The sequence below is a fragment of the Rattus rattus genome, chromosome X (assembly GCF_011064425.1).
Source record: "Rattus rattus isolate New Zealand chromosome X, Rrattus_CSIRO_v1, whole genome shotgun sequence".
NCBI lineage: Eukaryota > Metazoa > Chordata > Mammalia > Rodentia > Muridae > Rattus > Rattus rattus.
In genome coordinates, this window is record NC_046172.1 from 116123991 (window position 1) to 116196079 (window position 72089).

A 72089-nucleotide genomic window follows, 5' to 3' on the forward strand; every position below is an offset into this window, starting at 1 on the left:
TCCTGCACAGACTGCATTCGTCTGGGTAATGTAAACACTGCGAGGCCACAGCTGTCTGACAGCTGCAATGTTGAAGCCCATTTCAGGGGGCATGAAAAAACCTGTCTGTAACCATCACAGATGAGAAGTGTTAGCTAATGAATGGGCCCTGCTGAGACCAGAGCCCAGCTGAGTTATTTCAGTCTTGGGCCTTAGCAGAGAGTTTTATTGGGTAACACATTTCAAATGCTCCAGTCACTCTTTAGACCCCAGATTGGAGCCCATTGCTCAATATCCCCACCCTGCCTCCCCTCAAAAAAAAAAACCTAACTTACTCCAGGGACATTCCTGGTGGCAGCTCAAGAATCTTGGCATTTAGAATGCTGGGTGATTGGTTAAGTAGGGTACAGTGGGGGCTTAGAAATGCCATGGATCTTCTTAGGATCCCTGCATAGAATAAAGAGCAGCTCTTTCTAGAAGCAAGGCTGTTTGTAGTTTGTAGTTGGGCTGGTCAGCATGAAGAAACCTAGGAGATAACCACCCAACTTGGAGCTGGACATCAAGATTTTAACTAAGCCTAAACCGATAGGGTTTTATTTTTCATTTTTAAAGATTCTCTGTGTGTATAGTGTGTGTGTGTGTGTGTGTGTGTGTGTGTGTGTGTGTGTGTGTGTGTGCACGCGCGCGCGCACGCGCATGCGCGCGCATGTGTGAGCATGGGTGTATATGGTCGGCCATGTTGCAGTATGGGCGCACATATGCCACAGAATAAATGTGTATATCAGAGGGCAACCTCTGGTGATGGTCTTCAACTTTCACCTTAAGAGAAGGTCTTTGGTTGGTGGTAGTAGTAGTTGTAGTAGTAGTAGTAGTTGTTGTTGTTGTTGGCCAATATATACAGCAGGCTAACTGGTCCAAAAGCTTCTGTGAACTCTTCTACGTCTATCTCCCATCTCACCATACAAGCCCTAAGATGATAGGCATGCATTACTCTGCCTGGCATTTATGTGGATTCTGAGATTTGAATTCTGGTCCTCATGCTTATTTAATAAGTGCTTTGCCCCTGAACCATCTTTCCAACTCTGAAGCTGATAGTTTTGGCTGCCTCCTCCAACTCTCCTCTTCGTCTGTAGGTTCAGGTCAAACAGAAGGATAGCAAAGCCAGATACCAGCACAGAGAAGGAGATGAGAGCTAAGGACCAGACATTTTGCTGGATCTCTTCCTAGAGTATGACCCAGATTTTCCAGAATGCCCTAGAATATAAGCAGGTGGCTGATTATTAGTCCTGTATATGTGAGGAACCAAGAAGAGAATTAAGGGCTCATACAGGCCAGTGTTTTTGTGGTGGCAAAATAAAACTTACATAAAATTTACTACTTTAACGATTTTCAAATGCAGGTTAGTGGTAGTCAGTACAAGTAGTACATTGTTGTATCAGCGTAACCTCTGCCTAGTTCCAAGACAATTTCATGACCCCAAAGACTCCCATATGCTTTAAACATTCATTCCTCACCCCTCCTCCCAACACCTATTGGAAACAGCTAATGTGCTTTCTAGCTATAAATTCACTTATTCTAGATATCTCCTATAAGTGGAATTGTGTTGTATGTGGTCTGTGGTATAAAGTCAGCCTTTTCTTGAGTGCCTACTGTGTGCTAGTAGTCACCAGAATCAACATGAGGAGTGAACCTTGGATACATATCAGCTAACTGTGACTGCCACATCTGGGGTAAGACTTAACTCATGAACTGTGCATGCTGGGGATTTATGTGCACCATCCTCTTTTGCCTTCATAACAACTCATAACAGGAAATAGTAATGTTAGTAATGTGCTTAGTTAAAAGATCAGTCGTCCAAAGCCTAAAGATATTGAACAAGTAGACCTAGTTCGCACTAGCAGTTAAGATTCCAACTCGAATCCTTCTACTATTTATCATTTAGCCCTACTTAGAATCACCCTGTTTACTTAGAGACTATATACATAATATATATTTCCTTTGTGTTATAGGCTATCTGATCCATCTTGTCCCCACCTCCACCCCCACTGTCACATAAATCCCTCCTGTGACAATGCCCATACAGAAGAGTAATCGTAGTAGGCTCTTGTAAGCGTCCCATGTCTTGTCAGAGATAAGAGCTTAGCATAAAGGTTGCCTCTTGTAGCTCAGTGATGGAAGGATCAGCCTGGCGTCATCTCCAGCACTGCCAAGAGGGCGGGATCAAGATCATATGTCTAGCCTGAGAGTCCTAGTGCTAGCATGCCCTTGGGCAAACCCAGAGTTTTCATTCATCCCCAGAGAGCAGAAACAAACCTCCTTCTTCCTCTGTTACTCATGAAAGCATAGTAGTGAGAAGTGTTTGTACCAAAATATTTGAATCTGCTCACTTTTTTGTTGCTTTTTGATTGATTGATTGATTGATTGATCGATCGATGAGACAGGCTTTGTCAGTGTAGCCCCTGGCTATCCTGGGCCTACCTCTGTAGACCAGGCTGGCGTCAAACTCACCTGCCTTTGCCTCCCAAGTGCTGGGATTAAAGGTGTGTGCCGCCACCACCCAGCACAAATTACTGTTTGAGTGGATCATATGCACGTTTTAATTTGGTTAGTAGAAACAAAGAGTGGCTGCCTAGCAGATACCACCAGCACGTCCTAAGATCAAAGATGCGCCTCGAATCCACACACATCTGGAGGGTCTGGAGAGGAGGCCTTACTCAGCTCATTTGGTTCCAGTGTGCAGGTAAACACTCAGATAAGTCAAGTCCTCCCTATCAACTAAAGAGCTTATCTTGGCAAACAAGGTCTAGAATGGGCTTTGAGAGGCAGCCTCAAAGACTCGTGCATACCTCATGCCTAGACTGGTTTTGATAGTTGTTTGTTTTTGTTTCGAGATAAGGTCTTGTTACATAGTCCAGACTGGCCTTAAACTCAAATTTTTCCTACTTCAGCCTCCAAAGTCCTGGGGTCATGAGTGTATACCACAGGCCTAGCTCATACCTAGACTTTAAAATGATGACTGACCACATCTAACAAGGATTCTCATGTTCCAAGTGCCTTCCCAAGACACAAGGCCAGCAGCAGAACTTGGGAAAAGAGTAAAGGAAAATGTTCCACTGTTTCCTAGACTCCAAGATGTGTGTTTAAAAGATCCAGAAATGGGGGCAGCATTTGGGAAAGTTCAACATAACTAAAAAAAAAGACAAATATTGATATTCAACAGTCAGGTCTATAAGAAGAAGAAGAATGGTACAGCCTGAATTCAAATAAGCAGAACAGATGTGCCTCATGTGTTATGAGTTGAAAATCTTTCCTTCATATGGGATCAGTTAAAAATCAAGCTTGGGACTTAGTGTATGTTTAATATAAAAACTCTCAATAAAAAGACCCTAGAGACAAAATCCAAGCAAGGGCATGCTACAATCACCAGAGCAAATAATTAACCAGTCAGCATTTGCCTGTGAGACATCAAGGCAGGCAAATGTGTAAGGATGCCAATTACTGAGAGTGGAGGTGGTGATGGAGAAAAATGTTCTTTGCCATCAAAGCTGACCGGAGCTCAACACAATGACTTTTTCTGACATAAGTTGGATTTAGAACTTGGAGCTGAGCTGAGGTCCGGGGTGGTGGTGGTTGCAGGGGAGGGGGGAGGCACCAATTCTATCTATTTACTTACTGTTTTATTTTTATTTTATTATTTTATATTATTGGAGACAGCATCTCTCTATATAGATATCTCTGATATCTCTGGCTGGTCTGGAACTTGCTCGGTAGAATAGACTGACCTTAAACTCACTTAAAATCTCCTGCCTCTGCTTCTGTGACTCCTGATATGTATCATCAATTTCATTGATTCTTAATACAGAAGAGAAGAGTTTTCAAAAGATGAGCTCTGAGAAATACATGAACCTATCCCACAGACTAGTTAATTGCAATTTTATCTAGCCCACTGCAAGCACTGGGACAGGTATGAAGAAAGAACATGAGGCAGAATGTCTGCATGCAGGACCTTAGGAATTTCTTTTATTTATTTTATTTACACCAGAGAAGAACCCAGCCTGAGAACTGGCCAGAACCAGGCCAAACCACGATCGCACACACTCTTCGCTGATGCAACAACAAACTGGCATATACATTCACATCACAGCAGCAGCTACTAGCCCTTCTGTTTTAAAGGATCCATGGAATAAAATAAGTACCCGATCCCAAAGAAGAGAAAACACAAAGCAGGCAGCAGCACAAAGAAGTCTTGATGAAGTCAGGAAAGGGATGAAGATGTTGGGAAGCTGTTTAACAAGGCCAGACATGAAAGATTAAAGCAAAATAGTTAGGGCAGACAAAAGGCGTGGAAGGGATGTCATATGATCAAAGTGTATAGAGAGACTCCTTAAAGGTCATGGCCCCAGGGGACTTAGACATGTCAACTAAATTTTGGATGCAAAAGAGGGGGACAGGTCTTGTAGCACAAATCAGGAAGAAACAGGCAAAAGGGGGTAAGATTAGTGTCCATAGAGGGTACCAAATGTACAGTAAACATGTAAAAGATACAAAAATTTCCTTCCAAAGGGCCTTATAATAGTACAAAGAATTTTCAATAAATTGATTTCTGGCCTATCAACAATAATAATGTTAATAGCAGCTACCATTTCCTGAGTACTTTCTGTGTGTCAGGCACCATGTTGAGTGATTCTATATATTGGTTTTTTTTTTTTCATCTCCTCCTTCCGTCTTTAGTTTTTCTTCCTATGGTACTGACAAAGGCACACACTTTCTTTGAGGATGAGGAAATCGGCTCAGGAAGATTGAGTCATTTTTCCTAAGAGAAATAGTAACCAATGGACCCTCTCAGCACATCCAGATTTCCTTTCATTCTTAAATACACCCCCTTATCCTGCCTCCAACGGTGTGGCGGCTTAGTTAGTTAGCACACTTCCTCTAACAGAAGAGAGATTTGATGAAGGTAAGATTTTACAGTGGTCTTTCTGGTTGGAGGCAAGATGAACAGGAAAATAGATGCCCTGCAACCAAGGAGCCCATTGGGAGGCTCAATTCGTGAAAGGGAACGAAAAGAAAAGATTCTGAGAAGTAGCTGCAAAGAAGAAATGACAGACAGCAAAAAGGATATGGTATGTTACCATGTCTGCCTTGGCTTTTGTCACAATGCAGAGAACTTCCGAAAACAACTCAAATAAATCTTGCACTTTGTGTCGCTAAGAATTCCATTCTACGGTTGTGCCATTTTACCAATACTGTTTTGGTAAATACTGTTGGAGGCAGTGAGGTGGTATACATATGTAGGACCAAACCCCAGAAGTGACATTTCTAGGTTGAAACCTACCTTAGGGACCGGAAATGTACCTTAGCTAGTAGAATACTTACCTATCATGCAGGAAGCCCTGGGTTAAATCTCCAACCTTGTATAAAATCGTGCATGCCAGCACTCAAGAGCTGAAAGCAGGAAGATCAGAATTTCAAAGTCATTCTCTACTATACAGTGGGTTTGAGGCCAACCTTGGCTACCTGAGTCTAGGACCCCGCCCTAGAGAGACAGGGAGCTTGTTTTGTTTGTTTTTGTTTCTTTCAAAACAGGAAAACAGAATTTCTCTGTGCAGTCCTGACTGTCCTGGAAGTCACTCTGTAGACCAGACTGGCCTCGAACTCACAGAAATTTGCCTGCCTCTGCTGGGACTAAAGGTATGGGCTACCACCACCCAGCTTGGAAGCATTTAAAACTTTAGGGGGCGGGAGACCTTCGTAATGGAATTTGGGATAGGGAAAACCCTCTCTGGTAATATGAAGGAATAGCAGAAATAGCTGGGTTTATCACCATTCAGAAATGTAATCTAAAGGCAGGAAGCCTTTCCTATCTTTGTTCCCACCACATGCCAGTTTTGTTGAAACTAACGACAAGAAGAGAGAACAGAAGGTGCAGTAACCCTTTGGGAGCCGTTCTCAATTGCTGGCGATCCGGTACCTCATCCCTCTTCATTACTTCATTTTAGGGCAAAGGACCTTTGCTGACATTCTGAGCAGCTGGATGGCTATGCCTGTCATTTAATAGAGCAGACAGATTTTTGAGGGGCTCCTGGAGGGAAGCTGACAAACTGAAATTAGGGCAATTTTCAGCTATAACAGCAACTTGGCTTTCTTTCTTGTTGAGAAGGCTACCTATATTGTTTAAGCAGGGAATCTAAATAACTTCTTTTAAATATCCCCCAAAGGGAAGGGAAGATAAACTTGAGTATTAAATATAATAATGTGGCCCTCCAAGTGATGATACCTCAGAATGCTGCAGCTAAAGCCACTGCTTGGCACATCCTCAAGAGCAACGACCTCTAACCAGTAAAGCTTTATGGTGCTGATGCCTAGGTCATGGGCATCATGAACCAAGTGAAAAGGAGGGGCCAGGAGCGATTGAGGTTGGAGACAGTTGTGATCAGCTGCCTCTCCCAGACAAGATACAACAGGGTCAAACACAAAAAGTTTTCGGAGATTGAACCTACAAGTAGAAATAATAGGCTGGCCTTAAGTTCCCAAAGAATGGTACTAGCATCTTATTCTCTCATGTAACAAATATTGGTGGGGAATCTACTTTGTGCCAGGCACTGTGGTAGGCAGCAGCCATCCAGGACTGAATAAAGGAAAAGCATCCTTGTGCAGGAAGCCTCGTAGGAGAGATGACTGGAAAGCAATCATAATCAGTGTCGTCTGCTAGGGATTGGTCCCACAATGCCCCCATGGTGTTGAAATCTCTTATATAAAATGTTATAGTCGTTGCCTATAAACTTCACATCATCTGGGTAATTTATATAATCTCCAGATTATTTACGGCACCTAATTCCCTGTAAATTTCCTATGAATAGTTGTTGCATTATATTATTTAGGCAGTGGTGAAGTGAGGGTGGGGTGGGTGAACATGTTCAACACAAGTGCAACTTTTTAGAAAACACTTGCAATCTGCAGTTGCCTGAAGCTACAGATGCAGAACCCATGGATGTGGAAAGCTGACTTTAATTACTAATGGTAGAGGCCTATGGAGGCCTAATAAAAAGGAAGGAGGAGGAGAAGGAGGAGGAAGGAGGGGGGAGAGGAGGAGGAAGAGGAGGGGAGAGAGAGAGAAAGAGAGAGAGAGAGAGAGAGAAAGAGAGAGAGAGAGAGAGAATAGGTCTTGCAGAAAAGCATACACAGGTAGAATGTGAGCTGAGCGGTCAGGATGAATGAATTCTGGATGAAGAGAAAAGGATTGTTCATTTCAGCTTCCAAGACTGAGAGGAATATGGATATAAACTGTCTTTGAGCATGGCTGTTGAAGCTACTGGTCAAACAGGCTCAAGGTTCTACTTTCTTACTAACAAACCAAAGTGCTCTGGGCTTTGTGGTTCGTCAGGGGCCAGGGTCCCAAGTCAGTTCCAGAAGTCAACTTGGATTTTTCCCAGAGAAGATCCATAGTGAACTACTTGTAGGTTCAGCCAGTTGGATAAGATTAGCTTCTAACAAACTCGGAAAGCCTGCAGCCTCAGAGACTCTTGTCCCTCTGTGATTTCCACTCCCACTCATAGCTTTATATTTGCAAGGGATGCTTGCCTGCTGCTGGGCCTGCATTGCTTAAGTTAACAGTTGAGGCAGCACCCAGCTTTGGGAAAAATACAGGCAGCAGTGGAAGCGAGAGCAAGAACTGGAGCCAAGGAAGCAGCCACTGCCAACAACTTCCGTTTTTTTTTTTCCCCCCCTTTCTTTCCCACATAGTTGCTCATGGAGCCCCTGTGACTGTTTATGGTGATCTGTTTGTTAACAATTAACAAAGAAGGAGGGAGCCCTTTTTGGCAATTTTTTTTCACCCAGAGGCCCCAGATTTCTCCCTCTGAAACTGCCAAACACGCAGTTTTGGGTGGATATTTGGCTGAATTGCTTTGAAGGGTTTGTCAGTGCCTAAAATGGAAATTGTTAGAAAGCAGAGGAGAGTGGTTGCCAGCAACCATGAAATGGTAATGACCAAATCATTTATTTTTGCAATGAAATGTCATCCCCTAACACTACAAAAGCAGATTTTTTTTTTTTGAGCTTAGAAGTACTGACTACCTGGAAAAGTCTTCCAAGGTGATCCAGTGTACCACACCCCCACCCACAAATATCCCTATCTCTCTCTCTCACCTTGGTCTTGCCTCCCAAACTAAACTGCTCTCAGGGTTTGGGAACTTAGTGCAACCTGGGATGAATTAAGAGTTTGGCTGATTATGAAAGGTAATCAGACTTCAACCATCCTATAAAGAGAAAAGGAAGTTCATTTGCTTCTAAGAGGGTGTGTGGACGACGTTCTTTCCACATGGGAAAGTTGGTAGGCAGCAATAGGCTTGGCCCCAAATACAACGTGGCTGTTTAGATGACCCATCCGAGCCTTCCTATCATTGTGGCTGGGAGACACGGCACATCATAAGCTTCTTTGCACGATCTGCTCAGTTAGCGGACACATCAGACAGACTCTACAATTTGGTACCTTTTAGTTTTGTACTCTGGCACTTTTGTTTGGCACTTAGAAGGAAAAGACTGGAAAAGACATTGTGGGTTGAGACTAGCGAATGTGGATGATCTGCTAGTTTTCTTTGAAAACAGCCATTAAGCTACCATTCCTTTGGGCCAGTTCCTGGGAGGCTTCAACCACAAACAAAGCCCTAGGTCTTTCTTTTAGTTTTTCCATATCGACTTCTATATTGGGATTAGTGAAAATTTATACTGCTATAAATTTTATTTTAAAGTAATATTTTATAAGCCTCTGGTTTGAAAGTATTTCAATAACATCTGCATGCTCAAAATGAAAAGGGAAGATGGCTCTACTCACCTTTCATTCAAGTAAGCTTTGGGAATTATCTTTAGATCAGAGTCATCAGGCCAACCTGTCTTTAAATGGACGTGGCTTTCCTCAGTCATTTGTGTGGTTGGGTGTGATTCATTAGGTAAGCAGACCTGCTGTGAAAACCAAACCAAACCCAAGCTCGAGAGATGGCTCAGAGATTAGGATCACTGACTGTCCTTCGAGATGACCCGAGTTCAATTCCCAGTACCTACATGATGCCTAACTCCAGTTCCAGGGGATCCAATACTCTCCTCTGGCTTTTGAGGGCACAGCATACATATGGTGCACAAATGCACAGAGGTCAGTTGCTCTGTCACTACTTTTGAAAGCCAATGTTTCTGCCTTTCTCTTAGGTAAGACCCCGGGAACAGCCTACTGGGAAGTGGGGCTCTTATGTAGGGTACTCTTTCTCCCAGACTCCCTTGTAAGTAAGGTTACCTCATGCAGGAATTACAAAGTAGCCAGCTCTATCATTTCCCTCCCTTTCCCCCTCTTTAAAGTGCCCTTTCAACCCAGTCTCTGATACAGTTTCTGTAGCAATGACTCCATGTGGAAACCAGACAATTGGAGCAAGTGGAGACCAGGGCCCCCTTCCCCCAGAAAGGGACCCCTTAAAACAGTCTCACAGCTAAAATGATTGTCTTCTGGCCTTTACTTCTTAAGTGTCTAAGAATTGGAAGACTGCCACAGGCAGTGTAGAAATTAGGTGCTTTCTTTCCTTGTTTTGAGCTAGCTGTATATTTTCATTTCCTACTTTCTTTGGAATACAGAGAAACTAAGGAGGCAGATTATTGGCCCGAGTATCTGGTAAACTGGACCACTGTCTCAGCCTTAGTTCCCTCATTCATCCTGAGAAGCACTGGGGCTACACAAGTTCTCAGTTCCCCCTAAACTCTGATATTCGACTAATCTATAGACTAACCATCGAAGAAGAATGTAGCTAAGTTTTCAATAGTTTCTTAGGTCCATGGGAAACTATTTTATATAATTCCCTTTTCTGTGTTTCTCTTTTAAGAAGAAAACACAACTCACTCCAGGACCATAAAGTGAACACATTGCAGATCAGCGTGGGGAAGGTATTTTTTTTTTTCTTTTTCTCTGTGGAAGGGACCCAGAATGCAGTAAAATGAAGGTAGGCACCAGACCTGGACAAGAGAGGCAGAAACATGAGGCAGGTGAGGCAGACAAGTTCGTCAGCACCATCTTCACTCCTGCCAGAATGCTGATCTGCTCAGAGACAGTTACGATAGGTGACAGCCACGCCCAGGAGTCGGCTGATCTAGAGTGTGATTCCAGCTCCTCCGTTTATTACCTGTTTCACCTAGAGAAAGCACGAAGTTCCTCAGTTTCTGAGTCTGCAAAACAGGAAATGGTCATAGCACAGTAGAGTAGTGGGGTTAAATGTTAGAGGAGCAAGTGATGTTCCTATAACATTGTCTGATGCGTATCCAGTAAGTGTTCTGCCAGTGTCTCGTTTTGACTCTTGCCTCCTATGTCCAGAGATGGACACCAGAATTTGTAGGGTTATATTACACAGGTATGTATTCTTTTTGTGTGTCTAAGATTCTCAGTGGCCTTGGACAACTCTGTGGTCACAGACAAGATGTGTGTGTTTCCGGAACATGTGATTTTCCTTCTCCCTGCGAGCTGACATTAGGCCGGTGAGTCAGTGGCAGTGACCTAAAGTTCTCTCAGAAGAGGGGAGAAAGTGTGGCCATTGAAACCGGAGCCATAAGCAACTGTCTCCCACATTCTCAGAGGATTTAACAGAATGCAGACTTGAAACTCTTAGTTGCAGAAGTATTTTTTAGAAAAGAATGTTCCCTGGGGGTTCTCCATGTCTAGGGAGGTTGGAAAGAAAACAGATCGCGGTCAGACCCAGAGAAGATGTTTCAACACAGGTGGGGAAAATGCTGAGAAGTTCTCCAAAACCGGTTCTGCAGAGTTTTCCTAGGGAAACTAGGGGAAAGAGTAGCTAGCCATTTGTCCCACACTGTTTCTTAGGCCACCAGAGCAGGAAGAACCTTTAGAAATGATCTTATCCAAGCCTCTGATTTAAAGATGTGAATCTAAAAACCCGGAGAGAGGGGACAATTGCCCTATAGTCCTATAGCAAATTATTGACAAAGCCAGGATTTAAAGACTAAGCCAAAGATCACACTGGAGCACCATAGTGGTCTCTTAAAGGTGCACAGACCGCTGTCTCTACTCATTCTGGAATGCTCTGTAGTACAAACATACTAAAAAGTAATTGAGGCCCACCCAGAAGGACTGCAAAGGTATTGAGCAGCGCCCAAATTGCAATTCCTCTAGTTTCTCCGTCGATTTGGGAGCCCCGGCTGTCAAAGCCCTTCAGCCAAAGTGCTCCTCTCTCAACTAACTGGTCTTCTTAACTTACCATTTGAAAGCAGCTGTGGTTAAAGCCGAGCTTGCTGACTCAGCCCATGTAGTAAGGATGACTAAACACAAGAATTTCCTGTGGGGGGATGGAAAATATCTTTCAGATGCATTTGTTTCAGGGAACCTTTCTGATCAGTCAGGAGCTAGCCCACTGTGGGCCTGTGAGGAAAAGCAGCAGGCTGTCCCTGCGCTGTACCAAGGCAGCATTTGCAGATGTTTCCTTTCTTTCTTTCTAAACAATATTGTGGCTGTCTCGGCACCATTTTGGTCTGGCCCGCATTTGCACAGGGCTCCATCTGCCAACTGGTAGAGACCAAGGCAGAGAGGAGCGGATGTCTCCTCTGGCTGGAGGGGCTTTGCACATTCCCCTGCACAGAGGCCTTCCCCCAGGGGTAAACTGGAGCTGATCTGCTTTATCTCAAGGCGGTCTCAATCCTGAGCCCACCTTGAATCATTATGCTGAGCAATCTGCAAACAATGTAAGCTGGCTTCCCTCTCCAGGGTGCACTGTGGGGAATCGCAACCTGGAGTGAAGTTATCAATGCTCAAGTCCGAATGCCACACAGACATTGGACAACTTTAGGACAGGAACACTGACCTTCCGTGGGATTGCTTAAGGCATTAACCCAAAATTTGGATAAATATTTCAAGACTCTTGGCTGAGAAGGAGCCTGCCTAGCTCAATTAGGAAGTTGGAGACACCTGGTGCATTTGGGCGCCACAGGTTCGCTGTGCAGCTTGGGAGTTAGGAAAGTGGGCGGGAAAAGGGAGAGGGTGAACACACAGCCATCGCCTGAAAGGCATATATATAACTGGAGAGTTCAGGAATCGAAGATCCAAGTCTAAGAGACCTGCTCATCCTCTCGCTACCCCTTCCCTCGTGCTCCACACGGAGAGAGCAGGACTAACAGCCTCAGAATTCTCAGAAAGCCAAAGATTTCTTTTTTTAAGTGAGTAACGATTTTTTACTTCAATGGGGCAATGGGGACAGGGGTGTTTTGGGAACAAGCAACGTGCAATGAAGGAGAAGAGAGAAGGGAGAGGGGAAAGAAAGGAGACCGGGAAAGGGGATGAGTCCAGTTCCATGCTATGTAGCAGTATGTGCTTTGAAATGAGGTGTTCTTTATTTGCTAAGTCTGCTTCTAAGTGTGTACACACAAAAGAAAACGGTCCAGGCAGAACTGGTAATAATATGGCCTAGATACATGGTAGATTTATTTATTTATTTATTTATTTATTTATTTATTTATTTATTTATTTATTTATTTTGGGTTTTGGGGGTTTTGTGTGTGTGTGTGTGTACACACAAAAGAAAACGGTCCAGGCAGAACTGGTAATAATATGGCCTAGATACATGGTAGATTTATTTATTTATTTATTTATTTTGGGGTTTTGTTTTTGTTTTTTTTTTGTTTTTTTTTTTTTTGAGTAAGCAAGTGGGAGAGGAAGCAAGAGAGTAAATGAATACAAGACAGAACAATGAGGATTTTGTGTGGCCCTGAGGCTGTGAAACTTTAGGTGAAGTCGGGTTTTGAGTTCAGCATGTATTCCAAAGCTTACTGGTGGGTTATGATCTGTGGGTTCGCCCTTTGGTGAGTCTTCCGAGTTCTGTGGCACCTGTTTGATAGAGAATTTGTTAGTGTCCTTTCGTCAAGGTTATTGAGACTGCGTCTTATAGTGTTATACGGGCGGGGCTTGCTAGCCTGCCTTAATTTCCCGAGCACATGGAAGTGTGAACTTCCATGCTCGGCTTTAAGCAGCTGTCTAATAATAGACACCTCAGAGAGGTGTGGAGAAGTGCATGGCGGACCAATTGGGTCCAGTGTACTTTCCAACATAACCCATAGTCTTCTTTCTTTCCAGTAAAAATCTTTAAAGAGGAAAGTGCTCTAGAACATTTGTGTCTGATCGGTGCTTTGCGACTATTTATGTGACAGCTTAAACATTGGAAGTAGATTAGGAGAGGAAATATCGCGCGATAACTAACAATTCTAGTAAAGATTAAAGTAAGAGCTTGTCTACTACAGTGCAAGAGGCGGGAGTTGGGGGTGGGGGATGGTCTTGGAATGACATGGGTCTGGATTAACTAATATTTGTGTAAAAGAACAATGGGCCTCTGGAGGTCAAGGAACTAACAGTTGCTATTTGGAATAACATGGGCTAGCTAATTTAAGAAGGCTGACTGCAGACATAGGTGAGGGAGCCAATATATACTGAGTCTACTCCTATCAGATCCCTGGCCTCTTATAAAGCCATCAGTTGCTTAGTAAGAACGGATTTGTGGTCACATGTATACTGCTTTTACACAGGGATTAGAGCATTTGTCCTCAGGTGCTGGCTCGGACTATTAAGGTCACATAACCCAGTCTCCATCCAATGAACTCATTGCTATCTACTAAATGGCAGCTCAACCTCTAGTAACAAAAGAATTTTACTCCCGTGCTATGCACAGGTTCTCTTTCTGTCTTCTGGACAGTAGTTAGAGTGGCCATTTATGTCTTTCACAGAGCACTAGAGGAGTGGGAGATGTAAATATATCCTATGCTAGCAGTTAGGTATCTAAAACCAGAGCTTTATAAAGCAAAACCTGAGGTCTGGGCCCTAGGTTGCCTTGTTATTTCAAAGAGTTATTGTTTTCTGATTTATTACATTTTAAAGCATAGACATAAGTTCATGTAAAGCAGGAGTTCTTAACCTGGGGTCTGTTACTCTTGGATAGCATACAAGAAGCTCAATAAATTTCTCTGAAACTATGTGCAAAATTGTGGGTTTGTGGTTAGCTGTTCCTCCTAGGACAGGGTCCACAACTTTCCTCAAATTCCCAAAGGGTTCATATTCGAAAAGGTTAATAACCATTGTCTTAAAAGAAGTAGAAATGTAATTGTGTTTATGAATCAACTGCTATTTATTCAGAAGACAGCCTTGTTTCTCTCTATTGCAGGGGGTGCTTCACTTCCTTCTGCTATCCCTATAAGATAAATACCTGGGCAGGAACCCTGTTCCTCCCTTGTTCCTTTTGTTCAATGATAGCCATGCTTCCATTAGTAAAGGGACTGACTCCTTGGTCAGGGTTAGAAGGGGTTAGAACCCAGCCCTAGGAGTTCGATGATCCAGGCAGACTAGAATGAGCAATTAGATAAAAATATTGGAGTCCTTGGCTCTCAATACCAGATGTCCTTTCTAAGGGCAGACCGTTATTACAAAGACTGAACTTTGGAAGCACACAGCTGTGTGACCTGGGGCAAGTGATTTAATCTCTTGAAAGCTCCATTTCTTCATCTGACAGTTAGGGATAATAACAGGGTTGCTATGGAGTTAATAAGTGAGATAATGCTACAGGCAGGTGCCAATAGTATCCTTTTGACGTAAGCAAGTCACTAAGAAGCCCCAAAGGTTTTGCTCGGAGGGGATAGGTCCATCTGCGTGGAGTTAGCTTCCTGGTCTGGGAACATCCTCATGAGCATGGGAACAGAAACGGTTGGACCTTTGTTACGTTAGCAAAACTTGGAGTTTGGCCTGCTCCACCATTGTCCTCTACTCCAGTGGGAATGCTATTTGACCCCTGAACCCAGAAATTCTACCATGTGGGGACTTAGGCTGTGTTTATAGAAGACCAGAACAATTGGATCAGTCAAATCAGCTCAAAACCTCCTATCGGTGCTTTAGACCACAACAATACATGTCCAAAGGGCTTCCTGCCCTGCTGCTTACTGGATCCTCAAACCAAACAGTCATGTGAGGGAAACAGAGAAGCTGTGGGGAAGACACTTCCAAGGAAGTGAAAGATCTATATGTGAAACTTATAAAACGTTAATGTAAGACATAGAAGGCCTTCATAAATGCAAATCCCTCCCATGGGATAACATTTCAGTAACACCCAAGGGATATTCTGAGTAGATGCAATCTTCATCAATCCAGTAGCATTTTTTTAACAGAAATAGGAAAAATCTAAAACTTCTGTGGAATCAAAACATGCAAAAAGCCCATACAATCAAAAGAAAGGAAAGGGAGGTTGAGCCATCGTACTTTCTAATTTCAAAATATATGACAAAACCATAGTGACCAAAACAGTAGAGTATTGGCATAAAATCCCACATATGGAGAACAGTGAAAAGGATTAGACAGCCCAGAAATAAACCCAGGCATATGCAGTCAACTACTTGTTTTCTCTGGGTGCCAAGAAGATACAATGGAAAATGATAGCCCGTTCAGTAAATGATTCTGTGAAAAGTGGATAGCCACGTGCAAGAGAATCAAACGGGACCTTTACCTCAGCCTCACACACACACACACACACACACACACACACACACACACACACACACAATCAACTCAGAGTTGATAAGGACCGAAGTATAAGAATTTAAATCATCAAACAGAAAACTAGGTGGGCGAAGCTGCTTGATTTTAGCCTCCAAATAAGTTTTGGTTTTCACACCCACACTCATCTCCCTGGTTCTCACATGGCCTCTCTAACTCCCTTCCTTCTCCTTAGGACTGGGTGTCAGTGGTCAGATTGTGAAAGCCAAATGGAATGAGGAAACAGGTGGCTGATTTCTGGAACCTTTGCCTGGAGTCATGCAAATTTACTTCCCTGTAAAGAAGCAAGTCATTCAGGGCCTTAAGGTGCTCACCTGTCTGACTGATGTCCCCATTCAATGCAGGAGCCTTTTACTCTGCTTTAAGGAAACCAGGTGGAATAAACTGTGTCCCTGAAAAACAGAAGGAGAGTCTTAGATATTATTTATTGGTATTTTTTATCGAATTTGTAGTGGGGGCAGAGTGCATAGCACAGCCCACGTGTATAGGTCAGAGGACAACTAGCAAAAGCCAGTTCTTTCCTTCTACCATGTGAGCTCTGGGAATCAAGCCCAAGTTTTCAGGCGTGATGTCAAGTACCCCAACCCACTGAGCCATCTTACCAACCCAGGAGACTTTTTCAACTTTGCAAAAATAGTTCGTCCACAAAGGGTTCACCGAGAGCTTTTTGGTCTAGAAACCATCCTCACTGGCAGATGAGTCACTGCCTGTGTCTAGGAGGGGCCTTGCACACTAAGGGAACACTTCCCAGGTCAGTCTTTGTTTGGGGTTCTATTAGTGTCCCAGGTCTTGTGAAAAGCCACTTCCCAGCCTGCACAGGTTGTGAACCTGGCTTGAGAAATGGACAGTCCCTATGCCAGAAGGAAATGGGAGAATCAAGGTCTGCAGAAGAAGGTTGGTTCCCTGGCTTCTGCTAAGTGTTTCTTTTCTAGCGTGGACCATTTTCCTTAGAACTAGGAACAAGGTGGCTGGGTAGGTATGGAGATTCCTGTGGCACCCCTAAACAAGATTTCAACCTGCTTTCTGTGCTGGAGAGGCAGCTCCATGTCCAACTGAATCCCCTTGCACTCTGACTGCAGATTGCTAAGAGGAAGGCAGGACCCAAGGTGAGTTTGGAAGGGAAGCACACGCTTGGCCATTGAAGGTAACCCACAGAATCTAGACTCCACGTGGGAACTGCTTCTCTAGCTTGGGGGCATGACAGGGCAAAGGCGCCACAAATGTGTGCTGATTGCAAGCTTTTATTTGTACAAACGTTACAGGAATATAAAAATGACTTTGTTCCTTTGCTGGATGAATAGAGCTCTGTGGCTTCAGAGCTAACAGAGGCTAGGGTGGACAATGTATATTTCCTTGCATGTTTCTATATAGATATACCTCCTTATATACAAACGGCTGTGTTTAGGAGCCCTGGGCTAAAACCAAGATGTTTATTTTTTTTTCTTTCTATTGTTTCTTTGGGGTGTGTGTGTGTGTGTGTGTGTGTGTGTGTGTGTGTGTGTATGTGTATGTGTGTGTAGTGTGCACATGGGAGGGTATACATGTGGAGACCAGAGGTAGGTGTCAAATGTCTTTCCTCAGTCACCCCCGCCCCAGTTTATTTCCTGAGGAAGAACCTCTTGCTGAACCTGGAGCTCATCAGGAGATAGCTAGGAGTTAACTCTGGAGATGCCCTGCCGCCATACCTCCTAGTCACTGGGCTTATAGGTGGACTACCATAAGCTACCATAAGCTACCATAGCTTCTTGGTTTTTTTGGGTTTTTTTGTGTTTTTGTTTTTTGTTTTTCTGGAGCTGAGGACCGAGCCCAGGGCCTTGCACTTGTTAGGCAAGCGCTCTACCACTGAGCTAAATCCCCAACCCCAGCTTCTTGCTTTAATGTGAGTGGTGGAATCTGAACTTCTATCCTCATGCTTATGAAGCAAGGGATTTACCCATTGAGCCATCTCTGTAGCCCACATATGTAGCCTAGGCTGGCCTCAAATTCATGATCCTCTTCCCTCTACTTATTCAGCCTACCCTACTGATAGGTACCAGCACAACCCACTATATTTCCTTTTGTACTCTAACACATGGTCTCACTGTGTAACTCAGATTGGCCTTGAACACATGGCCCTCCTCTCCTACCTCAGCTTCCCAAGCGCTGTGTCTGCTACCATATCAAGCATGTCTTGAGTTTTGTAAACCAACAATCATATCATTACAAGTGTGTGTGTGTGTGTATGTGTGTGTGTGTGTGATTTCCATTTTATACATAAAGAAGCTAAAGTTAGTGGACATTTAGCATTTACTATCTTTTAAAGAAGATACTTCTACCATTCTTTAATTTGCTCCTTTGCTCCTTTTAAAAATGAATTGAGGCAAAATATGCTCCACTTTGCTTTAAATTATATTCGCTTATGTATCCATGTGTGCACATGCCCATGTATGGAGGCACATACGTGCCTGCGCACATGGAGGTCAAAGGACACTTTGTGGGACTTCCTTTTCTCCTTCCACTGTAAGGGTTCTGGGAAACATATAGCTGACGTGGTTGCCTTTGGCTTCCTTACCTTTGGAGCTTCAGGGCTAACAGAAGCTAGGGTGGACTGTGAGCATTTCCTTGTACGCAACTCAGGCTTTATCAAGACCCTTTACCCTCGGAGCCATCTCACCTGTTGTGCAGTTTCCTTCCTTTTAGGTGACGGTTTTCCTGAAACTAAGTATTATTCAAGAACCTGACTTCTATGGATGTATAAATAATTTGGCATAAAGGTAAAATAGTAAACATTGTTGAATGCTTAAGTGATGTCTGCCATCTCAAGGAAAATCATTTCATAGAAATTGTGACCTTGTGAGCCCAGGGTTACTGCAGTCATGTTGACTGACAAACTGAAGCTTACCACTCTTCTTCCGGCTGGCTCAACCTAGCATCCCAGCTAGCTCTGGATCCATGGAATCTGAAGAGATTACTGTGTTGCTCTATGCAAATGTTCTTGTCTTGATCCTGTGGCTAAGGAACAGGACCATGACAAAGGTGTCTGAAGTAAGCTGTTGTGTTGGCAAGGGTTCCTAGGGGAAGCTTGATGTTAGAGCATAAATATGGGACTGAGAAAAAGTCTTCTCCCTTAGCTTCTGAAAAGCTTCATGATGATATTAGAACCTTAGAAAAACCATGGCAGATGGGAGATTTTAGAAGGAACGAGCATCAAATACGAATAACCTGGGGTGGTGGAGATGGCTCAGTCACTGACATCCTTGCCACATAAACATGAGGAACTGAGGTTAGAGCTCTACCATCTATGTTTTTTTTTTAAAAAAAAAAATTAGTGTACACCTATAGTACCAGAACTGGAAAGGCAGAGACATGGAGACAGTAGGATCCCTGAAGCTTGCTGGCCAACCATTCAGAGAGAAAACCTGTCTTAAAAAACAAAATGGAACATGGTTGACAAGGAAGACATCCAACATCAACACCTGGTCTCCACATGCATGGAAATGCACTTACATATATGAGTATAAACATGTACTTGTATATGTATGCATACACACATGCAATACACATCAAAACATACACACATTACACACACACACACACACACACACACACACACACACACACACACACACACACATATATATCATCCTACCACATATGCAAAATCACAAGTATGAGAACAATCTACCATTTCTGTGTTAAAGAGGCAAAATATAGTAGACTGCCAACATTAATCTATTTCTCATAGCCAGCCACGGCAGTGTATTCCAAATCCATTTTGACACTCAGAATTGTAATCAGGCACCATCTTGAGAGAGGGCCTATTGTTTGAGACTAAACTACTCTGGGGACCTGAAATCAAGGAACAATCACAAATCAGGAAATCTAGGAAACACTGCCAAAGTATAACGTCTGGGTAGGAAATAGCCCAGAGTGGGTAGTCATAGAGATGGAGAGGGCTGGGTGTAAACACACCGAGTTGTTTAGGCAGTATGGATGCCTAGGCTTTTGGAAATCAAGAAATTTGGTAGCTCTGGCCTCTAGGGTGACACACAAATGCCATCACCTAATAATACCTGAACAATCTGGGAACTCTGAGCCCATGGCAGGTAGACTGACCTCTAGAACTGCTTTCCCTGCTATGGATTGTTTGAAAGCTCTCCAGCCATTCCCACCTATAAGCTGGTTTCCAGGCAGAAAGGCTCGGAAATCTCTGTGAGCTGTGGGCAGCAGACTGGGTTCCCGAAAATCTCCATATGTAAAACCCAGTGCTTTGTTGGTTTCCCTGATTCTCTGACATGGGTAAAGGATTGTCCCCTGTGGCTGGGGTATTGGTCTCCAGAACAAGTGGAAGCCTGTACAAAGCCCACATGCTACAGAGCTCCTTGATGCCACCAGTGGTCCCACATACACAAAGAAGTAAAGTTTCTAAAGGAATGCTGGTACTAAGGGTCTGGGGGATGCAGATCAATTGGTGGTACACTTGCCTAACATGCATAAGTCCTAAGTTCCACCTAACAACCACAGAACCTGGCGTGGTGTCCCGCTTTTGTAATATCTGCACTGAGGTAGAAGCAGGAGGGTCAGAAGTGCAAGGTCATTGTCAGCTATATAGAAGGTTCAAAGCTAGTCTGGGCTACAAGAAACCCTGTCTCAAAAATAAAATAAATAAAATAAAATACAGCACACTGATAGTGACCTAGCCCATGGTAGCCACCTCCTACACACTGGGAACAGAGAACTCTAATAGAATTCAGCTATGCCTTTCACACCCTATCCCTGTCCTGTTCTTTTCGTAAAAAGCAGAAAAAGCCTCCAACCCTTTTTTGTCTTCTCTGTCTTGTTTTCACTCATTACTATTTTAGTGGGGTTTATTTTACTTTATTTAAAATCTTTTATGTTCATTCTTTTTATTTTTTATTAGTTATATTTCTTTATATACATTTCAAATGCTATTCCCTTTCCTGGTTTCCCTGTCCATAAGCCCCATTCCTCCCTCCCCCAATATGGGTATTTCCCCATCCACCCCCCCCTGCTGCCTCCCCATATTCCCCTGCACTGGGGGTCCAACCTTGGCAGGACCAAAGGCTTCCCCTTCCACTGGTGCCCCAACAAGGCTATTCTCTGCTACATATGCATTTGGAGCCCTGGGTCAGTCCATGTATAGTCTTTGGGTAGTGGTTTAGTCCCTGGAAACTCTGGTTGGTTGGCATTGTTGTTTTTATGGGGTTGCAAGCCCCTTCAGCTCTTTCAATCCTTCCTCTAATCCCCCCCCAAGGGGGTCCTTTTCTCAGTTCAGTGGTTTGCTGCTAGCATTGACCTCTGTATTGGACATGCACTGGATGTGTCTCTCAGGAGAGATCTATATCCAGTCCCTTTCAGCATGCATTTTTTAGCTTCATCAATCTTATCTAGTTTTGGGGGCTGTATATATATGAGCCACATGTGGGACAGGCTCTGAATGGCCGTTTCTTCAGTCTCTGCTCTAAACTTTACTTCCATATCCCCTCCTATGGATATTTTTCCCCTTTTAAGAAGTGGGAGCATCTGCACTTAAAGGAATACTATGTACAGAAAGAGGAGGAGGAGGAGGAGACATTATCAGGAGACTATCAATATCACTAGGAGGATGAATACATACTAAGGAAGGCCAGTCTTTGTGAGTTTAAGTCCAGTTTGATCTACATAGTGAGTTCCAGATTAGCTAGACCTACACAATAAGACCCAGTCAAAAAGTTGGATAAATAACTGAGAATTAGGAAAGAATCAAGCATTCCTAATGCAATGAACTCCATCCTCTTAGTGAGTGGGAGTTAGTACTTACCTTTCAGTAATAAACTCTAAAAGTAATCAGCTCTAACCCACCAATTAAGAGAAGCAAACTGGTTGAATCAGACTGAAAGAAGATTAACTGTTTAGAAAAGTCCACCTCCCTGGAAAAGATCCGCAGAGACTAGGAATAAAAGGATAGAAGTCGATATGCAAATGAAAGGCCAAATAGAGCAGGACTAATGATACTCACAGCCATTAAAGTAGACTTCAAGCCAAAAATTAGTCAGAAGAGATAAGTAAGATTGCTACATATTATTAAAGAGGATAATTTATCAAGAAGATAGAACTATGTTGAATATCTATTTACTCAATATTGGTGTACTCGTAAGGCAAGTGTTAATGGGCATAAAAGAACAGAGATCTAGATTGGAAATAAATGATAATGGGTGACCTTAGTACCCTACTCTCACAAATAGATCATTCAGACAAAAGTTTACAAAGAAATTTCAGAGTTAAAATATACTAGATCAAAAGGGCTTCCAATGTATCTACAGAATATGTCACCCAACAACTGTGGAATGCATGTTCCTCTCAGTGACACATGGAACTTTCTCCAAAATAGATCACATTATAGGCCATAAAAGAAGTCTTTACAAATAAAAAAAAATGAGTTTCCTCTATTTGTATTCTATCACAATGGAAATCAAATTTTAGATAAATAGTAAGAAGAGAAGGATTGGAGAGATGGCTCCATTTGTAATGAAATGCTTGTCCTGTATGCATGAGGACCTGAGTTCAAATCTTCAGTGCCCACATAAAAGCCAGCAGCAGCAGTGTGGACCTAATATCCCAGTGCTAGGGGGGTGGAGATAGAAGATTCCTGAAGCTCTCTATCCAGCCTGGCCTAAGCTATAAATTCCAGGTTCCATGAGACACCCCGTGTCAAAGAATAAAGGGGGAACAATTTAGGAAGACCTCGAGCATCAATATCTGACCTCTCTATATATATGCACACACACACACACACACACACACACACACACACACACACACACACAAATGAGCACATACGAATTATCCAAACAAATAGGGATTGAGCAATATACTTTGTAGTGTATAGGCATTGTACAACATAATGTATTTTGTTATGACTTTTATGTGTATGCTGTATGTGTATGTGTATGTGTAGGTAGAAGGTCATTCAGTGCAAATGCATGCATGTATATGTACACAGAGGCCAGAAGTCAGTTGTGTCTTCCTCCTCACTCTCCTACTTAATTTTTTGAGACAGGGTCTTTCCCTTCATCTGGAGCTCACCAATTTGGCTAGACTGGCTGGCCAACAAGCTTCAGCAACCTTCTGAGACTCCAGCCCAGCCAAGCTCTGGGGTTACAGACACACCGGCATGCCTACATTTTATGTAGGTAGGTGTTAGGGATTTGAGCTCAGGTCCACATGCCTGTGCAGCAAAGGCTTAACCAACTGAACCATCTCCTCAGTCCACTCTGACGTATTTTTCGTAGATGTAGCTTATGAGAGAAAACATAGGATACTTTCTTTCTATGGCTAATTTTGCTTAACAGGACGATCTCCAATTCTATCCATTTTCCTGTAAATGACACAATTTTATTCTTTATGACCGACTAAAGCTACATAATGTACATTCCCATGACCTATTGATAAATATCTAAGCTGGTTCAGTCACTTGACTGTTGTGACTAAGTGCTGCAATGGACATGGGTGGGTCTGTAGGATGCTGAATGGCATTCCTTCCTCTGGGTATCCGAGAGTGCTATATAGCTGGATCATATAAATTCCTAATAGTGGAGTTGCTCAGTCATATGGGAATTCTGATGCCTACTGGGCATCCCAGAGTTTGGAACCACTTTGGTTGTTGAGAAGCAGACCTCAACAACCCAAATCCAATTTGGGTTCCCCTGGCTTCTCAAATCCCAGGCACAGTACATCACCGAGCATCACAGCATTGCTGCGCTTGGGGCTGTGGCCCAGGTGTTACCTAGGCTGCATTCTCATCTAGAGCTTGGGGTCCCATCTAGAGCCAGCCTGATTCCATCTCGTAGTGCAGCTGAGTTCCTTGCTGCAGTGCCACTAAGGCTGTCAACTCCTAAGGCTGTGTTTTCTTCTTCGTGGCCTGGCTGCTTCCTCAGAGCCATCAGAAAAAATGCTCTCCCTCCGGAAAGACCCCCAGTCTTACTTTTAATGTCTTTTTCACCCAATTAATGGCCCACCTAGTAGCAAGTCTCTTTTGTAACTTCAACCTCAATTGGTAGGACACCTTTATTGTATCTTGAAATTTTCTTTCTATATATTATAATAAGTTCTCTGGTCAGATTCATGAGAATACGAATATATCCTCTCAAACATGAAAATTGAAGTGAATTATTCAGTACTTGCCCACCACTCTAGTTAGAAGGAGGACAAAATATCCAAACTGTAGTAAAACACCATTTCATGTTAGCCAGCTCAGGGGTAAACTTGAACCTTCCCAATTTTGAGATTAGTGTTTTTTGTCATAGCCCTAAATCACCAATAAAACTGATTGTCCCTCATCCAACTCCACACAGCTTAAGACCAAGTAGCTAACATGCACAAGTCTGTGGGATCCATCCCCAGCACTGCATAAAACTGGGTGTGGTTATACATGCCTGCAGTCCCACACTCAGGAGGGAGGTGGATGCAGGAGGGTCAGAAGTACAAAGGACATCCTTGGGGATGTAGTGAGTTTCAGACCAGCGTGGGTATTTAGAGATCTTTTAAAAATAAATAAACCAACAAATAAACAAATAAATAAAAGGGGCTCCATGCCCTAGTGCTCCCAGTGCCTCCAGAGTCCTAATGCCTAACATAGTCAACATTTGCTGGAAGAATACAGATGGCAATGCTACTCAGCTCCTGGAAGAGATCGTCTTGGCCCCGGTCTTCTTGTCACATTCCTACAGGAGTTTGAGACACCTCTTCCCTCCTAGAAGTTACCTCCTTTTTGTTGTGGTTTTTTGATGTTTTGTTTTGTTTTGTTTTGTTTTGTTTTGTTTTGTTTTGTTTTGGAGAACAGAGCTGAGTTTGACCTCCAAGTTCGACTCTTAAGCCTCCTCCCTCCAGCATCCAAAGCATAGGATGCCAGGCAGACAGCACCGCGCCTGGTTTTTGTATGCTAGGTAATCAGTCTATTGGCTGAATCAATGAATTGGCAAGTCACAGAAACAAACATGTACTGACTGACCCAGGTGTCTTGATTGTGCTTCTGAGGAGAATGACCATCATTCCCTTGGGTCGATGTCCTGGTCTCTTGCCCTTTGTTTTTCTCTAGTGTAGAACAGAGAGATGACTAGATGACTACGTGTTTCTTGTCAAAGCTGGATGTATGAACATCTCTGGGCAGTTACTGGCCATGATCCCCTTTGGAGCCTGTCACTGCTGTTGATTTTGAGAATCCCAGTGTGGGAACAAATGTTGTCATTGTCACAGCTCAACTACAGGGACCTCTCCTTCCTTAAGCTGGCAGCTGAAGCTAAGTGTTTGAGCTCCCTGGGCCAGCTGTTCTGAAGCAAATGCCAGGCAGAGGTAAGGCAGGCCTCAGAACTGGGCCACGAGCCAAGCATGAGAGGGGGTATTGATAGAAAAATTGTTTTCTCAGGAGGTTTGAAAATATACATTATTTCCTCAAAGGGTAGACAAAACTAACTAACTCCCTTTATCCTAGAGAAGATTCTAGAGCTAGAATTGAATTTGAGCACTTCCCCAAGGAAACCTTCACTTAGGAGCCTGAATGATAGCCACGCCCTTTGAAGTGAGCTTCAAGCTCATAAAGGGCCATGTTGTTTCCCACTGAGAAAAAATGAGAGCAGGCATAATGGTGTCCTTATTGGTAAACCTCAGAGCATGTGTGACGAGGGGTAAGTGAGCCTACAGGCTCTGACTGTGTGACAAGGGGCTAGTGAGCCCACTGGCTCTGACAACAGGGGAGGGGTGCTTAGCAGAAGGCCATGTTTCCAGCCTGGTGCTGAGCCCCATGGAAAGTCTTCCTGAGGTAGACAGTGTGGTCAAAATCGACAGGCAATTTCAACTCTTCTAGGAATGCTAAAACAGAACAAGATACCTCTTATTAAAATTGGAAATATGTCTGATCGACAGTTTCCAGCTGGGGCCCAGGGAGGTAGCATAGCTAGTAAAGGAACTTAGTTACCTTCAAGCCTGACCATCTGAATTTGATCCCTGGGACCCACATGGTGGGAAGAGAGAACAAACTCCCACAAGTTGTCCTCTTACCGCTACAACATGGCCCTTTATGAGCTTGAAGCTCACTTCAAAGGGCATGGCTATCATTCAGGCTCCTAAGTGAAGGCACAAAAACTTAAGCAAATATGAAAGGAAGGAAGGAAGGAAGAAAGGAAGTAAGTTTCCAACCTGATGGATTTCACTGAAACATTGCTTGGGTTTAGAGGTTGTGGAGATTAAAGGCTGATGAGGAAAAACAGACAAACCCATTGTTTTAAATTGCAAAGAGAATGGTGCTGTTTGTGAGAGGAGAGATCCCTATCACACAGCAGGCCAGGAGTAGCTGCTAAAGACATTTATCAGACAGTTACTAAGGACCAGAGCCCCCAGATTAGACCTGAGCAGAGCCTTGATGGACGTCAGGATTCCTATAACATTACCTCATTCATGCTATGTCAGGGACCACTTCCAAAATTCTGACTCATCTCCCAGGCGAAGGGAGCCGTGTCGGCATGTGAATCCCCCCCCTGGTGTTATCCCAGGACATTTTTTTTTTTTGTTTGTCAGACTTGATGCTAACCAGTGATTCCATTAGGTCTGGGCGAAGCTGTTAGTACAATGGCCAGAGCCCTGAGCTCCAGCCCTGTCTGTTAGCAATCTGCTGTCCTTTCATGTGTACCTCTTATCCAGTCTCTGTTGTTTTCCTGGGTGGCTAAAAAGTAATAGTTTAACTGGGTGATTTAGTCCCTTCCAGCTCGAAAATCTAAGACTTCTTAGCTTTAAATACAACATAGAATAATGGCTGTGAAAAGGGTCAAATCTTGGGATTTTTCACTAGCTCTCCACCCCACTACTCCTCTTCCTCCTCCTTGGAGACACTCATGTTTATCAGACCCTATTTTCAGCGTCTCTGTGGTTGCTATATAATCTCTAAGCAATGTTTAGACTCCTGCTTCCTGACTTATCCTTTGTAGCCCTTATCAACTGACTCTCTGATATAAAAGCTGAGGACTTCACTTACTTAGCTTTACTATCATCTGCCCCTTTCTGTTACTTCTCCTTATTTGGTCAAATTTTTGGGTGGGTTTCTTTTTCTTTTTCTCTCTTTTTTTTTTTTGGTTTGTATTTTTGTTTTCCAGTTTATAAAGTAGCATACAGTTTTACTTTTTTGGTATACAGTCTGAGTTTAGGCAAATATAAAGTCATCTGACCGCCACCCAAGAGCATCCCGCTGAGTAGTCCCGTGGCCGAAATGATTATCTGCCAATGTCTATCTGTATAATAAACTGCCCCTCCTCTCTGAGTGGCCTTCCAGCCACTGAAAAGTGTCATGTCACTTCAGCTTTGCCTTTTACGGAATGCTGAACAAAGGGAATCACACAGCATGAAGTGACCTTTGGTCACTGTGTTCTTTCACCTATGATTTTGAGTCATTGATAACTGTCCTGATGTTGGTGTATATTATATGGTCCACTTTTTTTGTGTGTTACTGAGTGGTAGTCCATTGCTACTATGGATGTTCCAGAATTCAACTGTCAACTAGGTGAAGCACAGTCGAGCGGCCTCCACTTTGACAGTATTGTTTCAGTCATTCCATTGGTTACCGTTTTGTTTGAAATCATGCACTTCAGCCTTTATTTCTTAGCCAGTTGCCACTATATATGAATTGGGTCTGCCTTTTCAACATAGTAATGCTGTTTCCAGATTTCCAAAGATGGCAACCTCACTTGGTTTAGACGTCCTTGTAGACAGATTTGAGCGCGCAATCTGTCACAGGGTAAGAAGGCTTGCTTAGATGCTACCCCGCAGTCCTATTCAGGTCAACGGGCATTCTGAATGCCTCCCGTAGCACAGGGGCCTTCTCTGCGAAGATAGACATGTACTTTCTGTTCTGACCATTGCTAACGCAGGCAGGAATTTTGGGGAAAAAGACCTTTCTTCATGTGGATTTCAGCTTTTGTCTGTCATGCTTTTTCTTTTCCAGCTGCCTTCAGCAGTGAGCACAAAGCCACATTTCAAAGGAGACTGACAAATTGTCCCCAGCTGCCAGAAGGAGGTTAGTTTTCTGTGTGTTCTGTGTCCCCTTCTCCAATAACCAACAGGTTAACTTTGTAAAGGGAATTGACAAAAGCAGAAATGGTCCTTTCACCCATGCGCGTTTTTGCGAAAGATGTGAATGTGTAAGATTCCTCTCCCATCCCATTCTGCTTTATGCCAGGAAGTATGGTAAATAATTCCAAGTCAAGTTCTGTGTTTTGCAAGAGTCCTGTTAATGCATTCTTTTTTTTTTTTTTTTTTTTTTGGTGCTCATGGGATCTAAATTATTTTAATTAGCTACATTGGTGTCTTCCTCCAATGAGTAACTATTTAAAGGCTAAGTAGTGTCAGCTCTAGCCATGGAGAATTATGTGTTGTTATTTTCCACTTGCATTTTTAATCATCTTCATATGTGTCTTATCTGGCATTTACTTGGCATAACTAGAGAGTCTAATTACCCGGCATATAGCAGGTGCTTCTGCTTAGAAACAGCTTAGAAAGTCTGGAAAGGTTGAGACACAACATGCTCGAGGGGCTTATTAAATGCCTTTGAGTTGAAATACATAGTGCCTGAATACATGCTGGTGAAAGGTTCCGTGTTAATGCAGAAACTTAGGCATTCTTTAGCACCCATAGGAACACAAATCGGTATAACTCACACACAAAGGGCAGCTGCGAAATGTGTCAAAGCATTAACAGTGTTCATCTCCTCTACCCCCTGAGAGGCTTTTTCTAAAAAATTCATCTTTTCAAAGGAGCAACCATTATGTGTTGATCACAATAAAAATGTAGGTGTTTAAGGAGAGGGGAATGCCAATTACCTGATTAAATCATTATACATCATATACATTTATCAAATTATAACACTGTACCTATAAATATATATAATCAAGGTATTAATTAATAAAAATAAGTATTTGAAATGTAATAGATATATCAAACTACAAAGAAATTATAGCATCATTTAAAAAATTTCAGAAGAGAAAATTTCTGAAATTGTCTATGTAAAATATATTTATATTTGTGAAATGCCACATAGTTATATAGTGTGAAATGCTGTATCATTATTCTCAATCATATTTAGAAGGATGCTTAATAGCATGGGGAAATGCTCACAGACCAAATTAAGTGAAGGGGGAGAAGATATACAAATGAACATATGGCGTGATACTGTGTGTGTGTGTGTGTGTGTGTGTGTGTGTGTGTGTGTGTGTGTGTGTGTGTAGAAGACTAGAAGGAAATAAATATAAACTTTAACAGGAGCTAATTCTGTGTTGTAGGATTATGAATTATTTTCATTTCCTTAATTTTATAATGAGCTTGTCCTGCTTTAAAATCTTTAAAAGAAATTGACTGGAAAAAATAAAAAATTGATGATAGATAAAATTCTAGTAATATAATACAGATTCATCCCACTGACCAAAACTGGAAAGGAAAACCCCTTTGGATGCTATGTGGAGAGCCACGGTAATATTTGGTTTCCACAAAGACAAAATAAAACCCCGAAGTACTAGAAGTGTGTGATTGCCATTGAAAGGACATTTGTTCACTTCTCATTTTTTAGCAAATTCTCATCCTTCCCTCATTCCGCTCCCTCCCATTTCTCTACTGTCCAGATCTGTAGAACAAATGCTAGAGAAACTGGACATAAATAAAACCCAAAGGCTTTAACATACCACAAAGCCCAACTTCCTGTGTCCTTTTTTTTTTTTTTTTGATTCCTGTGTTCTAATGTCATATGCCCACTGTACTCCAGAGAGTAGAAGAGAGCTCAAAAGACAGAAACACTTAAGAAGTCTGGAAGTATTGAGACCTAGCATACACAGCTCTCCCACCCTGACTTTATTGGTTTGCTATGATATAAACTGAACTTTGTTGGTGGGGGTGTAGGGTAGGTAATAAGAAGCTAGCCACTAAAGGCAGGTATCTTAAGAAATCACAGAATCCTAGATCTTTAAAGCATAAAGGAAAATATTTCAAGAATAAGATTCTTTCCAAACACCTATGACAAAATAAATGTTAGTTCAAAGAAATATCATTTAATCAAAGCACCCATTTTACAGATGAGGAACTCAAAACACAGGGGAAAGTTTTAAATTACTTTATATCTCACAGTTTCCTAGTTACAAAGTTGGGGCTAGGGTCTACATCTTCTGGAGACTCTTAGATTAAAAAATTTTTTTCTAGTTAGGTGTTTTTCCTCAACTATAAATATTCCAAATACTTACCATACACATGCATGGATGTTTCTGTAGGAAAATGGACAGAATCTGTTAAACCCCGGCCAGGGTAAAGGGGGGTGTTGAAAGTTTGGATGTTTTACCATCAGCTCAAGACTGTCAGATACAAAATCACATTCATTTTGTTTCCTTGTCACCAAGAATCTGAGTCAGCATGAATTTGGCTTTTGTTCTCTTTCAAGTACCCCACCCACCCCCGTCCCCTTCACCTTGGCCAGGGTTTAACAGATTCTGTCCATTTTCCTTTAAAAACATCTCTGTGCCTTACTATACTGATAACTTAATACTCCCAAGGGCTGGGGTAAAGCCCAGTTGTAAACTACTTGTAGGACAAGAGTGAGGGCCTGAGTTCAGTCCCAAGAGCCCGTGGAAAACAGCTGGATATCATAGTGTACTTCTGTAATTCTAGCAGTGAGAAGGCGGAGACAGACAGGTCCCTGGCTAGCTACCCTAGGCTAATCTACCAGTCCTAGATCTCAGTGAGACAAACCTGTCCAAAACCAAAAACAAATAAAGCCCTTGTGATGTAATCATTACAACTTAGCTCAGAAATTGTCATTTAGGAACAATTTGCATTTATTGAGCAACATTCATTCATACAAGCACCCATTGAGTACCTATTATTTGCCAGCCTCTGGGATGGACAATTCATTTTTGTTGTCTTCTCAACTACATCCCTGAGAGTTGCAGCCATGTATTTCTCCATAGCCTCTTAAACACCCATTGCAATTCTAAGCAACTCTAGAGACCTTTTAGTTCTTGAGCAGTATAGACTCAAGCAATCTGTCACCAGTTCAGCAGGTAGAGAACTCTATGAATGCTGTCATCTATAGTTCTGTCCCTACTTGTCAAAGTAACATGAGTATAAACCACTTGCTCAACAAAGGTAAAGTATTATCCTGTGACTTCTAAACACCATTATCTTCAAGCAATCAAATTTCATAACTACCTGAAAAGGTGAGATCTTGAAAGTCAAAGGGGCTTTACCACCAGAAAGTTTGAATACTTTTCCTCATTCCTCTAAGTAGAACTTAAAATCCTGAAAAATAATTATATAGAAGACAAATAGACATCTCAGGAATGATTGGAATGCCGAACTGACTGTCCTATAACAATGTACAATTATTACATATGAGTTTCAAAACCCATAATAATGAAGGAAGAGAGGACCGAGTACAGTGCTTGCTTGCTATGAAGTGGGCCTTGGGTTTGATCCAAGGTATTGGAGAGAGAGGGAGGGAGGGAATAGAGGGAAACAGAATAAAGTGGATGGAATCAGTTGGCACTTTTACATATCGTCAGTACTCAAGACAGCCTGGTGTTGGCAGAGGGACAAACACATAAACCAACAGAACAGCAAAACCCAGAAGGAGCTCCACATAAATATGCCTACTAATTTCTTTTAAAGATACAAAACAGCTCAATGGGAAAGGAGTCTTTTAAAAGATGCAGTTATTTAATGGGATGGCACTTATGTAGAGTGTGGCACACGCCTTTAATCCCAGCACTTGGGAGGCAGAGGTAGGCAGATCTCTGAGTTCTAGATCAGCCTAGTCTATAGAATGAGTTCAGGACAGTCTGAGCTATACAGAGAAACCCTGTCTCAAAAATCAACCCCCTCTCTACTCACCCCCTTAAAGCACCAAGAATGTGTTCTATACAGGGTTTGGAGAGATGGTTCAGTGGTTAAGAGCACTGTGTGCTCTTTCTAGAGGACTCAAGTTCAATTTCCACCATCCCCATGGCAGATTAAAGCTGTCTCTAACTCCTGTTCCAGGAGATCTGACTTCTTTACACATGTAGGCAAAAGACAAATGTACATAAAATAAAAATAAATTATTTTTAAAAATACAAAAGATTCCAGGAGAGAGTACCTGTAAGGTAAAGTCAGGGGAATTGTGTAACGGAGACCAGTTCTGAGCTGTTTAGCAAGACCCTGTCTCACAAAATCATTTTTTAAAAAAATGAAAGGTCCATGTTAAAAGACTTTTAAGACCAACTACAGAATTAGAGGAAATATTTGTAGTGATGTGGAATCAGTGGGGGTGGGGAATCCAGTTAGAAAATGGACAAAGGAGATGAAGTTAAGTCGTTAGGTTTCAGCAAAGAGGCAATTGGGATGGTGACTCTGTGAAAAGACAGCGCCATTAGGGAACTACAAATCAAGACCACAGTGGAACATGCACACCTATGAGAGAAGCTGGAATCAAAACCAGTGACAGTACCAAAGGGCAAGGAGAATGCAGAGAAACTGGGTCTCTCGCACGTTGCTGTGGGAATGAGAAATGCTACAAAAACACTCTGCAAAACAGTTTGGCAGTTTCTTACAAAACTAAACATGCAATTACCATAGGACCTAGTAATCCCGCTCCTGGGCATTTATCCCAGAGAAATGAAACTATATCCACATTAAATCTCATACATGAATGTTTATAGAAGCTTTATTTGTAATAGCAAAAAAAAAATTTAAACACCCCAAATGTCCTTTGATAGGTGACTAGTTAAACAAACCGTAGCACAATTAAAAGAAAGAATGAACAACAACTTGGAGCGGCCTCCAGGGTATGCTCTGGCCTGGCAAAATTGTACAAAAAGTTCTTCACGTTTGCCTCCCCCAGCACAGGAACTCGCTATTCAGTCCTTTTTCTGACTCAAAAGACCATTTGTCAAAAAGAAGCAGTCCAGGTGAATTCAATTTTGTGGCAATAGATTCCAAGTGAGCATCTGTAAGGCAATAATTTTTAAATGTTATCATTTATCCCACATCGACAAGACACACACAATTCCAAGATGACAGAGTTTTTGTGCAGTGCAATTCCTGCCCCTCGACTCGTTTTCAAAGACAAAAGATAAAGGCTTCACTGAACTGTGCTCAGATGAGGGGAATGGGTGATTTGGGCTGATAGCAGAGGCAAAGGAGTCGTAGGGGGTAGAGAAAGATAAAGGAAAAAGGAAAAATGAGGAGAGGAGTGAGCCCCACTGTAGCTGCTTGGACTATCCAACTGATGTGTATTTGCTAGCTTCTCCATCTGCAGCCCCCAACTCTGACTCTGGCAACTGTTGTCTCTCCCTGAGGATTCCTGTTTTTCATCCTGATAACACTTGAATCATACCTTCCAGTATTTATTGGATCTGCAATTACAAAAGTGTGTGATGAATTATATTCAATGTTCAATAAGGATGTGTGTGATCTACTTAATGTCTGTTTCTCACTTGGGACTGGAAATCCCATGAGTGTTGGGGCTTTTTAGTCCCCTTTGTATAATCCCAGCATTCAACGCAAGGAAGAAACTTGGCACGTGGAGGCCAGGAGTGGGGTTAGCAAGATCCTAACTCAATTAAACAGTTACTTGAAGGAGGATGAACTTTAACTTGTAGTTGTTTTCTCTCGTAGAGTAGGGAAACATTGGCTACCCCACTTATCACAGTGGATAAGACTGTAGATATGGGGATATCCTGGGATAAAAAGTTGCTCAGCTTTTTCTACAGGGTTAATGATAATAAAGCCATTCCTTCCTGTCTTTGGAGTCTTAACACCCATTGTTCATTCCTTGAGATACAAAATCCCAAGCTCAGAATGTGCTTCGTAGAACAATGTGCACATCCCCATGTACATGTCTATTACTGAGAAATGGGGTTTCCTTGCCACCTACCCAGGATCCCTTCAAATTGCCCAGGAGAGCCCATGATGGGGTAGCAACAATGTCTACCTCTGAACATTGCACAGATTAAATGAGACAAGGCTCATAAACCTATCTGTATTGTACTTGGGTTTCATAATTGTCAACCAAGCAAATGAGAAGGAGGGCATGAGACATGAAAACCTTGGGTTCCTCTGAAAAAACAGGGCTTTCACAGCCCAACCCAAGGGCTGCTTTGTGGCCCCTCAGGTTTAACAGCTGGGGCCTTATTTCCTCACTCATAGGTGTGCTGACCTGCCCACCTATGAGGGAAGTCATTCTCAGTGCAATTACTGACAGGCTTTCAGGAAGAGCCTTCCACCCCCCCCTCCACCCCCGCCCCACACACCCATACACCCACACACAAAATGGAGCCTGCCCTTATATTTGCTCACAACAAATTTTAAAATATAGAAGATGATGAGCTTGTTTACTAAATAAATACGTGTGTTTGGATCCATTTGTCATCTCCTTGCCTTTTCCTCCTCCCGTGGCTGAGGGCTTCAAAAGTGCAATGGACTGTGGGATAGGAAAATGCGAGTTATTGGTCTTCTTGGACTCACAAATTATTTACAGAGCACAGGATTTACAGTCAGGAAGGATTTGTTTTCACAGAATCGGGCAAATCCTAGATGCTCTCTATGTATACAAACCGCCTTCTCAACAGTTATGAAAGAACATTTTAAACTTTAAATGAGAGCCCTGTTCTGGGACATTCTCAGCACTGAATTCCAATCAAAGCATCTCATTGAGAGCAAGCCGATCGTGGAATCACCACCTTTGGGTGGCAACTTTTCCTCACCCATGCTGTGACTCGGGAAGTAGGCAAGGGCCCTTCTTTGAATCCATGGTTCACCCTCTGAACTCATTGTATGTCTAAAGGGCAGGCATTAACATGTAACAGACACCAGTAGGTACAATTCTCCCCATGGTCTGGTCAGCTTGGACGGTTCCATACAGAAGTCCACGTTTAAACTCTGCCCTCCATAGAGCCATCCTGTTGAAGCAGCTGTTTTCCACCAGCTGCCTAACCAACTGCCATCAGGCCAAAATTACCCCCACCCCAAGGCCTCCACCTCAGGACATAATAAACACACTCTCTGGGGCTCCTTCTCTGACCCATGAGCTGCAATTACCCACATTAGAAGTCAGCTCCGATCTTCAGCCATATTTTTTTATTTTAACAGCAAAGGGGCAACCTTCAGATATCCCTCACTCTCTGCACATGTGGAATGAGATAAAACAGAAATGTTTGCTGAGTCAGATTCCCAGAACTAGATCCAGCCAGAAACGATGGGAATGTGGAACCAATCAAGAAGTTAACATGTGTTACAAAGGGCTAGCTTAATGGTTCTCTTTAAAATAGTCTTTAAGGTTTCCAACTGCAGCATGAAGAGGGGAATTCTCGCTCTCTATTCCCAGTTCCTTGTTGTTTTTATTTGGAGAGAGGATGTTTTGCAGAATTTGTGGGTAAAGGGGGATTGGGGTGAAACTGAGGTTAAGAATTCATGGGGAACAAGGGGTAAAGAATGAAGCCATTGCTCCTGTGTTGGAGGTCACCATGCAGGCAGTTCATTAAATGTATAGTAATTTTCCAGCAGTGCAGGATGAAAATCAGCACATCCAACGAAATATTTCACACCTAGGAAAAGTCAAACCCATTGTTTGTGTGGCCCAGGTAGTATTTTTCTGGAAGGAAAACGCATTTGAAACAAATGTCAGAACAGAAGTGCTACTTATGAGGGACACAGAGACGCCATAGCACTTAAGGTTGGAAACTGTCACAATCCCCAGCATCCTCAGACCCTCTGAAGCTTAGCATGCAGGTCCACGGCTCATGTTCACCTACCTGTGTATATAGGTGTCTTCCCTTGTTTGCCTTTCATGGCCAAAGCTTGTGGTCTTATTTCTTTCATATACTACATGAAAAAATCAAAGTAAAATAATGGATCCATTGTATGGCCCCCTGCATCTTGGTGCCATGTCAAGACGGAGATCTCAAAATGATGGCTGGGATTAGATCTGGATAGCCATTGAGGAGCTTTCTGAGGCCAACAGTAGAAAGAAGGTCTGTTAAGGGCCATAGCTAAAAATGCAGGTACTCTGAATCCAAAGTGGGAGCCCCTAAGCATCTGTGTTATCCTGAATGGCATTTCTCAGATTTTGCTGTGACACTGGTATAGGGAAAAAGAAATGTGGGGCTGACTGCAAAGCCTAGCTAGGAAGGCCCCCAAGATAGAGAGGTGTCATGGAGGTACTGTGAGGGAAAGTTGCCACAGTGTCAAACTCTCTTCCCGGATGCCTACCCGTCATCTTTTTTTTTTTTTTTTCCATTCACTTATACATACATTCCTGTAGTATTTACCGAACACCTATTTCAGGCATGAGCCAGGGCAGGAGTATACAGAAGGCATTTGTTTTCCCTTCTCCCTCTCAATGGTTCTTCTCTCCTCCTCTCTCTCCCCATAATTCAGTGGTAACAGGGCTGGATGGAGGAATATTCAAAAATTGTCCCTGTAGGAGACATCTGCGCCAGGAATTTCCAGCAACCCCCAAAGAGAGTGGCAGATTGATGAGACTCTGGTTGGGACTGACTAGGGAGTGGAAGGAGGTGGGAGTGGGCGGAGACCTGCAGCCAGCAGTCTGCCTGAGCCCACGCTAGAACTCCCCTTGATAGGATACTTGCTCTGTGCCAGGCCCTGTACATCCTGCTTCTCATACTTCACGCAATATTACTGTCCTTTGTGGTCACTCTTACAATGACACCCTTTTATATGAGGAAATTAAAGGCAGGAGTTGAAAGGGACATACCCAGGGACATGTAGGACATGGTAGAACCCCACTCCAGGTTAACTCTGAATGTCCTATCCTCTTTGGCTTTGGGCTTTAGTTTTTAAAACAGAGTCTTATTATGTTGCCTAAGCTGACCTGAAATTCACTATGTATCCCGAGCTACCCTTAAACTCCTGATCTTCATGCCTCAGCCTCTCCGCATGCTGAGATCACAGGCCTACAACCCCACACCCCGCTCCACATTTGTATGTGCTTACTGTTTGTTTTCTTGGAGCCTTTGGCACATGCTAGAAATGCACTGGACCATGGACCTACATCCCTGGACAACCTGAGCTGCTGAAAATGTCCAAGCATGGATGAGATAGTGAAGTGCCTGAGTGACTTCAGTGTATCAAGATGAACCTGGAATGAACCTATACTATTCTTTAATATAGATGTATAGCCTTGGGTATTATTTACTAAGCATTACTATCTTACTTAATAATATAATTCATAGGTTGGTAGGGATAGTGAAATGAGATCATATGTGAAAACCACTATACTAATATTTCCTGATGTATGAGTTCTGCTCTGATGGGCAATTAATTATGTTTCTATACTTAACAAAAAATAAGTTTAATTACAAAAATACCTTTATATGTTAGAAACTGTACTAAGTAAGCTAAGCATGATGGCTCATGGCTGGAATCAGAGCACTTGAGGAGTAGAGACAGAAGGATTGCCACAAGTTCAATACCTGCCTGAGATCATCTTAAAATTGCAAAAACGTGTGTCCTACTCTGTGCCTTAGTTCACTGTCTCCTCCTTATCAATGTCACTTCTCATCCTCCAAATCTAATCAGCTAGATCTAGAAGTCCCAAGATCACATACATATAGGGCAATCCAAACAAGAATATTGCCAGGTCTAAGTTAAAAGTTGCCCTTATATGTTCACAAATCCTGAAAAATGAAGCCATACTCTCAATCCTTGTACTTAAAATAGCAAATTGTGCATACAACTTGTCTTTAAAAAAAGAAAAGGAAGGAAAAGAAACACCCACAGGTCTACAGTCTCCATATGAGCAAAACCCATGAGAGAGCCTAAAAGAGAAGTCCTCCACAGAGATCCATTTCATTCCATAAATAATAATGAGGTGGCTCTTTGCAAAGTGTCGACAATTCCTCTGTCACGCAATTCTCTTTATTTCTTTATTCGGATTTTCCTCCCTCATTTTGTAGAACAGCCATCACCAAAGAGCCAGGGCAGCTGCCATTGTGTGCCAATAGATTGTCATTCCATTTTCCAGGGGTATAAAAAAACAACAAGTGTCAGTTACCTCCACATCTCCTATCTGGGGTCATGCCCTATAGAACTTATTCTATTTCAGCTTCTACTTCTAGGCAGTCAGGGGGAAAATGGGCACCTGCTTCAGTCACTGCCCCAGTATGGACACACTAATCCCTGGCTTTATGAGAAGTTTGCCTTCCATGCAACAGAGCCAGGCGCTTCTAATGGGCCAGCACTTCTGGTTTTAATACCCAAGTCTTGATTTCTAACAGATTGGGTGCCAGTTGTTCTGCTTTTCGTATGAGCCACGTTGATGGCTAGGACAATATGCAATTCTTCATAAAGATCCTGTGAAGGCATGGGATGCTCTTAGTGTATGGGGGAGGGGGAAATCAGCTCAGTTTCTCTCTCTCTCTCTCTCTCTCTCTCTCTCTCTCTCTCACACACACACACACACACACACACACACATTATAATATTCGTGAAAATCACAGTGATATTAGAGCACAAGAGCCACCTAGCTCTGGATATAAAATTGAGGCACTAATAAGGAGTCCTCACTGACTGACATTATTAGGGCGGTTGATGCTACTGCTCCCCTTCCCTCCCATCCAAGCTCGTTCTGCAGTGATACAGCTACCTAGGTTTGTTAAGTGAAGCCCAGAAGTCTTTATAAGATATGATGAAACCAGAAAGAGACATGGTCCCTGTCTCCAGGTGTAACAGGGACTATGTTATTGTCTACTTCCATGAGAAATGTACGGCTTTGAAAATGTGTGACAGCCCTTTATGCACCAGGACAAGTAGTTAGGTGAATGGGCAAGCAGTTTCTGAGTTGTCATATCTGGTGGCTTTGTATATAATACAAATGGGTTTCTTTTACCAAAATATAATAGGGGGTGCTTAGGAGATTGCTCAATTGGTAAAGTCTTTGTTGTACAAAACTGACACCTTTGTTGTACAAAACAGGACCCATGTAGAAATCTGGCTCAGGAGAGTACCTGGAATTTTTGGGCTGGGGTGATGGAGACAGGAAGATAGATCCCTGGAATTTGCTAGATGGCCTGTCTAGCCAAAGGGATGAGGTTCGGGTTCAGTGAGAGGCCCATCTCAAAAATTAAGGTGGTTGTCAATTGAAGAAGACAACAAGTGTTGATTTTTGGATTCCACATGCATATGCATGTGCACACACATACAGACACACAGGATACATACATACATACATACATACATACATACATACATACATACATACATAGACAAATAAATGAGTTAGGAAAGCCTGAATATCCCACATGTTCCTGGGTTCATTATATTCTAAGCATGCATATGCAGATCATGGAACAAATGTATTCCGTTAAAATAGGGGATGGCTTCTTTCTCTCAAAGTCTCAAATATGAGGCATGATAAAAAGTGACCTAGAGTTGTCTACTCTGTACCTTTGTATGTCTGCCTCTCCTTCATTGCCTTTGCCTTCTTAAAAAGCTCTCAGTTTCCCCAACGCCTGAGACTCTAATAGCCATAAACAACTTATGACCCCCGTTCCCTCCTGTGTGTCCGTCTGTTTTGACATATGGTCTCACTATGTAACTCTGATTGGCCTAGAATTCTATATAGATCAGCCGGGCTTTGAACTCCAAGATTTGTCTGCCTCAGCCTCCCAAGTGCTAGGATTAAAGCATGCACCACCATGGCAGGCCTCTTCCCTGTGAGTTTGCACATTCTTCACATTTTGTCCTTGCCACTTACTAGCTTTGTATCTTGAGTTTCCTTACCCATCTAGCTCTCAGAGTCTTCTCTAAAGTGAACCTAGTAGCAATCATAGCACCTATCGCACAGGGCTGCCGTGGAGGGTGTAAATGATTGTGTACATCGAGCCCTTGCTCGGTGCCTCAGTCAGTCCTTTTCATTCCTTCTGCAGTGGAATGTTTCCAAAACCAGGGAAGTGTCTCTGAGGAGCAGCCTTGTATAATGTCAGACCTAGTTTCTGTTTTTTATAGCCCTTAGTAGTAAAAAAGAAAAGGAAAACTTTCTAAATAAGGAATTATGGATACAGCATGTGGGAAAGTCCTCTAACTTTGTACAAGACAAAATAGTGAAGTTTCAGAATACTTCAATATTCTGTTTACTACAAAGTCCCTTGAGACCCTGCACTATAGCAGATGCTTTAACCTGGCGGAAGGTAAGCCATACTGGAAATTAAACAGTACCCTCCACCAGCTTCTTAAACCCAGTCCAGGCATGGTGGGATAGATTTAAGAGCTGGTAACTTGGCATGAGGACATGTTGGGTTTAGTGGGAAGAAAGAAGATTCACAAAGAACTGCTCAGCATTCTTGGAATTGGGGATCATTTGTTCTTTTGGGGAGTGAACATCTTCTCAGGGGTAAGCATTTGCCCTTGCTGGACAGTTTCATTGACTCTACCATTCATTCTCAAGTTCCTGGTTTTCAGGAAATAAGGTTGAGCTTTCCAAGAAAGTTCAGTCTGCCCTGACTGGCCTGAAGTGGAGATCCCACCAGAAACCCTAACAAGATATCTGAGGTTTTTTTCAAAGCTCAGTCTAGCAAGAAAGCCTCACTTTTACCTCTCAATGCCTGTGCCACCTCAGAGCTCCTCCCAGCCTTCCACCCTTACAGGAAGTTGCTCCAAGACACTCTCTGTGACTTGTTTTGCTCACTTTGAATGCTGATTTTGCTCATTCTCCTAAATAACTCAGTCATAAGATGCTAAGACGGATTCTGCCATGTATCTTAGAGAAGTTGTTTACAGGTTAAACTACTTCAGGACTCTCTTCCTATCACAACAATTAGCTCATAATAATGTCCAGGGACTGTGGATTCACTGTGAACAGAGAAGGATACTAACAGGGTTGTTAGAAGGCCTGGGGCCCAAAATCATTTTCGCAACCATGATCTTGGCCAAAGCTCTCTGCCTTTCTGGGCCCCAGTTTCTAAGGCATTAGCATGTGATGCCTGCCTTTGGGGACCTACAAAACAGATGCAAGTATTAAGAGGGATAAGAAGGCACAGTATGCTATGTTAGCAGAAGGAGAGCTCTGTGCAAATAAAAACATATCCAAATTAAGCAGAAATGTGATGTTTCTTGAGAGTTATTGCCATATGTGACCCATATATGATCAAACAAGCTTTCATATAAACTCTCCAGATTCTGCAACGGCTTAAACCTTGTAAATAAGCAGAAAGGTAATTTTAAAGGTCATTATCTTTACTCCATTCTTAGTTAAGTAGAAACTTTTCTTTGAACACTTGTCCTGTTGCTATAGAAGGACCTGAGTGATCTCTAGTTCCAAGGAGAAGAGGAGCAAACACTAACAAACCTTAGCAGAAGGATTTCAAAGACCACACAGTTTAGAAAGGCAATCAACCACAAATCCTCATCCTCCTGGGCATGGTGGCCCCAACCAAACTAACAGGGAGAAGAAATGTTTGGCAAGTTAAAAATAGGTAGGACTTCTTATTCTCTGTAAAAACACAAGTAAAAAGGAGGATTCTCCACACAGGAGGTACTAGTCTGTAATTTCAGCTACATAGGAGACTGGGGCAGAAGACTAGAAAGTGCAAAGCCAACTTGGGCTACAGAGTCAGTTTCAAGTCATCCTAGGTGGCTTAGTAAGATTCTGTCTCCAAATAATAAGCAAAACCAAGACCTAAGGGCTGGAGAGATGAGCCGGTAGATGACATAATCCTTAATATAGGATCACAGGGCCAGAGTCAGGACCCCCAGCACCTACACAGAAAACGGGGCAGGCATGGTAGCCTACCTACAATCCCAGCAGCACTCCAGAGACAGAAACAGTGATCTTAAGGGCAAGCTGGCTACCTAGGCTAGCTGAATTAGTAAGGTCCAGGCTCCATGAAAGACGCTCCATAAACAAAATGGAGTTTGATTGAGGCTACTGGCCTTCACAAGCATACACACACACACACACACACACACACACACACACACACACACACACACACACACACACAGTGGGTGGAGGAGTGTGGATTCCAAGTTTAAACTTCACACAGAGGAAATGAATTGCCTCTCCAGCCATAAGGATAAGTTGTCATTTTATCTTTACCTGGAAGCCTACATAGGAAGAAGCCAAAGGCCCCCAGCTCCCTATCAGCCTTTTCCATCTAAGACCAGCACCAGCAGCCCTTATGACAGGTCTCTTTCTGTTTGGCTTCATTTCCTGTTGTCTCATTAGCTTTCTCATTCAAAGTGGAATTTAAGGTTGGAGGAAGTTATAAAATCCAACCTTTATAGTTGCGGGATTTTCTCAGGAAAAAACAGTATGTTTGTTCAACCTCTGGAAAAAATACATGTATTATTTTACTAGTACTACAAATAAGATGGCTTGAGGCATGGAAATTTATTGTCTCCCACTTGTGGAGGCTAGAAGCCCAAGATCAAGCCGTGAGTGGGGCCACGATGTCTGAGAGCACTAGGTGGTGAGGGGCTCAGCTATGTAGTTCTGGTATTTGTCAACAATCCCTGGATTGCAGCTCTAGCATTCCAGGCATGTGGCCATCTTCTCCTTGTGGGTCTTCATGTTATCTTTCCTCTGCCCATGCCTGTCTCTGTGCTAAAGTTTCTCCTTTTAAGAAGCTATCATCAGTCACATTGGATTAGAGCCTACCACAATGATTTCATTTTAATTTTCTTGCCTCTATAGGGACCCTGCTTCCAAATAAGGTCTCCTTCTGAGACACTCTTCATTAAAATTTTGGCATGTCTTTTGGGAGGGATGCAACTGAAACCATATACATTCGTAGATGATTGATATGAATGCAAAGACTTAGCCTTGACCAAATTTACCAGATAAATTACCTTTTGTTTTTTTGCCTTTGATTAGGAGAAGATTACCAAGGAGTAGAGAATTTACCCCTTTTGTTATTCATAAAATAATATTAAGATATTAAATATATTATATATTTTAGTGTATATATCATATAACATATATAATGAACACAAGTTCAAGCTATTGTATATACATATGTGCTTTCCTGTATATATGTCTTAACCAAATAGTGATTTCAAACCAAACCAAGTCTCTGTTCTTATCAGAATATAGATCAGGAGTGGCACACCTGAGTTCAAATCACTGCTACATAAAACATGGAGGAGAGTGATGACTAGTAATAATTGCCACTGAAATACTATACCTTATGCAAAGATAGGATTAACTGTGAACACTTTTAACACTGTTCAGAAAAGGGAAAGCTCAAACCAAACCTGAGATTGACTGCAGAGGTGGAGGAGACTTAGTTACTCGTCAGGTTTCCCAGGACCTTGGGAGGATTCTGGTCTTCCCTCTGTGCTTGGATCTGGGGTGAGCTTGTCCATCTGCCTTCAGAAGGAATGCAGATGTGTGAACGACTGTGGCTGTGGTTCCTTCTTCAGCTTAGACAATTTTTAAGTGAACCCAGAGCCCTACCTATGTGCCTGAGTAATCCCAGTGACTACAGCAGGACCCTTCCATGGGCAGACCTGAAGCTTCTGGTTCTCATTACACTGCCTCTCAAGAGCCAAGGCACTCGGACTTGGGCTTGAGAAGTTTTTTTTCCCTCCTGTATAAAGGCTAAAGGAAGGAAGACTTCTATTTTGTCTTCTTTAGAGGTTGATTCATCACAGGGAATGGGGGAAAAGGGAAGAGGTATACAAGGAGTGCTGCCTGCATTTGGGATAATGAACAATGGAGCCATGAGGCTAGGAAGATAGAAAGGCCTTATCATCAGCAAAGCCAAGCAGGCAAGCCAATGAGCAGAAGCTATGCTCACAACTACAAAGGCTTTCCCACTATTGCAAGCCTTGTCATGAAATACTGGAAAACGTGAGGCAGGGGATAGCAAATACCTAAATTCTAGTCCATAGGGTCTATGTGTGCATACATGTTCATGTATATCTGTAGATATGTGCATGTGTGTGCACATGCATGTAAAAGTGTAGAGACCAGAGGCCAATGCTGGGTGTCTTCCTTGACTGTTCTCCAACTGATTGTTTTAAGATAGTCTCTCATAGAAGCTGGAGCTCATCGACTCCTTTAAGCTGACTGGCCAGTGAGCTCAGGGAGCTGTCTGTATCTATCCCCATCTACCAAGCCCACACCCCATCGACCCCACACCTGCCTCTCTAGAGCTGGGATAACTAGCAAGTTTCATTACGCCTGGCTTTTTACATAGGTTCAGGGGATCAAACTTGGGTCCTCACAGTTGCAAAGCAAGCACTTTACCTACTGAGCCAACTCCCTAGCCCCACATACTTGTCTTCATCCATTCAGAAACTCTTTACTGATTGCTTACTGTGTATCAGGCACTGTGATGGGCGTCTTAAAGAGTTTGCAGGGACTAGGCTAATGGCTCAGTGGTTAAGGGCACTGGCTGCTCTTCCAGAGGACCAGGTTCAATTCCCAGCACTACATGGCAGCTCACAACTGTCTGTAACTGTAGATCCAACACCTCTTCTGTCCTCTCCAGGCACCAGGCAAATACATGATGCACAAACATGCGTGCAGGTAAACACCCACACACATCAGATGAAATTCTAAATTAAAACAAAGTTTATGGTCCAAGAATTAAGTAGTAGGGACCAAACTGACACGGGAAAGAGACTTGAGGCTTTCTTTTCTATTTGAGGGATGTATTCATATCTGTATATGTGTGCACGTGTGCTCATGTGCCCATGTGCACGTATACATGAATGCTTTTCTTTTCCCCCAGTGTCTCAGCCATGGCCCAAAGCTCTTTTACTTTCTGTAATATGTGCACACACCTCCCAAATTGTAGGCTCCCTAAAATTGACGGACAGCCTTCCTATCAAAAGAACCTTTCTTCTGAATCTTCTCTCCCTCTCAGCAGCCAAGAGATGGCAATTGCCCCAGTCAGGATACATGCACATGTACCACGTGGCCACACTCTGGGTAGAGCTGAGACACATAGTAGCTTTGAGTTAGGGAAAGATGCATGCCAGTTAGGTCAGTTAAAAATCATCCAGACAGCCTATAAAATCAACTGTGGTTTGACTTGGACATACGCCACTGTTAAGAGGCTATATACATGCACCCTGCTTTAAAGACTTTGCTCAAAGCTCCCAGTTTTGAAAGGGAACAGTGAATGTGCCTGACTGAATTTTGGAAGCTGTCTAGAGCCCTTGATTATTGACACAAGTTGTATCAAGGAGGTGGTGTAGCCCTGGTTGCAGCATCTGATCCAACTCTGTGCCCTCCCCAGGCTAAGATACTGAAATCCTGTCAAGTGAACTGTCCTCTATTTGGTTTCAGTAGCCTTGTAGAGCCCACTAAAGGGTTAAATGTGTGGTCTGCTGTGGAGTTGAGAGCCTTGCACAGACACAAACCTACCTTGTCTTTTTAAAATGAGAAGGGACTCTGGGGCTTTGTGGCAAATGGTGTCGGTTTCTGGAGCAGGAAGGAGGGGGGAATTAATCTCAAATAAATGATTAAATTAAAACATAAACTGAATTAGAGGCATACATTTGGGATTTTTTCCTTACATTTTTATGGAAATTATGAAATACACCCCTATCCCTTTGTTCGACTTTAAAATTAAAACAACTCAGCTTCTCCACACAGGAGGAAAGGGGTTCCCAGGACCTGAAATTTCCAGTTTTTCCTTGTGTATGGCTTTCTGTATTTATTTTTGAAAATTTCGTGTTCAGCTAAGGCATGGTTCCCCATTGTTTTGTAGTCTTATTGTGGTCTGATTTCACACTGGACTACTTACCTTTTAGTAACTAAATTCCCAGCCCACAAAAAGTTATTTCTCTTACAAGGAGCCTGGTCTCTTATTTATTTCACAACCTTTATTTGTGTATCAGATGAGCCATGACATTTAAACTATGCTTGATAGCTTAACAGATTATAAGAACAAAACCAGATGGCCCAAACAAAAATAATGCTTTGATTGCTTTCAAATTCAATGTCAAAAATTAAAAACAGCTTTCAGAAAACCTTGACATTTTTTTCTAGAAATGACTTTGAATCATGTATGTATACATGGACCTCCTGACCCCAAATTAGAAGTATATAAAACAAAAATTTAACAATGGCTAGTTAGGAGTGTTTTCCTTTTTATCTTTTCTGTGGCTATTTTCCCCTGCAGTTTGTTTTAGAATAAGACTGTATATGTGTATATATTTAATGGCTGCCTTTTAGCTTAATTTGAATGGCGCCTTTTTAAAGGATCCTGTCGAGGTGTTTTTCTTTATGAAGAAAATGGACTTTGTTAAGCATTAGCAGTTCATAATTCTTCCACAGAAAACGGTGAATAACGTGCAGTTACTTTAACACTGTGTTTCTTGAGGCTCCAAACATAACCTGTCCCAGAGTCTTTTAGCGGGGGTGCAAGTCCATGAAAGCATTTATTTCATTTTCTAGCTTATTTTAGTGTACCTTCAGCATGTAAAACCTTTATTAGTCACAAGTCTCATTCTCTTTGAGAACGGTTAGCCAAATAATTCTTTAAAACTGGATTATAAGAGAACCCTAGTTTTAAAAGGCTCTCAACTCTTGAGGTAGTACACAGGACAAAGTTATATTACGACTGCCTGAACCGCTAAACTACCAAGCTTTCAAGGCATCCAGATGCTTTTCTCTCTGTGTCTCTCTTGTCTCTGTCTCTGTCTATCTCTGTGTCTCTCTTCTTGTTCTGGATAAGAGCCTTTCTTACAACTCTGACTCCTTTTTCTTCAAAGAAGATGCAAGAGAATGAGGAAACTGCGTTGCAAATCCAAGCTCTGACAGTTCTCTTTTCTCCAAGCTAATTGCATGCTCTTTTGGAGTTTCCTTTTCCTCTCTGTTTCCTTTTGTTTTGACAACAAGAGTCTGGGAAAACAATATACAAATGATCACTTTGCTGTCTCGCGTATACTGAATTTTAAAAATAAATTAACTGTCAAACCAGACAGCTTCCAGGGGTTTATGGAGTGATCTCTTTCTCCAAACTGTTCCAAAAACAGATGTGGAAATGTTTAGCTAATTCCCCTCCTTGTTCTCCTCTTGAATTCCTACATGTCTCTAGTGACATCAGAGGAGATGGGTGGACAAAATTCCCACCTGCTTTCTAGGAGATTTGTGGTTTAGACTTCTCACTTTGCTCAGTAACTCCACAAAACTGATTTGCACTTGAGTTTTTGTGTCTTTTAGAAAGTTTTGTATGCCGACGTGGCTCGTGCCTTTAATCTCAGCACTGGCAAGCAGAGACAGACCCATCTTTGAGTCTGAGGCCAACCTAGTCTACATAGGAAGTTCCAAGCCAGTCAACTCTACATAGTAGGGCCCTATCTAAAGAAATAAAAAGTAAAAGCATACTGAAATTTCAAAGTCCCTATATCTTAATCAATATAAAATTTACCTAAAGTCTACCTCTGAGCTCCACATGAACACATAGAGTAACACATACACACCACACACCACACACACACACACACACACACACACACACACACACACACACACACACACTATAGTTATAAAACCAACTAACAAACTTATTCTTCTAGCAATAGTGAAACTCTGTTCCCTTTAACCAATGTACCACCTTTTGCACTTATCTCAGGTCCTATTTTAAGTTTTAGAACAGTGGTTCTCAACCTTCCTAGTGCTAAGACCCCTTAATATAGTATCATGTTGTGGTAACCTCCAACCATAAAATTATTTTTTTTTTGCTACTTTTTATAGCTGTAACTTTGCTATCATTATGAATCGTAATGTAAATATCTGATATGTAGAATATGTGATATGTGACCCTTGTGAAAGGGTCCTTCAATCCCCCAAAAAGGTCATGGCCCACAGATTGAGAACCACTGTTTAGCACTGATGAATATAGTAAGTAATTTGTGTCACAGCATTGTATTAGCCTCCATAATTATTCTGAAGATATGAGTATACTCTTTTCATTCCATGGGCATATTGACAGATTGATAATATTTGAGGATAAACCTTGGCTCTGTACTGACTATGTATATACTGTCTTTGCCGTTATCCCCTGAACAGTATAGCCTAACAACTGTTATATATCATAGCGGGTATTATAAGTAATCTAGAGATGCGGTAAAGTGGCCTGAAGGGTGGGGCAGGGTTGTGTGTTTTTAGTATAAGAGAGTTGAGTATCTGCAGATTTGCGAATTCCCCCAAGCTTGGAGAACCAGCCCTCCTTAGTGAAGGACAACTGTATCTGTTTTGGTATTTGAATTGTTATTTTCCACTTTAAATATATCAAGGCTAAACTTCACAAGTAGCATTTTCAGCCATTCCCTGCAGAGATCTTGGAATGATAGCACGCCTATGTAGTTTCTCTCTGCACCTAAAGGTTGCCATTTTGTCTAGTCTGGCTATTCAGCCAATTCCACTGGCTCTGCCTCTTGGCGGGTAGGACCAGCAGCCAAGCAACTTTTTCTGTGCCTTCTGGAGATCTGGCCCTCCTGCTTACAGCACAAGAAGCGTTTTGCCCATTGAGCTATCTTCCTAACCCTCATTTCATACAATTTTGATGTAAAGGGTTATTCGGAATATGGGCGGTCTTGGGGAGAGGAAGGAAAGTGAAGGAAAATTTTTGTTGAAGGAACTAGTGGGAAATGTATATGCATAAACCACATTCAAGAAAACAGAAAGTTCCTTGTACTCCGGAACTGCAAGGAAAATAAACAGTTTGCATCCAGGTGTTAGAAGAGTTTGCCTGGCTACTCTATAGCTCAGTCCAGGACAGTATGTTCCATAGTTGAGCCCTGTTTGGTTAAACCAACAAATCTCAGTTCACCGTAGGGAAAATTTGCAATCAAGGCCAAATGGGGCTCCCATAATACATACTCTAAAACCTGTTTTCTAAGCCCACCTGCCAGAAGCTGGACAGTAGTCACAAGGTGAGCACTCCTGTCTTTGTATTTCCCTCCTCCTGGGTCCCCAACTGCCCCATCAGCATGGATGGTTTCTGGAGAGTTTAGGGGGAATTCTGTTTACATTCCACATCTGTTGGGCTGCTGTGTACAGTTCTAACTGGAACTGGAATACCTTCCGTCTGGACCTACATCATCTCCCACTTCCCTTCTAGCCTCTCGGCTGCCTTTGGCCCTGGTAACCCCAGTCTTCTCCATCCCTTCTCTAGATCATATACTGCCAGCCGAGCTCAGTTAGGTGTTAGGAAAACCAGCTCATGTGATGAATTCATAACCATTCCCCAGCAGCGCGTGGGTGCACAAACACGCCCTTCTCCCTGGTTCCTGCAAAGAGCAGGCAGCTGGGGAGAGGATGGCTGCTGTATTTTTTGATGAGGTGTTTTCAGCAAAAGGGGGCCCATCCTAAAATATACCCTTGAAGTACTGGACTCTGACTTAAGAAGCCCATTACAGTACATTCTGCTCTCCTCCTAATCTCCAGCCTTCCCCTTCTCCCTCAGAGCCATGGGACCTCAAGCATGGTCTGCACTGACTTTCATTAAAGGTTTTTTTTTTCTGAGTCCAGAGGTATGTCATCATGTACATAGGCATCTTTGTTTATTGCTTCTGTTACATGGCAATCTGTTGCTGGCTCTGAGGACACTGGAGGAAACGAGTTCTATATTGTCCAAGTTTGGAGATTTGTGCTAGTGATTACTGAAACAGTGGCGTCAGCAAACTCTCTCTTTCAAACTGAATCAGAGAAATAGAACTTGAAAATTGGGTGTGGAGCAAGAAGATAGTCTAAAGTGAGTGCCTGGGGACCAATTGGCTTGTTTCTTGGAGAATGTAGGCATTTGGTAACTTTATTTGGATTATTCATGAGAGAAGGGAAGAGGGGGGGATTACACAAAGGATGCTTGGGAAAGGGAGAGGAAATGGATAGATTAACTCTTGGACCAGCACAGCTTTCAATTGGAGCCTCAGTTTGGGGATTGAGAAAAAAAATGAGATGAAAGAATTGTTTCCTTGGCCTATTCCAGGAACTACTTAATGAGAATGGTTTTGTTCAGGACAGATGGCCCTAAGTAGTGAGATCATGTTAAAGAAAGGGAAGAGAACCAAGAGGAGAGAGGACTGGAGAAAGGAAAGAAGGAAGAGATGAGAGAGAGAAAGCTAGTCTATTGCATCTTTAGGACAGGGTGGTTTCTTTAGTTACAGGCAAAGTGACAGTGGTGAGTGGCTCTCTCTCTCTCTCTCTCTCTCTCTCTCTCTGTGTGTGTGTGTGTGTGTGTGTGTGTGTGTGTCTGTGTGTGTTGTGTGTGGTGTTTCTGTCTGTCTGTCGATCTATTTGTTTCTCTATGTATGTACGTCTCTGTCTCTGTGTGTCTCTGTCTCTGTCTGTGTTTCTGCTGCTGCTGCATTTCTATTGTTTTTGTGAGAAAAAATGAAATCAGTCAGCCCCAGGAGTGACAACTTAGAAAAAAGACAGAGTGCAGAAAAGTCTCCTTTGGCTTCTTTTATATCACCCCCAACACTACAGAAAGAATGAACAGCCATTGCGAGGAAAGAAAGCACAAGCAAACACGAGGTACTCTTCAGAAACCGAACATTCCAGCCCGGCCAGTGTACTCACTGTGTGCTTTCCCTTTGAAAACTCTGCCTGTTTACAAATGGGAAAGGGGAATGTCTTGGGGTCTTTTTAGCCTGATGCTATGAAGATAGTAGGCACTCAATAAAAATTTTCCAAGGATGAAGTCATCTATATGGGGAATACTTATCAGGGAGCAAAAGTTAATCTCTACACTTATTTATGTACATGCACTCATTTCTTTCCAATTTTTGGGCACTTTCCATTTGATTCATATCCTTTTCCATGTTTAGAGTGAAAGCTAAGTTGAACACTATCTGCTGATGTTCTCCTTTCTCCCTTGTTGCCTCCTTCTGCTGCCATGTTTTAGACACTTATTCTTAGCTTTATTTTTCTCTTCCTGCCACTCTCTCTTTTGAAGGCAAAAGGCAAAAAGAACACAAAAGCTAGCGAGTGCAACAGAATCTAGGCATAGAATTTAAGAGCTAGTTGGTCAGTCTACACAGAAAGCATAAACCAAATGCCTCCTTTTTAATGTAGAGCTTCTTTTAAGTAGTTTATATACAATATACATTTAAAATGTAAAAAGCACAAAGATGGAAACTTCCATGTGAGACAGAAGTAAGTTTTAATTTCATTGCGGGAGCATGCATATTAAAGATAACTAGCATGGTTTCTTAGGACTTTATTTATTTATTTATTTGGCCAGGCTTTGGATGAAATCCAGGCCCTCCCATATACTATGCTAGTGTTCTACCTCTGAGCAACATGGGCTTGGCATGGTGGCGTATGGCTTCTTTAAGTTGACTATCTCATACTGTTTGCTATAAATCACATATTTTTCCCTCATGTGGAGAAAGAGACTGCACTGATCAGGATTGTTATCCCATCTTCCGTAAGGCCAGTGAAAAACCCAAATGAAACAGTTTCCATATTGAAGATTAAATCAAGGAAAAATACAATTTAATTTGAACTAGTAACCTAGTCTGCCTTAATGGTGCAATGTTCTCACATATGTTATCCCAGTGAGTCCTTCCATATGACCTACTTTCTTAGCAAACAAATTGAATGTTAAAACCTAAGAAGAAGTCTGGTGAGAAGGCTCAGTGGGTAAAGGTGCTTGCTACCAAGCCTGATGACCTGAGTTCAATTCCTGGAATCCACATGGTAGAAGGAGAGACTCCTGAAAGTTGTCCTCTGCCCTCTGTCCCCTTTATATTTATCTCCTACAATGAAATAGAACAGAGTAAGCAAACACCTTTCCACAATCAAATATAACAAGTCTTAAAAAAAAAAACTAAGGAGAAATTATATTTTATCCCTGGCAACCACATAATGAAATGTGTATGAATGACTTGACTAAAAGTAATCAAATTACTTCATCTGGAATTCTTATCAGTAGCATTGTAATTCATGATGACCAAAAGATTCTCTGATATAATGGGATTTCAGAAAATCAGAGAAATTTCAGAAAAGAAGGAAGGGACGGAGGGAGGGAGGAGGGAGGGGGAGGAGGAGACAGACAGAGAGAGAGAGAGAGAGAGAGAGAGAGAGAGAGAGAGAGAGAGAGAGAGAGAGACTGACTAGACAGAGGTACATAGTGAGACTTTATCAAAATAGAAGGATAAAACCAAGAGCGAATGGCAACAATAACATTCTGCACCTGGTGCGATGGCTTACACTGAAATCCCAACACTTCTGAGGTAGAGGTATGAGGACTGCCACAGTTCAAGGCCAGCTTATGCAACAACATAATGAGTTACAGGCCAGCCTTGGCTACAGAGTAAGACTCCATCTCAAAAAACATAACCCCTCATTGTACTTCCTTCAAAAACTCATAATTGAGCTTTACCTACACCGTGAGGTAACTTGCCTCTTATGTTTTTGTGTGTTCTAGAATCCCTTCCTGGACGCTTTCCTGTCTCCAGTGAGTTGTCACCCAACCCTGCTGCAAGAATGAAACTCATCAAGTTCCTCGGAGGTGTGGTCTTCTTCACCCTCATGTTCTCTGGCTACTCTGAGCAAAACCAAGTGAATGTGCTGTGCTCAACAGATTGGTTCATGGTCACCGTCCATCCCTTCTTGCTGAATAATGATGTGTTCGTTCACTTTTATGAGGTGCACTTGGGCCTTGGCTGTCCTCCTAATCATATTCACCCACATTTCTACCAGTTCAACTACCGAGTTACCGAATGTGGCATCCGCATCAAGGCCGTCTCTCCAGATGTCGTTATCTACAGCTCTGAGATTCACTATGCTTCCAAGGTCACATCTGCGAGATATGTGATTCCTGTGTCCTGTGCTGCTCCTCGCCGGTCCCCTTGGCTCACTAAGCCCTACTCCGCGAAAGCACCTAGCAGTAACATGGGCGCAACCCCGAAGAATGATACTTCCTACCACGTGTTCACCTTGCCAGAGCCTAGCCAACAGCCCAACTGCAGCTGCCCGCCTTATGTCGTCAATCAGAAGAGCATGTAAACCCCACATCATGGGACAGAGTCTTTGGAGGTCCATCTTGTGTAGTCATCTGACTGTGCAAATATTTCTGGGGACTAGTGTGTTCACTCAGATGATCTGAGGAAACCCATATAGTGCCCAGATTTGAGGGCTTCTGAAAATTCTGTTTCTAAGAATTAGTATGCAGTATTTTTTACTCTCAGCCAAATAAATGCCATTACAGCTCTTTTAGGGGAGTTTTGGAAAGGGGCGATTCATATATAGCTGATTGTAACTTTTTTTAACTATTTTTGTATCTTTTAAAACAATAATAAAGTTTTGATTGGCATTGAATTATCAGTTGGATGGTTTTTTGCTTCATAAATGCATATCTTGTTTTGTCTATGAACCAGAATTAGTCTAAGTGGTTTTACCAGCATTGGTGCCTGGGTTTTTCTCTCTCTGGGATGATTTCCCACCCCTTCAGGTTCCTCTACAAAGCCTTTCCCAGGAGAATCTCTTGCTCTATATCTGTACTTCCCGTCTTCTGGTCTTCTGTTTACCACCACCAAGCTTAGCACTAAGTCTCCGTTGTTTGATGTCCAGCTATACCACTTTTTATGTACATAAAGGATAAGTTAGTTATCTTCAAGTCTCCAGTGGTTCTGGGAAGCAGGCAAGTCACGTTCCAATGCTCCCATGCTAGGTTCCCAAGGCTGAGCTGGATTGTAAGCTTACAGTGCTATGATAACAGCCCTCCCACCCACCCCCAACCTATAAACTATCAGAAACCAGCCCGAAGTGTGGCTATCCATTAGCTTTTTCAAAGGCTTAGAGCACTAAGAGGAAGTAAATAACTCAACAACTATTTATTATGCAGTGAAACTACATGCAGACCTGGCTCTAAACACCAAATAAATGGTAGTGAGAAGAAAGGGACTCAGAGAACTTGAGGTCACATAGCTAGTAAGCAAATAAGTAAATAAAGATAAATTCAGATAGTGACAAATGCTATGCAGAACTTCAAACAAAGTGACATGGGAAACTGGGGAGGGACCAGGCCTCCATGGTCTTGCCATTTGAACTATGTCTTGGATGTGAAGACTGAGATAATCTGGAGAGAAAATATTCCAGATAGTAGAAACATCTCCTTTAGCCCTCACTACAATCTTATAAAAGAAGTGCTCTTCTCACACCCAGTTTAAAAATAAGAAACCTTTTCTTTTTGGAAGAGGCAGGAGGATTGCTACAAGTTTAGACTACTATGATCTACATGATGAGTCTCTGTCTCAACCCCCCCCCCCAAACACACACTCAGGGTATGGGGAAGAGGGAAATTGAGGCATGGCTGATTAAGAAAGCAATTCACAGCCATATAACCTAGTAAGAAGCAAACCCTCCAAAATATCATGTTGAATATCATATGCATAACATCCTTATTTGTCAATAAAAATTAGTTTTTGAAGAAGAAAGCAGTATTCAGGAGAGATGACTCAGCAGGTAAGAGCATTTGCTGCTCCTCTAGTGGACTCAAATTCAGTTTCCGTCATCCACATCAGGCAACAACCATCTATTACTTGAGCTCCAGGAGATCCAAATCCTCTGGCCTCTGTTGGCACCTGCACACACATGCCCACCCACAAACAGACATAAACACGTGTACACATAATTAAATATGTTAAAAATAAATCTTTAACTAAAAACAGAAATGCAATGTTGGAGTGCAATTTTTCTCATTAATGAAGGTGACGTGCTTTAGCAGATGAATAAAGATTTAGAGGGTCATCACCACGAAAAGAAACATTCATCTCTTGCCCTTTTCAATAAACTGAGAGGTTACAATACCTGGGAGGCAGGTATAAATGCAACAAATATCTATTACAATTATCTTAGGGGTCAATAGCTACATTAGATATTGGGAATTTAATGGCTGACAAAAACCAACACAGTTTTATGTGATACAACCATGTAAAGTTATGTAAGGTGTTAGAGGCTGTAAGGCTATTGAAACCCATAGCATGGGTTTGCACAAAGATATGAGGACCAGGACTGAGGTCATTGGAAAAAATTCCAGGAGTCTATTCCAACCCAGTGGAGAGGCAGGACAAAGGGACAGATGATAATGGGAAACAATAAAAGGGTGACATCAAAGAAGACAGAGGTAACCACAAAATGATGTGTGGAAAGATTGGGAGGACAGGCAGATCAGTTCTAGTTGCCAGGGCAACAGATAAACCTAGATGGTATAAGCCTACAATTCATGAAATCGGGAACCATTGAGGAGGTTCTGATATGAAAGTTTCATTGAATTAAGATGGAGAAGGGCTTTTTAGGCAGAGAGAATGTAAAGAGAACTGAGTGTGCCTTTTCTGGAAGCTATCAACTGCCAATAGCACCACAGCTATAAATGGGACTTGGTGAGGCCCTCCCCAATTCATGCTGGAATTTCAGCTGGCTTGATCTTGTGTGTGTGAGGAGGGATCTTATACATCCAGCCACAGCTGCTGTGATATGCAATAGCCCCCATGCTCCTGCTGATGGCCCTGTGCCCCCCCACACACACACACTGGCATCACTAAATGGATTCATGGGTTAAAAAAAGAATATATGAGCTTGGCAGTGAAAAGTGATGAAGAGGTATAGGAGACTTCAGAAGGAGGCAGGAGGAGTAGGATTGATTTTTATAAACACGGTAAACATGCATGAAATTCTCAAACAACAAAAGAAATGCATGTGGGGGGCTGGAGGGATGGGTCAACGGTTAAGAGCACTGACTGCTCTTCCAGAGGTCCTGAGTTCAAATCCCAGTAACCACATGGTGGCTCACAACCATCTGTAATGGGATCTGATGCCCTCTTCTGGTGTGTCTGAGGACAGCGACAGTGTACTCACATACATACGATAAGTAAATAAATAAATCTTTTTAAAAAGAAATGCGGGTTGGGGATTTAGCTCAGTGGTAGTGCGCTTGCCTAGCAAACGCAAGGCCCTGGGTTCGGTCCCCAGCTCCAAAAAAAAGAAAAGGAAAAAAAAAATAAAAAAAAATAAAAAGAAATGCACGTGTACAAAGAAATGCTGATCAGTAACCATATTTTACATAACTTGCCATCCCAGTATAATTAAGCAATGTTTTTAATCAGGAATAAAAGCTGCGACACAGCTCTGGAAGAGCAAAAAGCTATCTTAACCCTGAGTCACATCTCCAGCCCTCCAGCCCTGAGTTAGTTGAGTAATTTCATTAGTTTGTGATACACCACTCCAAAAGAATGTTTTCCTTCTTTGTTGTGGTGATGCTCGGTTAATTCTCAAGGTGACAAGGTTTATAAACCTGTACAACATAGTGCTCAGAACGGTTGTAAGAAACACTTTGTTGCCATCAAAGGAAATGAGCATTGTTCACCTTTCCATGTCTAGAAAAGCCAAGAAGGTCTGCACCATTTGCTAGGGTAATTGCTTGTTAGATGTTTAAGAATTAGAGTTGTGATGAGACATTTCACCCACAAAAGGAGACTCAGAGTAATGTCCAATTGTTTTGTTCTTGGGCCGAGGACACAGCTCGCTAGTACAGTAACATGTGCAAGGCCCTGGCTTCAGTCTCCCAGCACCATGAAAAAACACTTTCCTCAGAGACCTAAAATGACAAAGCACATTTTGAAAATATTGTTAATTTATTTACTCTTTGGCAAATTATATTTTTTTCGTGTGTGTGTGTGTGTGTGTGTGTGTGTGTGTGTGTGTGTGTGTGTGTGTGTGTATACATACCTATATATGCTAAGGCAAACATATTAATTTCAATTAATTTTAAAGTATAAGCTCTTTGTATTTCATTTTTAAGGTATGTGCCACAGTATGCAAATGGACGTCAAAAGGCAATGTTGTGAAGTCACTTCTGTCCTTCTTCTACTATGCAGGTTCTGGCGATCATAATAAAGTTCTCACGTTTGATAGCAAGCACTTTTACCCTCAGACTAGCCAGCCTAGAATATGAAATCCAATCTCGAAAAAAATCATATAGTCAATTTTTCTTTTTAAATTAAAAAAAATACTATTTGTTTTTAGTTTATTTGTATAAGAAGCTTCTAGTGGGTCTTGGTACATGTTTAGAGGTCACAGGGGAACTCTGCAAGCCACTTTTGTTCTGTCTGGTAGGTTCGAGAAATCAAACTTGGGTCTCAAGGTTGGTGGCAAGAATCTTTATCTTCTGGCCACCTCAATAGCCTCATCTGTTTTCTAAGCTTCATCTACAAGACAGAAGACAAGGAAACCCAGGGTGCTGGCCCACCCCACAAACAAAAGAGGGTCAGTAGTTTCAGAACAAATTGATATTCAGTAAGCTTCCACATCATTCCCACACCAACACTCTGGAATAATTTATAGTCTGGAAGTCAAAATAAAGTAATCTCTGGGGTTTGGGATTTAACTCAGTGGTGGAGCACGTGTGAAAAATCCCCCTCCAATGCTAAAAGATGCTCCCACACAGTGAAGAAGTGCGGTTATTCAGGTTATAGAGCGTGTGCGAGAGATCCAGGCTGCCCAAGTTACTTTCAATGTTGTTTTACTTCAGGAAAATATTTAATGACAATATTTTCAAACTGCCCGTGAAAGAGAACATTTGGAAGCTGCGCTACCACCAAAAGCAGTCCGATGCTAGGTTGCTGGAGCCATTCCTTTTCTTTTTCTTTTCCTTCTTTCTTTTCCTTCTGACTTATATTCCTGTCATTGTAAAATTCCTGTCATTGTAAAACATGCCTATTTATAAGCTTAGTGGTTAACATTAAAAGTCAATGAAAATCAAGTCAGGACTGGTCAGGACTTCTGGTGTTCACATCTAGGGTGTAGGGGAAGGCTGGAAAGAAGACAAAGGAAGAGGATCGGGGACAGTTACCTTACTTACTATTTTGTTGCTATGATCTAATGCCCTAAGGAAAGCAACTCAGCGCAAGAGTAAGCTGGAGAGATGACTAAATGGTTAAGACCAAGGACTGCTCTTCTAGAAGGCCTGAGTTTGGCTCCTAGCACCCTTGTTGGGTGGCCCACTTTCATCTGAAAGGTCAGCTTTGGGAGACCCAACACATGTTCTGGTTTCTGACGGCACCTAGGCACATATGGTATGCAATGCACATACACATAAAGAAAAATAAAATTTAAAGACAGAAAGGGTTTATTTTAACTCACAGCTCAACGGTACCGTTTAATCATTTCAAGGAAGTGAGCCACATGGTTACAGGGTCTGGAGGCTGCTCTTCCCATCAGAAGCCCAGTCAGGACGCATTTTTCTTCAGTCTAAGACCCATGCCCATAGTATGTTTCTTCACACAATTAACATAGATGTTCCCACTTCAATTAACCTACTCTAGATAATTCCTCTCAGAAATGCTCAAAAGCTGAGCTAATCTACATAATTACTCATAGGCACGCGGCTGGGCTTGTGAGGTAGGTGACTGCAGATCCTGTCAAGCTGACAAATAACACTAAACATGACGCAGAGGAATGTGATGTGTCTCCCGACATACAGTCAGCACAGCATATCTTTTTCTCTTCCCAAATAACAATTTTACTGGTGTACGATGGCGACTGGGTTATTGTATATAAGATGGGTGTGGCTTTTGCAAAATTTTTATGTCACATTTAACTTAGGTGAATCTGTTACAAACACTGTTCTGTGGTATGAGGACACAAGGCCCTTTAAAGTCCCTACAACATCTTTGACTAAAACCAAACTCCTCTTTGAAAACTAGGGACGTAATTCCGATGCTAGCGTTCTTGCACAGTATACTCAGAACTCTGACCTTCACCCTCAGCACTGCATAAACTGGGCGTGGCGGTGCACACTTTACAATCCCAGCACTGTGGAGACTGAGGCAGAAGAATCCAAAGTCCAAGATCATCCTCACCTACAAAACAAAATTGAGACCAGTGCCAGCCTAGGTTACACGAGACTGTGTCAAAAAAGAAAAAATGTCTCCTTCTCTCCAGTGTAACCTCCCATATGCAGATCTCTCCCCAACTCCTTCCTCAACAGCAGCCCTCACCAAACCAAGTCCATCTCCTTTTAGCTCTCTTCCACTACGGGGTCTCTGAAAAATGTTCCCTCCTTCCATCCAGATCCCCATATCCCTACAAGGTCTAGTTTCAAACCTACAAGAACAAATCATAATGATGGGCTTTGAGGAGAAAGTTTAGAGTTCAGAGTAGCTAACCGAAAAACAAATTAATTCCACATTAGATTTTGTTGATTGCTCCAAACGTCAGTCCCAGATGGACTTCTGGTATGCCAATGCTGTGGACCTGGGTTAAACACCTATAAGTTTCTATCAAAGGCGCAAAGACTGCTAACCATGATTTTTAGCATCAACACACTCTTTGCTCTTCTCAAAAATGCACTCACTCAACAAATAAGTATCGAACACCAGCTGAGACAAGTTATTGCTCAAAATGTGAAAAGATAACAATAGTGAAACGTGTCCTGATCCTCTAGGACCTTTTTGTCTGCTACGAAAGACAGTTCAGTATAATTTGATCAAGTACCTTGAAAATGGAGGATGAAAGACGCCCAGGAAAGCATTCAGAAGGAATGGGCACTGTTGGTGTCACAGCACGGAAGTATGGAGTGGGTGCTGCTGAAGGGTAGGAAGTGTGCCCACAGGACTAGGTTGCAGCTGCTTAGGGAGGGCCTTGATTGCCACATTCCAGAGTGAAGTTTTATTCCTATGTGATTTTTGTAAAAATGTGTTTTCCAAAAAGCACTCAGGACCAGTGAAAGAGGAGCAGAATCCAAGTGAAAGGTGTCCAGACGTTCTGAAATATTCATTGTAACGAGCCAGTGGCACATTAAGGGACTGTATTTGAGGACGGACATTAGAAGAAAGGTCAATGTTTTCATGCTCTCACCTCATCTTTTTATGATGACCCCTTCCTTCTCTCTCACTGACCTAGCCCTCTGCCTTCCTGGGGGCCCTGAGCAAAAGAAGTGACTGGGTTCTGGGTTTAGAGCCAAGACCAAAAATGTAAAACAGATTCTAAGCTGGATTTAGTGGTACAACTGGGAAGGTAAGGCAGGAAGATCATGAGTTTGGAGCTAACCTGGGCTACACGAAACCTTGTCTAAAAACATAAATCCAGATCTCTATTTCTTTTCTCAAAGAATAGATGGGCTTTACTCTGGCCATGGACAACTGCAGAGACTAACCCCAGTTGTAAGCCCCGTAATTATTTTAAGAGCTGTCACTGTGGCTGTAGCCCTGTAGCAGAATGCTTACCCAAACCCAAGGACCTCGGTTTGATCCTTGACACTGCTTTTCAAAAGAAAACATTTTAGAGACAAGAAGTAAAAGAAATTACATACTCCAATCGACCTAGAAGCCCTACCAACTAAGTCTTATTGGTTTTATTTTATTTTGTTTTGTTTTATTTTAGAGAGGGTTTCATGTAATCCGGGCTGGTCTAACCTTCTGCCGCAGCTTCTGAACTGCTAGCATTACAGGCAAGAGTCATCACATCCCGTGTTTCTGTTATTTCTTTAATGCAAACATTTAACGTTATGGAGACAGAACGAGAACTCTGAGTCAATTCTGGAAAATTCTGTGCTATCAGCACAAGGAAATGGTTCCCCTCTCCTGATGCAACAAAGTACGCCAGGCTTTGAAAAACAGGCATCTGTGCCGTAGTTTTAAACAGAGATAACATCCTTCAGGAGCCTTCCACTTCCTGTTCCCTCTTCTTCCCTCTACTTAGTAAGATAAAATTTGCCCCCAGGAGTGTGATCCCTACAAAGCCAGACTCAGAAAATGACGTCATTTGGACTTGCCAGAGCACTGCACTTTTAACAGGATTTCAGGACTTCCTTGAGCCAGTCACTCTGTCTGTCTGTCGGCATGTTCATTCGAGGTTGTTGTTTTATTGTTCGGAATTTGTTGGGTTTTTCTTTTCCTTTGACTTTTTTTAAAATATAAATGGAGCAACCAGTCAACTGTCCTAACACACTTCCGCTTCCCTGAACATATTTGGCAGGGTGACATTGATAGATAGTAGAGTGTTTTTTCTTCCTTCTCTTTTTCCTAATTAGATGAGATTCCAGGAACGTGGAGGAAGTGTCAGAGTTAGAAACTAAATGTCTCTACTTGTATGGCCACGGGTTTTCTGTCTCCAAGTGCCTCTTCTTAAACTTTGTCAGCTCACCCTGACTAGAGAGCAAACCCCAACCGCAGCTAGGGCATTCACACAGGAACACTGAGGGCCTGGTTTGCCCTTCCACTATGGGCCTGGTTTGTGTGAAGATCGATCAGTCACTTCTGGAATCTGAAATTGTTTTCAATTTACTGGGCAGAAATTCTTAAGACAGTAAGAAGGCACACCTATTCAGTGAGCATATGTGCCTCTTTGGGAAGGGAAAAGAAATCTTGAGAAGATCAAAAGACATGGGCATCAATGAGTTTCTAAACCTCTTCTTGATAGAGAGGAAAAATATACAAACTCACTGGTTTCTCTGGTGAGCGTGTGATGGTAGGAGAGGGGCAGATTCAAGAATTCCTCACGATTTCTAAGGTTTCCAGGAACTTTATTTAAAGCATTCGTAACTGAGCTTAGAAAGTAAGATAGAAATTACCAAAGGACACTATCATTTTAGTTTAATCTGATAGTTATGTAGTTTACTGTACCTTTTAGCCTCGGATTGAACTCTGGGGGATGGGGGGGGGGGGTCTTTGCGGATAACACAGTAGAAGCTTCCGGTTGTTTTCTTTCTGTTAAATCTGTGATTGTCCCCTGCCTTTTATCTCTCTGAAGTCTTCTGAATATTTGCAACCTAAAGAAAGTCGTGTCTTTCTAACTCATGGCTTTTACACACTCGTGCACTAAAAACCACACATCATCAAAAGGCATTTCTACTTAAAATTTAAAATCCCAATGTCTAGAAATTTTCTTTGTAATTAAAAAATATTCAATTCAACTTGATTCCCTAATATCTACTTCCAAAGAGCAAGTCAAAAATTGTTTCCAAAAGATATCCCCCCCCAAATTATTCCAAATGCCTTGAACATGGTATCTAGAATTGAACGTTTTAGTCTAAGGGCGATTTCTTTTTCTCAGCTGCACGGAAGACCCTTCTAACTGCCGCCACAGCCTCTCCTCCCTCAATAGCCACAATTATTTATCAAGGTAATTTCTGACTGTTGGGGGGAGGGGTTGAAAGAAAAAAATTACATGTTGTTTTTCAGAAAATAACTGCTTCAAAACAGTATTTTAGGAGGAGGAGGGATTACAGGGTGTGTTTTTTCTCTCTGGTTCCTAGTTGCCCCATGAGAAATGCCTGACTCTCCTGTTGGAAGCTCCTTACTTAGCATTCCGGCTAGTGAGCTGTGTCCCCCTTTTAATCCCAAGGTGACCCTCAGGCCACTTTTTAGGGTGATTTTTATCTCAGGCAGGCAGGAAGAGCATTTGCAGTGTGAAGGCCTTTACAGAGCAGGGCTCTCTACACACGTCCTAAGAAAATCCTGAGACACCATCTTTGAAAAAATATCTGAAGATTGTTCACTCGAGTAAATACTTAAGCCGGCCCTCCCTCGCTTTCTTGGGCCTGTAGCCATATTACTCAGCCTCAAAGAATTCATCAATATTCAGCTGGCTCTCTTAATATGCTGATGTAGCAAAGGGAGTTTAATAAAGAAAGCTGTTGCCATTTTTCTTGAAGACCTGTCACAAATTCATCTTTTCATCTTGCAGCGCTGGAATCTTTCTGGTATTTATGTAGGAAAATTAATGTTTATGTGCAGGAATCCAAACAAACTGACCCACCAGGCCGAACCTTAAAAACCCAAAGAAAGCATCTTACCCCAAGGACACTGGAGCTTTCTGAATGATCTATCTGAGGATTTAGACGCGTGTCAGTCACGCCTGGCTAGTCGGCAAACTTTCAGTCTGGTCCACGAAGAGTAGTGAAGATATTAATAGAAAAATTGTAGGTCCTAATAGTAGTTTTAAGTGCCCACCGAAACTATCCACGTTATCCGCCTTGAGAGAGAGAGAGAGAGAGAGAGAGAGAGAGAGAGAGAGAGAGAGAGAGAGAGAGAGAGAGAACTCTTTCCTGAAAAGAAAATCTTTGGTCTGTAAAAAATCTTTTTGGCTATTTTCTCCCCAACAGTTTTACAGATCCTAAAAGACTCTACCGTCCTGTCTTCTTGCCCCCACCCCCCAAACCCAGAAAGGGGGAAAAAAACACACGAAAATAAGCCCAAGTCCTTAGCCTAAGGCCACGCGATTCTAGCAAAAGCAAAGCCTTGAAACTTTGCGATCATTCTCGCAAACTTCGGGATAATGAGATCAACCTCGAAGAAGTTTCACACTAAAATACAGAAATACAGCGAGAGTTGAGCAGCGCAAGAAACTGCAGCGCTGAGCGCCGCGAAATGCACACTCGGTGATTTTAGTATCTGCCTGCCGTTTTCGCGCGTGTGCGCGTGTTTACCAGTTTTACAATTGCCCCCCTTTCTTCCTTGGCACCTGGTGGGTTTTGTTGTAGTTGTTCCAGCTCCCTCCTGCGGTTCCAAACTATCCCGCAAGCCTTCTACCCTCTGAATTAAAACTTAGGCTTGACTCTGGGAGCATGGAGGACCCCCGCAGCCGGCCGGACCACAGCTACCAGCATGCCGCTCAACTGCTGAATTTTCGCGGATGCCCAGATGTCTTCGCTAGTCAGTGGCGCCAAGGAACCCACTAGGTCCCAGACCAGACAAGAGGTGGTTAGAGTGGAGGTTTAGCCAAGAGCTCCTTAGGGGAACAGCATCTCCCCTAGTTCAGAGTCTCCCACGTAGCGCCTTGTGCCCAGCACTCCACCTGCCCCTGTGGCCCCTTCTGGTCATCTTGTGGAGACTGGGTCTGTGGCTGCTGCAGGCCAGCGAAACCCATTGCCTTTACAGTCCGAATCCATCTGAATTTGCATCCCACTCTCTCAAAGATTTGTGCCACCCGGGCAAGGAGGGAAGAAAGAAGCAGAGTTTATTTATTTTTTTTTTAGCATCCAGGATCTATTTTATAAAGGATTTCTCCCAGATTTTTTTTTTTGAGTCTTTCACATAGTTCAGACTGTCCTCGAACTTGCTATGTAGCCAAGGACACCCTTAAACTTCTGTTTCTCCTGCCTTCTCCGAGTGCTGGGCTCTCTACCATGCCTGGTTTTTTCTAGATTTGTGTTGTGACGTTTTGCAAATATACAAGAAAGTTATGAATAAAAGACTATTGACTCTCCACCCAGACGTAACATCATCTGTTAGTTCCTTGAAATTCATTCTCTTCCCCCTGTTCTGAGAGAGAGAGAGAGAGAGAGAGAGAGAGAGAGAGAGAGAGAGAGAGAGAGTCAGTGGCATCATTTGAAAATCGTGGCCACCCTTACACTTCATCTCTTTACACTTATGCACAGTTCTTGTAAGAACCTGGACACCCTGCTATTAACTTCAATACCATTCCCATACCTCCCTAGTAAACAGCGCCTTCCCAAAGGATATCTAGCCTATAGAAGAAAGACTCCCTTTCTTTTCCTACTCCAGACTCAAAACTTAAGTCATAAAGACTGTCCTTCTTGGACTGGATGTATATATAAACTGTTATCCACTGCCTCGGTGTCATGTTCACCCCCTAAGTGGACCGCCAGGACCTAAGGGAGTCCTCTACCTGAGGGAGAGTTTGGCAGAATGGCCAGAGCGCAGAAGACTCAACAGAGCCCAGACGAGGATGGGAGCTGAGCACTCTCCTTCTGCAGTCTGAGGGTCCCTTGTTTCCTCATCCTGTTTTAGGCACCCCCAAGAAAAGCAGTCCCAAGAGGCTAATCTTATCCGTCCTGTACCCTCCTGGCAGCCCCGAAGACTTGGGCCCTAGTGACTTTAGAGTGACATTTGTGGCATGGGTCTTTGAGCTGGAACTTGTGTCCTTGGGTTTGCTTCCCTTCCCCCTTTCCCCTTTCCCCTTTCTCCCTGGTTTTTGTCTCCCTGCACCCGCGGCTACGAGGCTCTGTACGTGGCCACTGCAGGCTCCCCGTGTCCTTCCCGGCCCTTCCTGGCTTCGGGCCAAGCTCGCACGGCCGCCCCCTCCCCCCCTTCCGCCCCGGGGCCTCCGAATGAGCAAGCGACTGGCTGGGCCGGGCGCGGAGCAGCCTGGCCACGCCCCCCGGGCCGGCTTTTTCTAGGGCTGCTGCGGGCCACTGGGCGCTGGCTGCTCCCGCTCGCCTCTTGGGGTGCGCTCAGCTCCAGCCCAACTCCGCCAACTCCGCCAGCTCCAGCACCGCTCCAGCCCGGTTCCAGCCCGATTCCAACCCAGCTCCGGCCCGGCTCCCGTTCTCCACCACGCCTCTCTGTGAGTTCCTCGCCTCGCGAACCCTAGTTCCCCGCTGTCCGTCCCTCTGTCCCTCGGTGTCCCGCACCACCGCAACCTCGCGCCCTCCCAAGTCCCAGAGATCCGCTCTTCTTCCCTCACAACCTTGCCACACCCTCCGCCCTTTTTTTCTCCCTGTCTGTCAGTCCGTCTGTCTGTCCGCCTCCCCGCCCGCCTTTTCCTTCCTCTGTCCAGCTTCCCCGGCTTGTTTTCTAGGTCGACGCGACTGAGCAGCTTCGCAGGAAAATCCCAGAAACCTTTGCAAAAAGCTTACAATGAAATTTAAGAAGTTCTACCATTTCGGCGCCATTTTCGAGTGGAGTGAGAGGTGACTTGGGATCTAAAAAAAAAACGAGGGGGTAAGGGGACCCCTACACTATGACTGTGCTGACTACAGACTGTAACAGATGCAGGGATAATTCTGGGGGGGGAGTTCTGCATCGCGCTGGGTGGGGGTGGGGGTGGAAAGTGTGTTCGGGGTCGGGGGGGGGAGTACAAATCTTTAAAATGTCTAGCAAGTAGTATGGCCAGGGAACTTCTCAGAAAACGGACTGAGAAGAGTAGGGAGGGGTGGGGAGAGAAAAATGAGTGAGGGGCAGTGGCAGGCTGTCAGCCTCGCCAGGGTGGGGAGCAACTAGTTTTGACAGACTGTAATGGGACTTGGGGCGACTCATTTGTAAGCAGTAAAGAATGTCCTGGAAAGAAATGTAAAATTCATTTTACACTATTTCTCCCTAATTAAAACTTTTCAAGGTTGTTTAGTTTTTTCCAGTGTGAAACTCGACATTGGAAAAGTTTGGCTCCAAGGTGCGGACGTGTGCATCGTGTGTTTTGGGTGTGGGGGTGCATGGCATCTGTAACGTTAAAAGACAAACCGTTCTCAACTGGGAAGAGAGGAAGAGGCGTATTCTTTGGCTCTTAAATCATTTGGCCAAACACGTAGCAGTTCTGAAGTGGGTGGGGCCATGGCAACTCTAAAGTATTGATTCTTTGTCTATTGTATCAGCGAATGACCCTCTCTAGAAGTGACCATACGCCTCTTTGTGCTTTCCTTTCGTAAGTAAAGTTAAGCCCAAGGGGAAATATATAAACCGGGGGAGTGAGATGGCTTTTTAGGGATATAAGTCGTTGTAGAGTGCCTGGAAGAAAAGAAATGGATGAAGTAAAATCTAAAGATGAATTTGGTTCCCGTGTATTCGTTAAAAAAATGGTTTAGAAGGACCTTCGTCTCTGACGATGATGTTACTTCGAGCAAACTTTTATTTTTATAAGTAAGCTAAGGAAATGTTAAATTAGGAGGGACTTTAATCTCTGATGTGACATATTTGTTCCACATATTTGTGTGGAATATAAAATTAAAGTGGGAGAAAGTTACGTATCTTTAAAGTATAATTGTACCTTTACTAAACATGTTTTTTTTTTCTCTCCTCTTTTTAAGGGTGACCATCGACTTTTTTTCTCCACTGTTCCATGTCCATGTAAAAGTGACTTGTAATATAGCCAAGAAAAGATGGAAATTTTTCGTTTCAACTTAAGGAGTGGGGCTGTTACTATTAATAGCTTTATTTATCATGACCTAAGCAATGCATTTGTTAGCGCTGGATCATAATCTGTTATGTTAGGAATTTTGTACTTAGTTTAACTACAGACTCTGTATATTAATTAATTAATCAATTAATTAGCATAAATTAAATTAGCATTCACTGTACTAGTTTTGAAAAACTGACATAATTTTAAATGCAAATACAGGAAATTTGGCGACATTCAATTTCTGTTTATGTACACAGAATGTATTTTTACTTTCAAAGGCACTATAGTTTTATTGTTTTAGTTATTAGGTCTGTGGTTAAGGACTAAAGAATGTTTTTGTGCTTTCTTGAATGCTTTGTTTAAAGAAGGAAATGAATCAATGTAACTTGTTTCTCACATGTGTCCATTTTGAAAAGCAACAGTGGGAGCTAAGGAGTTAATCACTAAGGAGCATGCACAGTGCCGGCCATTTCAAGACGTGCAGTTTTTGGTGGAGTTGCTTAAGAAGGAGTGATTTGTATCTAACATCAAGGATGTCATTTACTTAAAGTTCTTGATTTGTGATTTGATGTTGATGATGATAAATGTAAATTTATATATAAATAAGCTTGAATAGCCAGCAATGTATGAGAACATCCAGGGGTTTCTCAGCTTTGTCCTTAAAAATAACTAAAGACAAGATGTTTACTGTAAGAATGGAGGGAACTACTAGAACAAGTCTATCCCATGCCTATAGTATTAGTAAAACCAACTGGGACTACCCAGAGGGATTTTTTTGATTATCGAAAGTTCCTTGCATTGATTTCCAATAAATAACCAAAACCCGGGTCAATAAATGAAACTTATACAAGGTAGCAGGAAGTTTCAGCAAGACTTTGGAGCTGGCAAGAGTGATCCAGATGTTGCCAAATTGTCTCAGTTTATTTAATCCCACTTTTCATCTGCTATCAGAGGTAAGAGTCTCCCCCACCCCACTATCTGCCATAACCCTGCTTTCCACCAACACACCCTTTGCCTCACCAGCAGATCCTGGAAATCAAGCAAATTTCTAAGAAGTATTAGCTTACAAGAGTCCACCAACTTGGAGTGCTATGTCCTAAGAGGCAAACATTGTAATTCTCCCAAGGGCAGGGCAAACAGGGACTCCTTCTACTCACAGAGACTTTCTTCATTCAAGAGGTACCCCAGAGCCGCCCCCACACTGCTGACTCAAGGGATGCAGCAGCACCATGTTTTGGAGTATTGCCAAGGTTCAAAACATGAAGCGCTGCAACACCCCTTCGTGGGAAATAGAGAGGTGGGGTCCTGCACAACAGACCTGTGTGGGTTCTACTAAAGCAGGTAGGTGGGAGGGGGCGTGTCTATCTCGTCAGTCCAGCCTTACTCTGGCAGGGCCTTAGTCTAGGGAGGGTATCTCTACACAGTTCAAGGGCCAGGGTGGGGGTGACTGCATAGCAAGCACTTGAAGAAGGGACAAGGTATCCTGAACTCAGCCCACCACACCCAGTCGTGCCCTAGCAGCGGGAACAGTACTGCAGTGAGTGTTTGGTGCCCTGGAGTATTGTTTCCGCTGCCTGGGTAAGTCTGGAACTTCCACATGGGCACACCCACCAGGTAAGTTTCAGTGCATCACCTACAGCCTAGGCCCCAATGGGAGGGAGACTCTAGAACAGCCCCAAATTAGAGTTGCCTATCTGTGAATATGTGACTGGGTATGACAGAAACTTTGTTCTTAGCACTTCACTCACTGCCCAGGTAAAAGTGAACCGACTAGGAAAAAAAGCACTTCCTGATCACCTAGTAGACACAAGACAAAACCAAGAAAGTTTGCCTTAAGTCCTCAGCAACAAAATGGGGAGGGGTCCCCCAAAAGGAATAAGAAATGTTCTGGAGGTGGCCAGGAAGGGCAACTTGAGGCAATTCCCATTTCTCTCTGCAGTTCCCACTTAGGGCCAGCATGGAAAGGACTTTAGAGGTTAGCAAAATTAAGGGGTTCATGGGAGTATCCTGATCTCTTCATGCCTTTGTTGGTGGGGAACCCAGTTGGTACACTGTGAAGCAATGGCCCAAACAGGAAGCCCCAGGCTCTGCATTTCTAGTTCCCTTTTATCCTCCTTTCCCAAAGTCATAACACAATTCTACCATGGCGGTGGGGACATGGGGAGACCCTTGTCACTGCCTAGAAACCTCTGAGAAAATGGCCGCTTTGTGACATCCCAAACTCTGCCATGACTAATCATGGCACCTCCATTTCCCTGAGGAGCCCTTTGAGCCTGAAGTGAAAAAAAACAGGTCAAGAGGCGCCTGGGAACTGGAGAAGAGTATTAACTTCTGGAGCAAGACCTTATTTTTCCTGTGAAAATCACTTTACATAATCTGGAGTATGGGCATGTAAAGGACTATTGGAAAATGAGTGTGGATGAAATCATGCTTCTTTGTCTTATTAAAAAGAAATAAAATACACGTACACACACCCTTCTGGTCTGTATGAGCTGCCTTGTGATCTTCCCCAGGGACTGGGTGCAGGCCCCCATAAAATTTACAGTTAGAAGAGGCCTTGTGAGCCTGGGAGTCTAGCTCTAGCCACCAAATGCCTTTCTCCCAGACTCCCTTGCGTTTGAACAATATGTGGGAGGTGGTTTCAACCCTTTGGGCCCCCCAAGGACCCCTGGCCCCAGGAGCACTGAGACCCCCTTTGAATTTCAGCCAAGCCATGCCCCCATCTCTTCCTTGGCTTCTTAAAGCCACGCCCCCAGCTCCCTGCCCCACCCCTCCCTTGGCCGGGCCCCTCTGGCCTGGAATCCCGGGACAAATGGCTAACAGGTTCAGGCAACGCGTTCCTATGCACAGGGTTGGAGGAGGGGCACTTTGAGACTCCCTATTCTCCCTCACCAACTTCCCTTTCCACTGTTCAACAGGGTTTTGCCTTATGCCAGAGGAAGAGCGCCAGGGCGCACTGAAGGCGCCCACTCATCCAGAAGGATCTGGCCTGCGCCATCTGGCTGCTTCCAGTGGGTGCCTGCAAGACTCAAGTGAGATTCAGGTGGGTTGGGGACTTTAGGGCAGAGAACAGAGAAGTAAATGATCCAGGTTTAAAGCCATTGACTTTCAGAATCTAAGATTAGTCCAAGGTGCCCAAGGGCGCCAAAAGTGAGTTCATCCACACAGCACCTGGCTGCGTGGTGCCCTTTTCTCATTTGAAATGCTCTTCGCACCTTTATTTGCCCAGTTGAAGTTATGATGTGCTTAGATTTTCTTCCAAGGGCAAAATGTGACTAAAGCCATATTTTAGCCAAACACTTCTATGTCAATTAAGAAGATGGCTATTCGTTCCAGATTATAAATTCTCTTTAACAACTCCCTAAGGGATTCTTTGAAATTGTTTTTTCAAACGTTGCTAAACGTGCATCATAATGTGTGGGAGACTTGTATAAAGTGATTCAATTTATGGTCGGCTGATTAATTGATCCTCGGTTACCACATTCAAAGAGGCACCTCTCCATTGTTTTCTTGAGTTTTCCCCCCCACACATGTTATTTGTTAGTGAGGAAGCTGTGTGCACGTGGCATTGTATAAAGTTTATTAGACAAACATGGCTCTTAAATCTATGAAAAGCTTAGCCTAGCTCTAAATCTAAACTTTGACATTTCTATAAGCTGTAGGACAAGATATTCAGGTTATTATTATACACTAGAATTGAACATAATTTTGTAACAATTTTAATAACAGGAATACTTCTGATGGCTTCTTCAGCTAGCAGTACTGGTTTGGGGTTTTTTTCTCGTTTTTGTTTTTTTTTCCAACAAGGGAACACTGCATCAACAATCTTGGGAATGTGGACACAGAAGAGTCCTATTTCAAGAAAGTACAATCATCTTTCAAAAACTGTAATTTATATGCATTTTACCACACTAGATATTGAAAACCACCCAACTAGGGGGTACAGTAAAATCAATCACTAGTATAATATTGTATGTCTTTTTAAAATGTTACTGGAAAGCGTTTTATGATCTGTAAGTCAAATAATCCGGCCCCGCCATTTCATTCTTCCTGCAATTCCCCCAAATCCAGGCTCCTTTGTTCCAGTTGGCATGGAAACTTGTTTTTTCCACCAAATGAGTCAGTCATGATAGGAGCGTCAATTGATTTGAGCAGATGTGTGTCAATGTTACTTGGAAAAACTAGATGCCAATAACCAGGGCCACAGAAGAAGTTAGTGAGTGTAACTGTGTAAAGCATTTATGCGTGCACACAGACAAGGACAAAAGTTGTCTCCTAAACGGAAAACATTTGGATATACTCCAGTGCTGGGAGACCAAATAATTGCATGTTGCTTTTGATATCCATTAATATGGGCAACGGTCCAATTAAACAAAAACCCAATAAGGACTTTGCAGTGCCCATTATTTGGTGGATTCTTCTGAAGCACCTGTCAGTCCACGGAGGCATCACCAGAGATGCTTCTGGACAATGGGAAAATAGATCTCTAGAAATTAATGTTACCTTGTCCAGAAGCATCTCTGGTGCTACCAGAAGTTTATCTGTTCATATTTATTTAGAGCTATTGTGTAACTCTTAAACGAAACACAGTACGTATACATCAATCATATCAAATATGTAACTCCCTGGTCCAGTACAGCCTGCCTTATCTCACCCATTAGTACCTGTTCATTGAGCTAGGATCTCCTGGCTCGGCCCTAATATTTCACCTATCTGTTTCCCATCCTGGGTCCTCCTCAAGTTTAAAGTGGCTTAGAGCCTTGTGGGAGGAGCCTCTAAAGACTTCCACTTCCTGTGGTCCCTTGACCTTGGAGCACTCCCCTTGAGCTCTTGAGCTCTGTCATGGAGCAACTGGTAGAAAGTGGAAAGGGGACCCTGGCTCTAAGTCACAGGCAGTGTTGGGGGCTGGGAATACCTTGCAGCCTGATTTTCCTGAGACAGTGCCCTTTTGGGTTTTTTTCTACCCCTCCCCCATACCCACTCTGCAGGGTGAAGGCAGAAGTTTTGTGCCCTAAAAACAAAATCCTCATCTCAGCACTGGCCTTCGTTTCTTCTGTTCACAGTTTTGCTGTTTCTTTGTTTCGTTGTGCCTCTATTTGTGTCACACTGTGAAATGTTACTCTCTAAAAGGTCTTTAAGGGTCCTGGGAGACACAGAAATTTGAAGTTCCACATGCAAGGATCTCAGACGTCTCGGGGATCATCATGTCACGAGATACCACTGCGCACTTGTGACAGATTGATAACTGAAAGGTCTGGGAGCCACTCCTCTTCCTAAGAATAGGTGGGGTGAGTACTACAGAGAGGAGAGGTCAGGAGGGGAGTGGGCCCTAAGCAAAGAGGAAAAGGTTGCCATGGAGTGGGGGAGGGTATGGGTTGTGTTTTTATAGAAGAATGAGAAGAGTTTTATTAATTTGCATTCCTATTCAGTCCATCGAAGCCTAGACAGGGCATGTGGTTTTATATATAGGCTAAAATATTAAAACGTTTTTTCCTCAAACAAGGAATGCATGGGCTATAAGCTTTAGAGAGGGGTCAACTTTAAAATATGGAGTCATATAAATACGCATGAAGAGATATACAAACCACAGAAAGTCACAGAAAATGAAAAAAATCTTTTCACGATGTTTATTACTATTTATTTATTTATTTATTTATTTATTTATTTATTTATTTATGAGACAAGATCTTATGTCACCCAGGTTCAAACTTGTGTAGCGGAGGC

General features: G+C 42.8%; 1 protein-coding gene and 1 long non-coding RNA gene across 2 annotated transcripts; both read left to right on the forward strand.

Annotated features, from left to right (window-relative positions):
* The first annotated feature begins 11787 nt into the window (after nt 1-11787).
* Nucleotides 11788-52829, forward strand: Plac1 (placenta enriched 1). Its single transcript, XM_032890402.1, has 3 exons — nt 11788-12177; nt 27516-27587; nt 51937-52829. Exon 3 carries the CDS (start codon nt 51996-51998, stop codon nt 52515-52517), a length of 522 nt encoding a protein of 173 aa, XP_032746293.1. The 5' UTR covers nt 11788-12177; nt 27516-27587; nt 51937-51995; the 3' UTR covers nt 52518-52829.
* An 11920-nt stretch (nt 52830-64749) lies between these two features.
* Nucleotides 64750-67153, forward strand: LOC116888630. Its single transcript, XR_004386330.1, has 4 exons — nt 64750-64817; nt 65052-65163; nt 65589-65642; nt 66274-67153. It is a non-coding gene; the product is annotated as an uncharacterized LOC116888630 (long non-coding RNA).
* Nucleotides 67154-72089: the final 4936 nt, after the last annotated feature.

Bases quoted from the DNA above. Each gene is read 5' to 3' on its own strand.
- Plac1 (XM_032890402.1), top strand. From the start codon at position 51,996: ATGAAACTCATCAAGTTCCTCGGAGGTGTGGTCTTCTTCACCCTCATG.